The 60,948-nt window shown below is 36.3% G+C and overlaps 4 protein-coding genes and 3 long non-coding RNA genes across 8 annotated transcripts in view; 6 read left to right on the top strand and 1 right to left on the bottom strand.

Moving 5' to 3' along the window:
* Window positions 1–2,150: 2,150 nt before the first annotated feature.
* LOC127833892 (required for meiotic nuclear division protein 1 homolog) lies at window positions 2,151–18,638 on the top strand. The gene is made up of 11 exons (XM_052359431.1): window positions 2,151–2,238; window positions 3,316–3,825; window positions 4,762–4,879; window positions 7,485–7,569; window positions 8,099–8,138; window positions 10,282–10,382; window positions 15,659–15,774; window positions 15,964–16,028; window positions 17,455–17,531; window positions 17,788–17,908; window positions 18,600–18,638. Exons 2-11 carry the CDS (start codon window positions 3,316–3,318, stop codon window positions 18,636–18,638), a joined length of 1,272 nt encoding a protein of 423 aa, XP_052215391.1. The 5' UTR covers window positions 2,151–2,238.
* On the top strand, window positions 12,115–14,893 carry LOC127838318 (uncharacterized). The gene is made up of 3 exons (XR_008029768.1): window positions 12,115–12,612; window positions 12,858–13,032; window positions 14,124–14,893. It is a non-coding gene; the product is annotated as an uncharacterized LOC127838318 (long non-coding RNA).
* A 2,706-nt stretch (window positions 18,639–21,344) lies between the features above and the next one.
* On the top strand, window positions 21,345–25,861 carry LOC127838314 (uncharacterized). The gene is made up of 2 exons (XR_008029767.1): window positions 21,345–23,648; window positions 23,691–25,861. It is a non-coding gene; the product is annotated as an uncharacterized LOC127838314 (long non-coding RNA).
* Window positions 25,862–28,844: 2,983 nt separating this feature from the next.
* On the bottom strand, window positions 28,845–31,273 carry LOC127838307 (follistatin-like). Its single transcript, XM_052365967.1, has 5 exons — window positions 31,194–31,273; window positions 30,804–30,888; window positions 29,745–29,859; window positions 29,320–29,529; window positions 28,845–28,993 (listed from the first exon to the last, which is right to left on the bottom strand). The coding sequence occupies exons 2-5, from the start codon at window positions 30,844–30,846 to the stop codon at window positions 28,921–28,923; spliced, it is 441 nt and encodes a 146-aa protein (XP_052221927.1). The 5' UTR covers window positions 30,847–30,888; window positions 31,194–31,273; the 3' UTR covers window positions 28,845–28,920.
* Window positions 31,207–33,259, top strand: LOC127838300 (follistatin-like). Its single transcript, XM_052365953.1, has 4 exons — window positions 31,207–31,372; window positions 31,725–31,830; window positions 32,584–32,802; window positions 33,127–33,259. The coding sequence occupies exons 1-4, from the start codon at window positions 31,264–31,266 to the stop codon at window positions 33,200–33,202; spliced, it is 510 nt and encodes a 169-aa protein (XP_052221913.1). The 5' UTR covers window positions 31,207–31,263; the 3' UTR covers window positions 33,203–33,259.
* Window positions 33,260–43,731: 10,472 nt separating this feature from the next.
* On the top strand, window positions 43,732–54,295 carry LOC127838293 (uncharacterized). The gene is made up of 3 exons (XM_052365944.1): window positions 43,732–43,807; window positions 50,854–50,945; window positions 51,507–54,295. The coding sequence occupies exons 1-3, from the start codon at window positions 43,745–43,747 to the stop codon at window positions 54,190–54,192; spliced, it is 2,841 nt and encodes a 946-aa protein (XP_052221904.1). The 5' UTR covers window positions 43,732–43,744; the 3' UTR covers window positions 54,193–54,295.
* A 2,867-nt stretch (window positions 54,296–57,162) lies between these two features.
* Window positions 57,163–60,948, top strand: part of LOC127838284 (uncharacterized) — an 11,838-nt gene continuing 8,052 nt past the window's right edge. Inside the window, exons 1-2 of one of the 2 annotated variants that reach the window (XR_008029760.1) lie at window positions 57,163–57,405; window positions 58,563–58,733. This is a non-coding gene — a long non-coding RNA (uncharacterized LOC127838284). The remainder of the gene's footprint in view (window positions 57,406–58,562; window positions 58,734–60,948) is intronic. The other variant, XR_008029759.1, reaches the window with a different exon arrangement.

Raw genomic sequence — 60,948 nt, 5'->3', positions numbered from 1 at the left:
ATAATGGGTGTCAAAACATTCATCGTTTGTTGTTTATTATCAAAAAGGTAATTATGTAAAATTATATGAAAGGTTATTAACCATAAATTATCAATTAATTAAAATTATTTAAAGATTCTTGAAAATCACGGTCAACTGTCTATGCATGTATATTGAAATATCTTTATAAGTTATCAGAGTTATAAATATAAAGAATTCTAAATTATAACTCTGTATTATTTTTATTATTCGGAAAGATTATTTAACCCCGTTGTGGTCAAATGAGAATGCTGTTTTTAATCATGTTGTTCCGTACACTACCATACACTCTTATAGGACTACGAAATGACGGAGTTTTTACCGGTACCCGCTAAATACGTTAAATGTTAAGTATTAGATTTGATAAATGTTTAAAATGTGCATGTATAGGTATTAAGCTCTTATAATTATTATGATTAAGCTGGCTAACAGCTATACAGTATGTAGTTTATGGCAATCTGTATGGGCAGATGACTATAAATGTTTTCAATGAGCTACATATCTTATAAACGCAAAATTGAGTATTTGGCGTTACATTACTCCAAGAAATGACCACTAATACCACGAGAAGACATGGAGGTATCATAAAAAGTGTAAACTGACCAGACATTGCCACCTGTGGTTAGGGACCAATATACAAGTATAGGTCCCTGCTGTGGCGTATGACACCATAGTGTTATTTAGTATTGGTCGGCACAGTATCTGATCATAACGAGATAATTGGTTTGTGCTGAACACAGGGGCAATAAAACCACAGATCTATCAATAAACAAGATTATTGAGATATCTTTTATTGAACACCGCGATAAAAATGCTCAAACCACGGACTCTAGATTACACGGATAAGAAACATGGCAACATTCTCAGAATCATCACTGCTATATGTGTAATCACCTAACAATTCGTCTAAAAATAATGTATATATTTGAGTTGAAGACGATGTACTGTTGTATAAGTCTGAATAAACTATCTGTCTGCCTGTCTAAATCCAAGCCGCCATCGTCCCAGTGAAAAAAATCTGATTTTGAATAGTTGGACATGATGCCCTGATGTCAAAATACGAAATGACCCGCGTAACACCGACCGTGATTTTCAACAATCTTTAATAAATTGATAATTTAAGGTAAAAAATATCATATAATTATACATAATTACTTCGTTGATAATAAACAGCAAACGATGAATGTTTTTGACACCCATTTTATTTCAAGTATGCATGCAAAGCCGAATAATATCGAGAGGGTCCGCTATATACGCTGTTTCATCATAAAATTAACACCCTTTCTGTGTTATAAACAAGAGCTGAAATCGTTAATTTATTAAGATTCATTTATAATAAGCTTTATTGATATGTTTCGTGAACAAAATACTACAATATATTCCATAAAAAAATATAATAAGATGGCAAAGGAAATTCAATGGCCGGTTTCTAAACAAAATCATAATCGCCAAGACCGTAGCATCAGTTCAGTGCGTTAGGAACGCGCGCTACATTTTCCCGTCTTCATTCCTTAATTAGTTTCGTTTTTAAACAAATTTTTTTTCTATCGTAAACAAAATTCTATTCTCCTAAGCAAGATGTAATTTTTAAAACTGAACTCCAAATATAAACGCTACAAATTGGTATTAAGAATGAACATGTCAACCGTAAATCTAGATTCTATAACTCCCAAACGGTATGATATTTGCAAAAGTTAAAGTTATAACTCGCCGGACTGTCGAAATCAGAAGAAAAACAGAAAGGTGCTTATTTACTTGATATATTTGATATATTCCCCTACGAGAAGACCCCCCCCCCCCCCCCCCCCCGCACCATCCCGCCCCCCCCCCGCAGTCCAAAATTCTTGCGTACGGCCCTGCTAGATTATAAGGAAGATCTTTGGTGGTATTAATGTGTCTTGATGGTAACATCCATTTAACCGGTGTTTTAATCAATTACTATTGTACTGAATTTTCGTTATTTTGCTGAAAATATCAAATTCATTCAATATTGTTTAGAGATGTCATCAACTTGGTAAACATTATAAATAATATATTCACCTTAACTATACAAAACCCACGTACTAGCAATGAAAATGTGTATTTTTTTAACCGCCTGTCATTGCGTCAGATCTTTACTCGCTGCGTTTCGCAATCAACTGTGCACCTATGTTCGTACCCAAACGGTATCGTACATTTTAGTGTGATAGGATACGGTTTAACCATGAGGACTTATTTAACGTAAAGCATAAACTGGTATAGGAGCATACATTGAATATTATCGTGGTTTCTTTTTTCTTATCAATACTATTTGATGGGGTAACAAATTAAATTAAATGTATAATTACTTAACATTGTCTAACACCATGACTATGAACACAAGATCTATTTTTTATATGCGAAACTGTTTCGTTTATCTGCTTCCAAAAACTTGTTATCAAATTAAATAATATAAGCTTTTGCATTTAAGTAAATTGGATTAATCATTATTACAAAGCACATATTATAATTAATTTTAATGTAACATTAGGTTGTGAAAACAGTAAATCATGCCAATCGTACAAATGTATCGATATGTACCCGATAGATAAGTTCTTTGCGCAACTGGCTTTGCAACTGGCTGATAGTTATCAATATAAAATAGGCAGTGGCTAGTGGCTAGTGTGTTTAAAGCCTTTCCTTTAGGGACTGTCTAGCCGGTTAACGGCTGTTATAATAAATAAATATAATCAGTGCATTTATTTTAGCTACTAAGATAGTAAAATTCCAAAATTTCTACCCTAAACTAGCTTGTGTCTGTTAGATCCCTGGTTATAATATCACCTAGGAGTCTGTTAGATCCCTGATTATATCACCTAGGAGTCTGTTAGATCCCTGGTTATATCATGTATCATTTAGGAGTCTGTTAGATCCCTGGTTATATCATGTAGGAGTCTGTTAGAATCATGTAGGAGTCTGTTAGAACCCTGGTTATATCATGTAGGAGTCTGTTAGATCCCTGGTTATATCACCTAGGAGTCTGTTAGATCCCTGGTTATATAATGTAGGAGTCTGTTAGATCCCTGGTAATATCATGTAGGGGTCTGTTAGATCCCTGGTTATATAACCTAGGAGTCTGTTAGATCCCTGGTTATATAATGTAGGAGTCTGTAAGATCCCTGGTTATATCAACAGTTGTCTGTTAGATTCCTTGACAAATGACTTAAGGTTAGATATACAGAAAATCACATTGTTCACAATAATAATAAATTATATGACAATGTGATTGTGAGGGTCTTTATGAGCAAGCATACAATGATTTCTGAATTTCTTTTTCAGATGTCCAGGATTCTAATCATGAATATTCTGAACAAAAGGCTTTTGAGCAGTTGTATGCTTGGGTCAAAAGCACGTCCAGTTAATAGGGCGAATGCAGTTGGATCAAACTTCAACATACTAAATGGAGGCACAGGCTTCTTGACAAACTCTTTGAACATTTCTGCACTGACGTGTGTTGTGCATAGTAGGTGTTTATCTTTACATGTAAATAGGAAAGCTAATCAAAACACATGCATATTTTTAGAAAGGAAATCAGGCAACGTGCCCATAATGCAGACTCTGGGAAGAAAGTCATATATAAAATATGGACCCGTGTTATTGTGGGATCAGATAATGCAGACTCTGGGAAGAAAGTCATATATAAAATCTGGACCCGTGTTATTGTGGGATCAGATTAAAGTATGTTATTCTGTAATGTCATCAACGGCTACTAATCAAGATGTAGCCAAGAAAGTCCCAACCAAGCCTCTCATGAAAATAAAAACAAAAAAGAAAATTCGCCTAGTGGAGGTAATTTCTTGATCTTTTCACACATCAAACATTGAAATATTGCCATAAATTTTGTGTTGTTATTTACAACTGAAATTACTTTTCTCAACTTCAGAAACTTCTTCAAGTGCAACTAAGATTTATCTCTTAGAAGTACAACTTGATTTGTGTGACTGTGAAGCATTTAAATACTTTATTTTGTTTTTGTCGACAACTGGTATTTTTAACCAGGTTTTCCGAAGGCAAAAACTGGTTATTAGATTGGCGAATGTCGGTGGGCGGGCGTGCTGGCAGGCGGGATGGCGAAACAAGATTGTCTGGGCCATAACTTTGTCTGTTATCGTGAGATTTTAAAATCATTTGGCACATTTGTTCACCATCATTAGACGGTGTGTCGCGCGAAAGAATTACGTCGATATCATCAAGGTCACACTTTGAGTTCAAAGGTCAAAAATGGCCATAAATTAGCTTGTCCGGGCCACAACTATGTCATTCATTGTGAGATTTTAAAATCATTTGGCACATTTGTTCACCATCATTAGACGGTGTGTCGCGCAAAAGAATTACGTCGATATCATCAAGGTCACACTTTGAGTTCAAAGGTCAAAAATGGCCATAAATTAGCTTGTCCGGGCCACAACTATGTCATTCATTGTGAGATTTTAAAATAATTTGGCACATTTGTTCACCATCATTGGACGGTGTGTTGCACAAAATAATAACGTGAATATCTGCATGGTCACCACAACTAAAAATATAATTATTTATTTTGAAACAAAGGGGGTTAATTATTAACAATCAGTTCAGTTTGAGTAGTCTCCCTTTATCAGACTTTGTTTCAAATTGAGACAATTTTGTCCCTTGTTTAAAACTAAATTGCAGATGACATTATAACCTGAATGCTCCAAGGCTACCCTTGTTAGGGTATACAGTATATTTCGGATGTGTTTGTTGTAGGATGCGTTGCAGTACAATCGAGTGGCAACATATCCTGTGGGTCAGGAGCTCAACCTAGAGTCACTGGCCAAAGAGATTGTCAGTCAAGACACTTACAAGATTGTGGACATGCCAACAGGTCTGTGGTAACAACAAAGCTGGCAAAAAACTGTATAGTATCCTGTTACAGCTGTAAAAAAAAAATTGCTCTATATTTTACTGGCTGTTCCTTTTTATTGGGGAAAACAAGCGTGATGGACCATGAAATTAAGAAAAAATAAGTATTATCAAGATGATTAGAAATAACAGCATACCAATTGCTTATAATTGCATGTTTAATTGCATTCTTAAGTTTACATTATATAAAGTGCCAGAGAATTGAATTGCTGTTTAGTCAACCCATTTAACCAGTTATTGAGTTTGTTAGAATATTTTTTGGGAAATTATGGTCAAAATTTTTATGCCCCCAGTAGGAGGGCATATACTGATCGGACTGTCCGTCCGTCTTTCCTTCATACTTTGCGTTTAGGTTTCAAAAATTGCTCATAAACTATGTCCCTTGAGATGTAACCTTCATATTTGGTATGCATGTGTATATGGATAAGGCCTTTCCATACGCACAAAAATTTTGACCCCCGTGACCTTGACGTTGAACTTAGGGTCCGCGTTAAGGTTTTAAAATCTGTGTTTAGGTTTCGAAAAATGCTCATAACTTCTATGTCCTTTGAGATATACCTTCATATTTGGTATGCATGTGTATGTGGACAAGGCCTTTCCATACGCACACACATTTTGACCCCTGTGACCTTGACCTTGAACTTAGGGTCCGTGTTTAGGTTTTGAAATCTGCGTTGAAATCAAGCATTTATAGGGGGCATAAGTCATCCTATGGTGACAGCTCTTGTTTGCTTTTTTTTTTTACTTTTTGCCATTGGGAAACGTACTTTTTTTACTTCTTGCAATTTGAAAACAGCCTGCAAGGGGCTGTAATTTTGAGCAAAAAAACACACTGTTTAGGTCTGTGCAAAATTGCTCGTCCTTCAATTTGACAAAAAAATACATTATGACTGGCAGTTTTCTGAAAATGTTGGTCTGAGTGACCAACAAAATATCACTTACCATTTTTAAAAAAGTATATTTTTTTATCAGGCTGCAGGGAAGGGGCACTTGTCCTCCAATATGGGAAAAATAGCAAGTGAAAACTAAGTTTGGGTATAAAAAGGGGTAATTAATTTTATAATTTAATGCTTAATTCTTATTTTGGGGCAAACTGCATGCTTAAAAAAATGTGTAAGGTTATGTACTCTGTCATTGGCTACAACTACCGGTATGTTGTAAAAAATGTGCTTGTTAAAACACTGATAGTGTATGTCAGTTTACAATTAGCAAGTTCAATGCAAACACATTTGCAGACAGATTTGATTACCTGCATTAGTTTACTTTCACATTTGCCCACTTTTAAAAAGTTTGTACATGTAGCACTCTATCTTAGTTTTAATTAGCCTGTCTATTGACTATCATAAAATGTGAGAGAACACTGCCTGATGTGCGCACTTTGCGTTTCATGATTTACACATGTAAATATCCTGTCTGAGTTTGACAACACATACAATAAATCACACATTTCACAATGTGGCATCAATTGCTTCTTAATTTTTGAAGATGGGCATGTGTTTGTGTTTATTTAATTCTTAAACACATTTTTTTCTTTTAACCAAAATTTATTTGAAATATGTAAGTAGCTTGTGTTTATTGTACAAAATGCATCCATACATGCCATACGTCCCGATCTCGGCGGGACAGTCCCGCTTTTGGGCCCTTTGTCCCGCCGTCCCGCTATGAGACGATTTGTCCCGACATTCGTAAAAAAACGATGTAAGTTCTATAGTCTAAGTAATATAATGAGTATTGTTGTCGTAATGTTTTAGATTTTGTACTCTAAAAAGATGAATATTATCCTCGTTGTTTGCTATTGTCTTATTTTATAAAACCGTTATTATGTTTTGTTATGTTATGAGTATTTGTTAGTACTATACTGACTACAGTAAAGGTGGAATGATAAATCGTTTTAGGTGTCCTGCTTTTGGGTCAAATGTCCCGACAATTTGTTATGGAATGTCCCGCTTTGGACCTAAAAAAATATGGCATGTATGACAAAATGCAGTGAAGTAATATATAGCTCTTGGGTCGTTATGCCTTCTGTTCAAATGTCCCGGAAATAAATATCTTTAATTTGATTTACGCTTAGAAAAAGTAAACAATCAAATGTAACAGTTACACTGTGTTTAGGTTTTTTTGAGACAGTTTTTTCGTTCAAACTGGCATGTTTTCTGAAAATGCTGTTTCATCAGACTCAGACTGGCCTTTTATTGCCAGTTATGAAAGAATCCATTAATTTAGAGTCTCTATTGCCTTTTATTGCCAGTTATGAAAGAATCCATTAATTTAGAGTCTCTATTGCCTTTTATTGCCAGTTATGAAAGAATCCATTAGTTTAGAGTCTCTATTTTAGTATAGGGACAAAAGAGGGGGATCTAGTTAGGGTTGTTTTTATATTGGTTGATATCAAGAGTAATACAATCATGCTCATGTATAGTTATCGACATCTAAACTGTTTAAAAAGAAGCCATCGATGGAAGATACTTAATCAGATCCAAGGTTTGTCCTTAAATGATTTAGAAAACTTAGAAATTAACAGTTTATCTGACATGTTTAAATCATCATCCTTGTTTGTTCTGTTCCAGATTTGCAAGGAAATCTTCAAGATGTTATTATGACAACTGCAAAGTACAAGTTTGAAGGCCAAATAAGAGATGCTTTTTTCTTCAGGTTTAGAATCTTTATTAGAAAAATGTTGTTTTTTTGTTATATTGATGAGTTATTACAAAGTCATATTGAGCTCTATAGTATGATTTTGTAAGCTTTTAAATCGCTGTTGTAGTTACATCAATTGCAAACTCATTTTCAAGGATGACTTGAGGCATTTCATTACAACTTGAAAATTTCTTAACCATATTTTACTGCACCCATTTTCAAAAGTATATTAATCTAGTTGCAAATGTATCAATTTTGTTAGCCTTTCAAAATGGGCTTTCCATGCAGTAACTTTGATTTTTATATAAGAGTGTCAATCAAGTACTTTCAAACACAAATACAATTTGACAGAGAAAACATTTATTACATGAATCGGGAGGTACCCTATTTGTCTTGCCTTCATACCTACGTATGAACACTAAAATAAATGTCCAAACATATTTTTTAATCTTGTAAATATTGGATGACAGATATACAGGTATGGCCTTAAATTGTATTTTTGTGCACTTTAAAGTTATAATTTTATTATGAATATTTGTTTCAGAGATGGAACAGTTTCTTTATGGACAATGTCAGAATCTGAGGTTAGTTGAGTAACAATTAGTAAAATAAGCACACCAATGTAAGGACGGTTGCACCATAATCTGGTGGTATCATGTGTGAATTTCAAGCCAGGTATTCACATTACTGTTTAGTGATTTTTTCACAGATTTTGGCATGTATTGAAGTTTGTCAGTAAATGCTTTATTATGCTCCCCTTCGAAGAAGAGAGGGTATATGGTTTTGCACATGTCCGTCGGTTTGTCCACCGAATGGTTTCCGGATTATAACTCAAGAACACTTACGCCTAGGATCATGAAACTCCATAGGTACATTGATCATGACTCGCAGATGACCCCTATTGATTTTCAGGTCACTAGGTCAAAGGTCAAGGTCACGGTGACTAGAACCAGTAAACCTGTTTCTGGATGATAACTCAAGAATGCTTACGCCTAGGATCATGAAACTTCATAGGTACATTGATAATGACTTGCAGATGACCCCTATTGATTTTCAGGTCACTAGGTCAAAGGTCAAGGTCACTGTGACTCAACACAGAAAAATGGTGTCTGGATGATAACTCAAGAACGTTTACACCTAGGATCATGAAACTTCATAAGTACATTGATCATGACATGCAGGTGACCCCTATTGATTTTCAGGTCATTAGGTCAAAGGTCAAGGTCACTGTGACTCGAACCAGTAAAATGTTGTCCGGATGATAACTCAAGAATGCTTACGCCTAGGATCATGAAACTTCATAGGTACATTGATCATGACTCGCAGATGACCCCTATTGATTTTCAGGTCACTAGGTCAAAGGTCAAGGTCACGGTGACTCAAACCAGTAAAATGGTTTTCGGATAATAACTCAAGAACGCTTATGCCTAGGATCATGAAACTTCATTGGTACATTGATCATGACTCGCAGATGACCTCTATTGATTTTCAGGTCACTAGGTCAAAGGTCACGGTGACTAGAACCAGTAAAATGGTTTCTGAATAATAACTAAAGAATGCTTATACCTAGCATCATGAAACTTCTTAGGTACATTGATCATGACTCGCAGATAACCCCTATTGATTTTCAGGTCACTAGGTCAAAGAGCAAGGTCCTGGTGACTCGAACCAGTAAAATGGTTTCCGGATGATTACTCAAGAACGCTTACGCCTAGGATCATGAAACTTCATAGGTGCATAGATCATGACTGGCAGATGACCCCTATTGATTTTGAGATCACTAGGTCTAAGGTCACGATGACTCCACACAGTAAAATGGTTTCCGGAGGATAACTCAAGAAAGCTTACGCCTAGGATCATGAAACTTCATAGGTACATTGATCATGACTGACAGATGACCCCTATTGATTTTCAGGTCACTAGGTCAAAGGTCAAGGTCACAGTGACAACAAACGTATTCACACAATGGCTGCCACTACAACTGACAGCCCATATGGGGGGGGCATGTGTGCTTTACAAACAGCCCTTGTTTTGATATATGTAAACATTGGATGTAAAAAGCTCCAGTAAAAAAACAAGAATGAAATTAAAGAAGAAAAAAAAGGGACCCTCATCAGGGCTCAAACCACTGACCCCTGGAGTAAAAGTCTAACACTTAGACCACTTGGCCATCCATGCTCATACAATGATTGATGTATTTGATACTTTATACAAGCAATCCTTATATTGTCACAATATATAACAACATAACGAATCTCTCCAAACTATTTAATTGTTTCGGGTTGCAACACTTGATAATTTTCAGGTTTTTAAATCCTCAAAAGATGCATATAATAGATATTTTAGAGCATGGTAAATGTTCAGAATTACTGTTACCTCACAATAAATGCGTCACAAATACAATAACTACAGCGAAAATTTGCGAATTTGAAACATTTTTTAAAATAAATTTTGTTAATCAACTAAAATGTGAAAAGGCCTATTTAGGAATTTAGTAAGATGTTGGAAATTGTGAATAAAAAATCAAAGGTCTCTTTAGGTCTAATATTTTTTAATGATTACAAAAACCTTCCTTTTTGTCTGAAAATATCTCTTCTGATATTAAAGATCTTAAAATTAACATTATGGACTCTTCAATCATTGCTGTTTTTTATTTCCTCACTATGTGTTTATTGTACTGACATGTCTGTGCAGTGTGGTAACAAGTGTCCTGTCTCTTTATGACAGAAGGATGACGTCCTGCAGCTGGTGCGAAGACATTGCATCCATCCGTACAACCCAGTACTGACAGAACAAGAGAGTGAGATCATACCTGTACAGAATGACATGTAAAGTGTGAATCATGACAAATATGCGTGTAAACTAGTAATGTGATCAATCAAAAGTGTGTATATTTAATAAAGAGGACAATGATTATTATATAGTATGTATGACAATATAATTAACTCTTCTTGATTGTTAAGATATTTTTGAGGTTACAATCCTATGCTTTTTCGCTTGATTTTATAAAACAAAAAATCACTAAAAAATTCCAAACTGGTGTTATTTAGCGTCTTGAAGGCCAGGTGCATAATGTTGTTATTCAGTGCCTCTTAGCCAGGTACATACTGTTGTTATTTAATGTCTCTAAGCCAGGTACATACTGTTATTATTCAATGTATCTAAGCCAGGTGCATATTGATGTTTTTCAGTGCCTCTAAGCAAGGTACATACTGTTGTTATTTAGTGTCTTTAAACCAGGTGCATACTGCTGTAATTCAGTGCCTCTAAGCCAGGTACATACTGTTGTAATTTAATGTCTCTAAGCAGGTGCATAACGTTGTTATTCAGTGTCTCTAAGCCAGGTTCAAACTGTTGCTATTTAGTGTCTCTAAGCAAGGTACGTACTGTCGCTATTCAGTGTCTCTAAGCCAGGTTCATACTGTTGCTATTCAATGTCTCTAAGCCAGGTTCATATTGTTGTTCTTTAGTGTCTCTAAGCAAGGTTCATACTGTTGCTATTAAGTGTCTTTAAGCAAGGTATGTACTGTTGCTATTCAGTGTCTCTAAGCCAGGTTCATACTGTTGCTATTCAGTGTCTCTAAGCCAGGTTCATACTGTTGTTCTTTAGTGTCTCTAAGCAATGTTCACACTGTTGCTATTTCGTATCTCTAAGCAAGGTACATAATGTTGCTATTCAGTGTCTCTAAGCCAGGTTCATACTGTTGCTATTTAGTGTCTCTAAGCAAGGTACGTACTATTGCTATTTAGTGTCTTTAAGCAAGGTACGTATTGTTGCTATTCACTGTGTATAAGCCAGGTTAATACTGTTGCTATTTAGTGTCTCTAATCAAGGTGCGTACTGTTCCTATTCAGTGTCTCAAAGCCAGGTTCATACTGTTGTTCTTTAGTGTCTCTAAGCAAGGTTCATACTGTTGCTTTTAAGTGTCTCTAAGCAAGGTACGTACTGTTGCTATTCATTGTCTCTAAGCCAGGTTCATACTGTTGCTATTTAGTGTCTCTAAGCCAGGTTCATACTGCTGCTATTTAGTGTCTCTAAGCCAGGTTCATACTGTTGTTCTTAAGTGTCTCTAAGCAAGGTACGTACTGTTGCTATTCAATGTCTCTAAGCCAGGTTCATGCTGTTGTTATTTAGTGTCTCTAATCAAGGTGCGTACTGTTCCTATTCAGTGTCTCTGAGCCAGGTTCATACTGTTGCTATTTAGTGTCTTTAAGCCAGGTTCATACTGTTGCTATTCAGTGTCTCTAAGCCAGATTCATACTGTTGCTATTCAGTGTCTCTAAGCCAGGTTCATACTGTTGCTATTTAATGTCTCTTATCAATGTGCGCACTGTTCCTATTCAGTGTCTCTAAGCCATGTTCATACTGTTGCTTTTAGTGCCTCTAAGCAAGGTTCATACTGTTGCTATTTAATGTCTCTAAGCCAGGTTCATACTGTTGCTATTCAGTGTCTCTATGCCAGGTTTATGCTGTTGCTATTTAGTGTCTCTAAGCAAGGTACATACTGTTGCTATTCAGTGTCTCTAAGCCGGGTTTATACTGTTGCTATTTAGTGTCTCTAAGCCTGGTTCATACTGTTGTTCTTTAGTGTCTCTAAGCCAGGTTCATACTGTTGCTATTCAGTGTCTCTAAGCCAGGTTCATACTGTTGTTCTTTAGTGTCTCTAAGCCAGGTTCATACTGTTGCTATTCAGTGTCTCTAAGCCAGGTTCATACTGTTGCTATGTAGTGTCTCTAAGCAAGGTACATACTGTTCCTATTCAGTGTCTCTAAGCTAGGTTTATACTGTTGCTATTTAGTGTCTCTAAGCCAGGTTCATACTGATGTTCTTTAGTGTCTCTAAGCAAGGTTCATACTGTTGCTATTAAGTGTCTCTAAGCAAGGTACGTACTGTTGCTATTCATTGTCTCTAAGCCAGGTTCATACTGTTGTTCTTTAGTGTCTCTAAGCAAGGTTCATACTGTTGTTCTTTAGTGTCTCTAAGCCAGGTTCATACTGTTGTTCTTTAGTGTCTCTAAGCCAGGTTCATACTGTTGCTATTCAGTGTCTCTAAGCCAGGTTCATACTGTTGTTCTTTAGTGTCTCTAAGCAAGGTTCATACTGTTGTTCTTTAGTGTCTCTAAAGAACGTTCATACTGTTGCTATTTAGTGTCTCTAGGCCAGGTTCATACTGTTGCTATTCAGTGTCTCTAAGCCAGGTTCATACTGTTGCTATTTAGTGTCTCTAATCAAGTTGGGTACTGTTCCTATTCAGTGTCTATAAGCCAGGTTCATACTGTTGCTATTCAGTGTCTCTAAGCCAGGTTCATACTGTTGCTATTTAGTGTCTCTAAGCAAGGTACATACTGTTGCTATTCAGTGTCTCTAAGCCAGGTTTATACTGTTGCTATTTAGTGTCTCTAAGCAAGGTTCATACTGTTGTTCTTTAGTGTCTCTAAGCAAGGTTCATACTGTTGCTATTTAGTGTCTCTAAGCAAGGTACCCCGATTGTACTGTTGCTATTCAGTGTCTCTGAGCCAGGTTCATACTATTGCTATTTAGTGTCTCTAAGCCAGGTTCATACTGTTGCTATTTAGTGTTTTAAGCCAGGTACATACTGTTGTTCTTTAGTGTCTCTAAGCCTGGTTCATACTGTTGTTATTTAGTGTCTCTAAGCCAGGTTCATGCTGTTGCTATTTAGTGTCTCTAAGCCAGGTTCATGCTGTTGCTATTTAGTGTCTCTAAGCCAGGTACATACTGTTGTTCTTTAGGTTCTCTAAGCCAGGTTCATACTGTTGCTATTGAGTGTCCCTAAGCAAGGTACGTACTGTTCCTATTCAGTGTCTCTAAGCCAGGTTCATACTGTTGCTATTTAGTGTCTCTAAGCAAGGTTCATACTGTTGTTCTTTAGTGTCTCTAAGCTAGGTTCATACTGTTGCTATTTAGTGTCTCTAAGCAAGGTGCGTACTGTTGCTATTCAGTGTCTCTAAACCAGGCTCGTACTGTTGCTATTTAGTGTCTTTAAGCAAGGTACGTACTGTTGCTATTCAGTATTTCTAAGCCAGGTTCATACTGTTGCTATTTAGTGTTTGTATTCAAGGTGCTTACTGTTCCTATTCAGTTACTCTAAGCCAGGTTCATACTGTTGTTCTTTAGTGTGTCTGAGCAAGGTTCATAATGTTGCTATTTAGTGTCTCTAAGCAAGGTACTTACTGTTGCTATTCAGTGTCTCTAAGCCAGGTTCATACTGTTGCTAATTAGTGTCTCTAAGCAAGGTACATACTGTTGCTATTCAGTGTCTCTAAGCCATGTTCATACTGTTGCTTTTTAGTGTCTCTAAGCCAGGTTTATACTGTTGTTCTTTAGTGTCTCTAAGCCAGATTTATACTGTTGCTATTCAGTGTCTCTAAGCCAGGTTCATACTGTTGCTATTAAGTGTCTCTAAGCAAGGTACATACTGTTGCTATTCAGTGTCTCTAAGCGAGGTTTATACTGTTGCTATTTAGTGTCTCTAAGCAAGGTTCATACTGTTGTTCTTAAGTGTCGCTAAGCAAGGTTCATACTGTTGCTATTTAGTGTCTCTAAGCAAGGTACCCCGGTACGTACTGTTGCTATTCAGTGTCTCTGAGCCAGGTTCATACTATTGCTATTTAGTGTCTCTAAGCCAGGTTCATACTGTTGCTATTTAGTGTCTCTAAGCCAGGTACATACTGTTGTTCTTTAGTGTCTCTAAGCCAGGTTCATACTGTTGTTATTTAGTGTCTCTAAGCCAGGTTCATGCTGTTGCTATTTAGTGTCTCTAAGCCAGATTCATGCTGTTGCTATTTAGTGTCTCTAAGCCAGGTACATACTGTTGTTCTTTAGTGTCTCTAAGTCAGGTTCATACTGTTGCTATTTAGTGTCTCTAAGCAAGGTACGTACTGTTCCTATTCAGTGTCTCTAAGCCAGGTTCATACTGTTGTTATTTAGTGTCTCTAAGCAAGGTTCATACTGTTGTTCTTTAGTGTGTCTGAGCAGGGTTCATAATGTTGCTATTTAGTGTCTCTAAGCAAGGTTCATACTGTTGCTATTCAGTGTCTCTAAGCCAGGTTCATACTGTTGCTATTTAGTGTCTCTAAGCAAGGTACGTACTGTTGCTATTCAGTGTCTCTAAGCCTGGTTCATACTGTTGTTATTCAGTGTCTTTAATCAAGGTGCGTACTGTTGCTATTCAGTGTCTCTAAGCCAGGTTCATACTGTTGCTATTCAGTGTCTCTAAGCCAGGTTCATACTGTTGCTATTCAGTGTCTCTAAGCCAGGTACATACTGTTGTTCTTTAGTGTCTCTAAGCCAGGTTCATACTGTTGTTATTTAGTGTCTCTAAGCCAGGTTCATGCTGTTGCTATTTAGTGTCTCTAAGCCAGATTCATGCTGTTGCTATTTAGTGTCTCTAAGCCAGGTACATACTGTTGTTCTTTAGTGTCTCTAAGTCAGGTTCATACTGTTGCTATTTAGTGTCTCTAAGCAAGGTACATACTGTTCCTATTCAGTATCTCTAAGCCAGGTTCATACTGTTGTTATTTAGTGTCTCTAAGCAAGGTTCATACTGTTGTTCTTTAGTGTGTCTGAGCAGGGTTCATAATGTTGCTATTTAGTGTCTCTAAGCAAGGTTCATACTGTTGCTATTCAGTGTCTCTAAGCCAGGTTCATACTGTTGCTATTTAGTGTCTCTAAGCAAGGTACGTACTGTTGCTATTCAGTGTCTCTAAGCCTGGTTCATACTGTTGTTATTCAGTGTCTTTAATCAAGGTGCGTACTGTTGCTATTCAGTGTCTCTAAGCCAGGTTCATACTGTTGCTATTCAGTGTCTCTAAGCCAGGTTCATACTGTTGCTATTCAGTGTCTCTAAGCCAGGTTAATACTGTTGCTATTTAGTGTATCTTAACAAGGTACGTACTGTTGCTATTCAGTGTCTCTAAGCCAGGTTCATACTGTTGCTATTTAGTGTCTCTAATCAAGGTGCTTACTGTTGCTATTTAGTGTCTCTAAGCAAGGTACGTACTGTTGCTATTCAGTGTCTCTAAGCCAGGTTTGTACTGTTGCTAGTCAGTGCCTTCAAGTTATGTACACAATGTTGTTATTTCAGGGCCTCTAAACTTGTGCGGGGTAAAATCCACATTCGGAGCTTACCTGGAGACGAGAAGTATGAAGAGATCACCATGATGGAGAAGTTTGCCTTCTCCAATGCCATGGCCCAGTCAGGTACATTCCAGTTCTTGTGCAGCAAATTAACGGATATGTCTTTATTTTTTAATAAGTATGCTGCAGTATCAACTATAAGATAATCACTTTATAAAGAAATTTTATGAAAAGAACAGTACTTATCACTGCATCCCAAGTTATTACTTTATGTATCCAATATTAACTTACTTAAATGTTTGTCTATTGTAGTGACTTTGGCAATCAACGAGAACAAATTGGAGAAGTTTATTGATCAGTTGGAATCAGAAACGCAGGTAGGCAGGCATTACCGGTAAGCATTTTGTTCTTGATTTCTTTGACTCAATGTGTTCCTTAATGTACAGCTCTCACAGACTGGGACCATTATATAGCTGGAAGTTATATTGGTGAAAATAGGTGTAGAGAATTTTTTTATAAGCATAGGTAATAATGAGGCAAATAAAATAAAATACAGGCTTTCATAGATAGGGATATGGAAAACTTTGTGGACATTTTGTACACAGAGATTCAAGATCATAAACTTACATTTTGACCATATTTTCAAACATATGTTTTTGTTCTTGTACAGAGTTTCCTCTAAAAATAAAGGGGCATATCCACTCTTTTAGGGGCATTTGGGGCTACTTTTAATTTATATCCCAGAAAGGAAATCAACAACACAAGATAGGAAGTGGGCAAACACAGGCAGGCATACTTTAACATGAATACTCTTTGGACAAACACACATAAGCATGTATAAACATGGATAGGCATTGGGCAAACACACTGATTTCCCGAACTCAACAGCCTTCTCTCTGACATTTGGTTTGACTGGTCAGAGTTTTCTGTCAGACATTAGATTAGTCTTTCAGACCCAAGACAATTTGTTAAAGTAAAAAAGAAAGAAAATGAAATCGAAATCAATTGCACTCTGTGCATGTTCGTTGATGTCTTACTCCCAGCTGTTGTTTTTTTTGTAACCACCTGTATTTGTTGCCTTAAGAAGAAAATTCTGCATCATATGCAATCGGATTATCTCGATTTAAGCCATCATTATTTTGGACCAATCAAAAGTTGATTGACTTAGTGGCTAGTAATATTGTATATCATGTTCTGACATGTGTTGGTCCGCAGATGATCTATAATATTTTATATTTCATGGTTAAACTTTAATATATTTTATCAGACATTCTGGGCCTAAGAGTGAAGAATTTTGATTGGCCCTTGAATGTTTTAATACAGACATGTCCATAGGTCCGACCGAGATTTAGGGATGTCTGTACACAAGTCAACATGTGTAAACATGGATCAGCATTGGTAAACATTGATAGGAATGATGAAAACACAGGTAGGCATTAGTAAACAGATTGGCACTGGGCAAACAATGATAAGCATAGACAAACCTGGTATGCATTGGGCAAAAGTAGATAGGCATGGGTAACATCTCGTGCACTGGGCAAACACAGACTGGAACGAGGAAAATACATATAGGCATAGGTCAAACATAGGTAGCCATGAAGAAAGTACAAAATGGCATTGGGTTAACATAGGCATGGTATACATACAAATAGGCATTGGGCAAACACATTTATGCATGGGGTAACAATGGTAAAAAATTGGCAAACACATAATTAATATGATGTGTGCTATATGAACAACAGAAATCTAATTGTCATCATTCATTTTTTTGATAAATATTCATTTGTAATTGTATGACTTCAGCTACTTCGTGATGGACAGCCATCCCAGTTGAAGAGGCGTGATATCAACATGAAGTTAGGAGAAGTATTCTTACACAGGCAAGTGTTATATAATTTTGATATGCATGTTTTGTAATCCTGTGTTAAAAAAAAAATATTGTGTACAGCTGCAAAATGCATCATAATTAAATTATGTTTTCAAAAACATTCATTGACATATTGTTTCTTTAAGGTCATTTGTACATGTTTAGGTCAACTGCTTATGATATCTTTTGTGTGTGGTTTGTCTTATACCATCCTCCACTTTGGCCCACTTTGATATGTTACCATCTCGATAAATCTTTGTCCATGTCAGGCATGAGATCAACTTGGAGTCAGGTTTCCTGGATGTGCCAGATGTCTACTGGGAGCGGGATGACTTGGAGCAGCTGTACAGGAGTACATTTAGTGATCTGAATGTCTCCAAACGTATACAGGTGAGTAGACATGCACTATTAATGATATGAAAGTCTCCAAGTTAATACAGGTGAGTAGAGATGCACTATTAATGATCTGAATGTCTCCAAGCATATACAGGTGGGTACAGGAGTACATTTAATGATCTGAATGTCTCCAAGCATATACAGGTGGGTACAGGAGTACATTTAATGATCTGAATGTCTCCAAGCGTATACAGGTGGGTACAGGAGTACATTTAATGATCTGAATGTCTCCAAGCGTATAGAGGTGGGTACAGGAGTACATTTAATGATCTGAATGTCTCCAAGCGTATACAGGTGGGTACAGAAGTACATTTAATGATCTGAATGTCTCCAAGCATATACAGGTGGGTACAGAAGTACATTTAATGATCTGAAGGTCTCCAAGCATATACAGGTGGGTACAGAAGTACATTTAATGATCTGAATGTCTCCAAGCGTATACAGGTGGATACAGGAGTACATTTAATGATGTGAATGTCTCCAAGCATATACAGGTGGGTACAGGAGTACATTTAATGATCTGAATGTCTCCAAGCTTATACAGGTGGGTACAGAAATACATTTAATGATCTGAATGTCTCCAAGCGTATACAGGTGGGTACAGGAGTACATTTAATGATCTGAATGTCTCCAAGCTTATACAGGTGGGTAGACATGCACTATTAATGATCTGAATGTCTCCAAGGGTATACAGGTGGGTAGAGATGCACTATTTACGATCTGAATGTCTTCAAGGGTATACAGGTGGGTAGAGATGCACTATTAACGATCTGAATGTCTCTAAGCGTATACAGGTGGGTAGCGATGCACTATTAATTATCTGAATGTATCCAGAAGTATAAAGGTGGGTTGAGATGAACTATTAATGATCTGAATGTATCCAGGGGTATACAGGTGGGTATACATGCACTTTTAATGATCTGAATGTATCCAGGGGTATACAGGTGGGTGTAGGTGCACTATTAATGATCTGAATGTATCCAGGGATATACAGGTGGATAGAGATGCTTTATTAATGATCTGAATGTATCCAGGTGGAAAGAGGTGCACTATTAATGATCTGAATGTATCCAGGGGTATACAGGTGGGTAGAGATGCACTATTAATGATCTGAATGTCTGGAGACTAAACAATATAACAGATGTATTTGCAGCTTTTAAATAGATATTTTTGGGAAAGTAGCCAGCATCTTGATTGAATGTAACTGGTGTAATTACTAGATTCAAGTTTTAAAGGCTTCATTTTCCAACCCTTAGATGCAGACGAGGAGCAAACAGCATAAAACCTGAACAGACTGCGAGTTTCTCGCATGCTGTTCTGGTTTTATGCTGTTTGCACATAGCCATTTACACTTTTCATCCAAGTGGGAAAGGGTTAAACCCCCTGATAAGAAATGTGGGATAAACTGGAATCACTATGGACTTATTTCTTTCCATTCATCTGGTTGTCCATATACACTATTGTTTCTGGAGAAGATCTCCTTCACTTATGAGTATACAACATTACATCTGAAGTTATGCATGTCAGCAAGTTGATTTTAACATCCAAAATTAAAATTTTAAAAATTGTGTACCCCAATTGGATTTCTGTAACATTAATATAGTAACAGTTTTCAGATGTTTTATATTGGGTATTAACATTGTAAATTGTTCCTCTACCTGTTTTCATCAAATCATTCACACTGGCCACAAAATGACTTAAAGAATATTTTTCTTTCAAACCACAATTATTGTTGTTCTCTACAAACCTTATTTAAATAATATCCCAGAGTTAAAACTGTTAACGGGCCATGCCCCAGGGTTCATTTTGTAGCTCACCTGAGCACAACGTGCTCATGGTGAGCTTTTGTGATCGCCTTTTGTCCGTCGTGCGTCGTCAACATTTTGCCTTGTGAATACTCTAGAGGCTACATTTATTGTCTGATCTTTATGAAATTTGGTTAGAAGCTTTGTCCCATTGATACCTCAACTGAGTTCGAAACTGGGTCAAAAACTAGGTCACTAGGTCAAAAAAAAGAAAAACCTTGTGAACACTGTAGAAGTCACATTTGATGCCCAATCTTGATGTAACTTTGTTAAAATGTTTGTCTAAATGATATGTTGGTTGAGTTAAAAAATGGTTCCGGTCCTTTGAAAAACATGGCCGCCAGGGGGCAGGGCAGTATTCCTGATATGGCTACAGAGAAACCTTGTGAACACTCTAGAAATCACAATTTTTGCCCAATCATCATGAAACTTAGTCAAAACATTGGTTTCATTGATATCTCGGACGAGTTTGAAAAATGGTTTAGATCGGTGAAAAAACATGGCCGCCAGGGGGCGGGCAGTTTTCCTCATATGGCTGTAGTAAAACCTTGTTAACACTCTAGAGGCCACATGTATTGTCCGATATTCCTGAAATTTGGTCAGAAGATTGGTCTGTATGATATCTTGGATGAGTTTGAAAATGGTTATGTTTGCTTGAAAAACATGGCTGCCAAGGGGTGGGGCATTTTTTCTTATATGGCTATAGTAAAATCTTGTGAACAATCTAGAGGCCACATTTATTGTCCAATCTTCATGAAATTTGGTAAGAAGATTGGTCTCAATGATATCTTGGATGAGTTCGAAAATGGTTACGTTTGCTTGAAAAACATGGCTTCCAAGGGGCGTGGTATGTTTCCTTATATGGCTATAGTAAAATCTTGTTAACACTCTAACGGCCACATTAATTGTCCGATCTTCATGAAACTTGGTCAGAAGATTCATCCCAATAATATCTTGGACAAGTTAAAAAATGATTTCGGTTAGTTGAAAAACATGCCTGCCAGGGGACGCTTAATTTTTCCTTTTATGGCTATAGTAAAACCTTGTTAACACTCTAGAGGCCACATTTATTTTCCGATCTTCATAAAACTTGGTCAGGAGATTTGTCCTAATGATATCTTGGATGAGTTTGAAAATGGTTTCGTTGCTTAAAAAACATGGCCACCAGGGGGCGAGGCATTTTTCCAAATATGGCTTTATATCATGCTTTTGTAAAACCTTGTTAACACTCTAGAGGCCACATTTATTGTCCAATCATTATGATACTTGGTCAGATGATTTGTCCCAATGATATCTTGGATGAGTTCCAAAATGGTTCCGGTTGGTGGAAAAACATGGCCGCCAAGGGGGCATGGCATTTTTCCTTATATAGCTATAGTTAAACCTTGTTAACACTCTAGAAGCTGCAGTTATTGTATGATCATCATGAAACTTCGTCAGAAGATTTGTCCAAATGATATTTTGGACAAGTTTGAAAATGGTTCTAGCTGGTTGAAAAACATGGCCACCAGTGGGCGGGGCATTTTTCCTCATATGGACTTATGAATCTTCATGAAACTTTGTCAGTATATTTGTTTAAATGATTTCTTGGATGTGTATGAAAATGGTTCTGGTCTGTCGAAAAACATGGCTGGCAGGGTGTTCACTAGCCAAAGTGAAAGTTGGTAAGAACATTTTGTTCTAATGACATCTTGGGCTGCACAGAACAGGTCAGTTCCTTTGAATCTCAGGTGAGCGACTTTGGGCCTTTCAGGCCCTCTTGTTTAATATTAGCTTATTTTGACACTGTTAATTAAAATAATGTGAATGTTAATGTGCTTGTGACCAAGGTTGCGTTATCTGAGCCATATCAGCGGCCTTTGTAGTTTATTTAAATCTTCATTATGTCTAACAACATTATATCAGAAGTGTTGCAATTAAGTCTGAAAGTCTGTCATACATTACATTTTGGACGTGCTCTGTAAAAAAGGGGTCTAATTCATATGCGTAAAGTGTCTTCCCAGATTAGACTGTGCAGTCTGCACAGGCTAATCAGGGACAGCACTTTCTGGCTGAATTGGATTTTTGCTAAGAAGAGACTAAAGTTGAAAGTGTTGTCCCTCATTAGCCTATGCGGACTGCACAGGCTCATCTGGTACGGCACTTTACGCACATGCATTAAGCCCCCTTTTCACAGGGCCCATACATCTTTTTCCAGGTTTTGTTTGAATGCCTGCACTATGCTGAAAGGTTTGGCTGGATTCCTGTACCAAGCCAGGTCTCTGACCCCAGACCTCTGGTGCTGAGCTCTAACAGACTGGTACCAGCAGAGTCCTCATCTGACAGCCTGGTACCCAGCGTTAAGTCAGATTAATAGGTTTCAACTGTATATATTACACCCAACCAATTATTGAACAGCAATTGTATTTAGCTTGTGTATGCCTCTTTAAGAAGTGTTTGATGTAAGCTTTACTTGAATATTCATTATTGTGATGTTTTTTACATTCTATATTGTTTGTTGTGGTGCTGAATCAATATTTGGTGATGTTTTTGATGCTAGTTCAAGAGTTTTTTTTAACAAGTTGTAAAACATGAGGGAGTTATCAACTTTTTATTTGTTATTTGCGGAAATTGGGCTCTCTGAAAAAAGTTAAAACGTTGCGATAACTTATCTGTACAAATATTGGGTTTTGAGTCCAGCATGCATAATGTATATTAGCGAATACAACTTAAGAAGGGAACTATAATAATTTGTAAATATTTTAATGTTTTTTAAGCCCTGTAGTTTATTCTTTTCAGTCACCAAAGTACATGTGTCAGTTATTTTTAGCTCCACTATTCAAAGAATTGTCTGAGCATGACTACTTACTAATTTTAAACACTTTACAACATCTCAATGTCACTGTTTCTCCCACAGTTATTCAACTTGCCACACATATGACAGCACATTATGTGAGGTCACTGACAAAGTTCTACAACTGCATATAAGAAAATTATGCCCCATCTTTATGCCCCCCACCACTATAGTGGGGGACATATTGTTTTTGCCCTGTCTGTTGGTTGATTTGTTGGTTGGTTTGTGTGTTTGTTTGTGCAAACTTGAATATTTACAATAACTTTTGCAATATTGAAGATAGCAACTTCATATTTGGCATGCATGTGTATCTCATAGAGCTGCATATTTTGAGTAGTGAAAGGTCAAGGTCATCCTTCAAGGTCAAATGTCAAATATATGGGTCAAAATCGCTAATTTAATGTACACATTTGCAGTATAGAAGATAGCTGCTTGATATTTGGCATGCATGTGTATCTCATGGAGCTGCACATTGTGAGTGGTGAAAGGTCAAGGTCATCATTCAAGGTCAGAGTTCAAATATATAGGGACATAGTGCTTCACAAACAAATTGCTTGTTATCCCCCGCCATAGGCGGAGGGATATTGTTTTGACGTTGTCCGTCCATCCGTCTTTCCGTCCCTCCTTCCGTCCGTCCAGCACTTTTGTGTCCGGAGCCATATCTTGGAAGTGCTATTGCGGATTTCAATGAAACTTGGTATGAGTATATATATGGATAAGAGGATGATGCACGCCTAATGGCAATGTACACCATCTGTTAATAACAGAGTAATGGCCCTTTGTATCTTGGAAAAATGCTTTTTTGTGTCCTGAGCCATATCTTGTAAGTGCTTTGGCGGATTTCATTGAAACTTGGTATGAGTATATATATGGATAAGAGGATGATGCATACCAAATGGCATTGTACACCATTGGATAATAAAGGAGTTATGGCCCTTTTTATCTTGAAAAAATGCTTTTTTGAGTGTCAAATATAACACTTTTGTGTCCAGAAGCATATTGGCGGGGAATATCAATTCAACGAATTGGCTTGTTGTATGTATAATTTTGGTTGAGGAAAATATGAAACATCTCTATATCACTGTTTCTATGGCAGGTATTCAACTGAAACATGTCTAAATCACTGTTTCTACGGCAGGTATTCAACTGAAACTTCCCATTAATGTTCAGGGTGAGGTCACTATCTAAGTTTCATAACACTGACCTGCAATTTATCAGAATTTGCTTCTGTAATACAGGTATAGGAAAGGGAAAACATCTCCACAGCAATATTTCTACTCACAGAATTCAATTGATTTGTTACACATGTGTACATGATTATAATAGAAGTCATTACCATAAAGTGCAATTTTGAAGAATTATACTTTTTGCACTTAGATAATTTATGTTTTTGTTTGGATGCAATTTCTCCAAATGTACAAATATTGAACTGAAACATTACCAATGTGTTCAGAATCTGTATTTATATTCATCATTATTTTAGCATTGTTATGCCCCTTTTTTCTTTTTAAGGTTTGCTGTAAGTTAAATTCAAGTTAAAGATTGCATGCAACAAGGACACATCTCTGTAACTCATACAGATATTCATTTTACACTTCCATCATGTCTTTGTGATCATCATATAAGGTCTCAGACCAAGGTCCACAACATTGACTTGCAATATTGCAGAATTATGCCGCTCTTTGTACGTCAGTGGAATGTCTGCTTGCAGCAACTCTGTTTTATAATTATGACACTTTTGTGTATATGACTTATATAAACGTCAACTCTAATGAGTATTAACTAATGTTAATAGCAACACAACACGTGCTTCTGCTAAGACGTTTAATATAGAAGTGCGGCATCAGAAAACAGGGTACAGGGTTAACGTTGGCGGGAGCCGTAGTCTGTTTCACAATATAAATAGTGGTGGCTATAGTCTATTTCATAGTAGAACATTTCATAATAGAACAAACTCCATATCATTTTATCTACGAAATATATTGAAAAAGAAGTTTACATGTGGGTTTTTAACGTTCTTTATAAACAGTCGCTGAGTAGAACCTATAACTTTGAACAGCTTTTTTAAAATGATCATGCCACCTTTTGTACTTGTAAAAGTCTTTTTATGGCGTTAATAGTTTTATTTGATCGTTCGTCAAAAAGTTGTAACTCTGTTACTCTTGTATCTTCAATGCAATTGAGTAATTAAATAGTAATTAAATTGAATGCGTTTTAATTCCCTTTTATTATTGTTTAATTTGAGTTACAATGCTATGACGTTAAATTTTATTTACACTTAAATGTATTATGAATATTGCTGGGCCAAGTGTGAGGTTGAGCGCTCTATAACCAGGTTTAAACCCCCAATGCTTTGCATTGACCGTTCCAAGGCGGTGACCCCAGCTTTATTCATATTTTGTGTTTATGTTGGTTTGTATTGTGCTGTATTGTGCTGTTTTGTACTGTTTGGGCAATCGGTCACTTGCCTTAAATAAAGGACCAACTAATTGTTTTTAATGAAAATTCAATACTGCTCCAGCAGCTGGAGTTTCACTTCTTTATATTGTATGCAATTTAAAATTTAGGTTTAAATGCCCTTTAACACTCAAAATGAACAAATATTTCGTACAATATTTCGAAAATTAAAATTAAAATAGTATTACCCCAGTATTACTGGTTCATCACATGATTTACAATATGATGAGAAATGTACTTCACACAGTGTTATATATCTAATAACATGTAAAAAATAAAATATACAAGATGTCAGACAAATAAATCAGAAAGTATCTTGCAGAATTAATAAACATAGATTCGATATCAGGAACTGCTAAATAATGATAAAATCCTATTTCACATGTTGCTATGCATTTTGTCTGTACATGTACCAACAAGTATGGTTCTTTGTCTAATGGTGTTGTTGCAAAATAGTCTAGACCATTTATGCAAGGAGACATTTGGAATACGTAAATTAAAAACTATGATTCCTTCCGTCTAGAATTAACTGCTTTATGATATGCAGAACATTATCATAGTTTACATATACATCTGATGTTGTTTTTTTTTCTCTAAATATGTACATTATAGTATTACTTATAGGCTGTTGTGTCAAGTCTGATCCATCTTTGTATTATGTATTATTGTGTTTTATCTAATATTATTTTTCTGCTAAACTATTTTTGTTGCTGCATGATGTTGATGTGTTTTGTTGCTGTATGACGTTTATGCCACATACTGTGTTTATGTTTTTATTAAAAGTATTAATAAAATCTATAGCCATAACATGTTTAGTATTTAAGAAATTAAAATAAACATAAATAACATGTTTGTACGGTCTGTTTTTGTTATTTACACTTATTGCACTAACAATTGTATAACGTGCTAACTGCTCTTCCTTCTTACTACAATTATTAATTTTATTTTTCTATATTTGGGTCTTTTTATGGCCATTTTTAGGATTGCATTTTGACTGAGTATACTTTGTATAACCACTGCTTACACTTAACATTTTGCCAATCGTGACAGGCTATAAATTGTTGTTATCAAACACTGTGCGTCAAGGACAAAACTCATTAAATTGTTGCACATATCTTAATAAAGCACATTTCTATGATAGGACCTGACAAAAAGTGTCATTTCATTCCAATTTTATAAAAATATATGTATATGCATATTGATCACATTTTGCATATGCATCATGTTATGTCATAAACCAAATATAGCCGATGGAAATGCTAAAAAAATACTTTGATACACCAGTATAGTATAAGCAATAACTTATCAATATACATGTTTATTGATAAGTATTTGGTATAAGCAGTTTCTATACTTACTATTAGCACCTCAAATTGCAAACAAGAAAAGGGCCTTAAGACGAGATCAAAATAAATCTATTAATTGTTGTTTTTTTTCCTCAAAATGTGTTGACTAATCTTATTTACTTTAAACACCAGTCTCACGGCCGTTAATCACGCACGCCACCACTTTTTAGCTCACCTGAGCTTTTGTCCGTCGTGCGTCGTCAACATTTTGCCTTGTGAACACATTAGAGGCCACATTTATTGTCCGATCTTCATGAAACTTGGTCAGAACATTTGTCCCATTGATACCTCGACTGAGTTCGAAACTGGGTCATGCTGGGTTAAAAACTAGGTCACTAGGTCAAAAAAAGAAAAACCTTGTGAACACTGTAGAAGTCACATTTGATGCCAAATCTTCATGTAACTTTGTCAAAATGTTTGTCTAAATGATATGTTGGTTTAGTTAAAAAATGGTTCCAGTCCGTTGAAAAACATGGCCGCCGGGCAGTATTCCTTAAATGGCTATAGAGAAACCTTGTGAACACGCTAGAAGTCGCAATATTTGCCCAATCATCATGAAACTTGGTGGAAACATTGGTTTTATTGAGATCTCGGACGAGTTTGAAAATGGTCCAGATCGGTGATAAAACATGGCCGCCAGTGGGCGGGGCAGTTTTCTCTATATGTATATAGTGAAAACATGTGAAAACTCTAGAAGTCACATTTTTGGTCTAATCTTCATGAAATTTGGTCAGAACATGTGTTTTCTGGATATGACGGTTGAGTTCGAAAATGGTTACGTTTGCTTGAAAAACATGGCTGCCAAGGGGCAGGGCATTTTTCCTAATATGGCTATAGTAAAATCTTGCTAACACTAGAGGCCACATTTATTGTCTGATCTTTATGAAACTTGGTCAGAAGATTCATCCCAATAATATCTTGGACGAGTTCGAAAATGATGCTGGTTGGTTGAAAAACATGGCTGCCAGGGGGCGGGGCATTTTTCCTAATATGGCTATAGTAAAACCTTGTTAACACCCTAGAGTCCACATTTATTTTCCGATCTTCATGAAACTTGCTCAGAAGATTTTTTCCAATGATATCTTGGATGAGTTCAAAAATGGTAACCTTTGCTTGAAAAAAATGGCTGCCAAGGAGCGGGGCATTTTGCCTTGTATGGCTATATATGGCTGTAGTAAAATATTGTTAACACTCTAGAGGCCTAAATTTCCATTCTTCATGAAACTTGGTCAGAAGATTCATCCCAATAATATCTTGAAAGGCATTTTTCCTTAAATGGCTATAGTAAAACATTGTTAACACTCTAGAGGCCACCTTTATTTTCCGATCTTCATGAAACTTTGTCAGAAGATTTGTCCCAATAATATCTTGTTATCTCAAGTGAGCGACTTTGGGCCGTTCAGACCCTCATGTTTGAGATGCAATAATAAATGAGCCAATGCAACTTCCGAGGTGGCACTCAGGCCCGGATGTTTTGAAATGTCATTGATAATTTTACATGGGAATAAGAATGTATTTTAAAGTAATTGCCTGCGTATTCCTGTGCATTTCTAAACATTCAATATTGATAAAAGAAAGTTTACATTCAGCCTGCGCCTGTTTATATTGCTAGCAATGTAGAAAATGTGTATCAAAATTAAATATGAGCCTTGTTCTAAGAAAACTGGGCTTAATGCATGTGCGTAAAGTGTCATCCATGATTAGCCTGTGCAGTCCGCACAGTCTAATCAGGGACGACACTTTCCGTCTACACTTGATTTTCGGTAAGGAGAGACTTCCTTGAAACTAAAAATACCATAAAAGGGGAAAGTGTCGTCCCTGATTAGCCTGTGCGGACTGCACAGGCTAATCTGGGACGACACTTTACGCACATGCATTTAGCCCAGTTTTCTCATAACGCGACTCATATGCTTGCAATAAGCATGATGCAATTGTTTATGATCCATGTTTGTATAAGTTACTGTTAAATCCCGATCATATACACGTGTGTTGCAGAAACTGGCTCGATGTGAGCCTTTTAATCTTTGTGAACTTTCTCCCTTACAAGTGTTGTCAACGAAAGCCTGTTAGTTGCAGGCCTATAAGTGATTCCCTATTTAACATCATGTCGTCTCCTTGTAAAGTGGTAACTTCGGTCCGTTGATCCTTAAATTATATGGACTTTTTGCTGCTATAATTTTGTATTGGTACTTAATGTGAATTCATTGACAAACCTGTTCCAAATTTCCAAACCATATCAATGACTCATCCTGAAACGTATTTATATTTAACATTTAGCATCGTACTTTTTCTTCGCGCTTTCGTAATGCTTTGTTGTGTGCGAAATCTTGTTCAAAATCTAAGTAATCTATTATATGCAGCTTTCTAGCCATGATCAATTCATTTAAAGATCTGTAGAACTGCGGAACAAACATAACGAAACAAGTCTACTTTCATTGAAAATGCCATACAGATCTGTTATGGCGATGGGATTGAACATAACACATGCGTATTGACCGTGTCTGTTAGTATTGAGTTGAATCAAATACAAGAAATGTATAAGGTCTGTTGTGTAGTAGGGCGTCTTCACGGGGTACAGTCACCGTATGAGACCACTGAGATGTCGCGGTGTGTGCACTTCGCCTTCTCGTACTCGCAACTGAAACAACCAACGAGATAAATATAGTATCAGCAACCAACGAGATAAATATAGTATCAGCAACCAACGAGATAAATATAGTATCTCAAGCACGTCTGTAGCGGGTCTTAAGCAGTTGTCAATATATGATGCGTACGTTTTCTTTCTTAAATATCAATTTGTAAAGTTGTAATTGGCTTAATGTTTTCGACCCTTCTGTGAAGCGCGGAGTACAATACACATCAGTTCAACGTCCTGTGCGACGAACGACCGCCGTAGTATGACTTAAATACTGTTGCAAACGGTCAAACATCCAACAATATATATATATACATAAGTTGACTTACTAGTTGCGGTAGGTCCGGCCGTTGCTGGCGCACACCTTTGCCTCCTCTACGGGGCAGTTCATATGACTGAGGCTGGTGCACATGAAGTCCAACACGAGCTCGGCGCCTTTCACCGGGTCTGGTGTCGTGAGGCCGTCCGAGGCGTCACAGGCGCCATAGTGCTTGAGGTTGATGTTTGGGTTCCGGCAGTGGGCCTTACTGAACTCGCACCTGTGGCAGTGACGGGCATACATAGAAAGTTAGGCCTTAAATTGACATATAAAAATAAAGTTTATTTATACTATATATTATTAACTATTGGTGCGTAAACTGGAACAAATGAACTTAACATAAGAACCCTTATTACGCGAATAATGACAAAAATGGAATATGTTCAGCCTCCGGGAACCCAGTATACGACACTCGGGGTGAGAAGTATTTCGTACTTGTTCCTGTATGTGATCAGGTTTGTACCGCAGGCGAGCTCCTCTTTGAACGTGCTGCAGTCCACGGTGTCCACCGCGATCCACGAACAGCTGTAGAACGTCTCCGCCAGGCAACCTGAAGCCACCAGACAGGCGCAGGTGAGTAGTTTACAAAACAGAACTTAGAGGGAGTTTAGCAAATAGCTTCACTGTTGGAAAATTGAAAATATTAGGGAGGAAATTTTAAAGCAGCATGCTTTTAAAAATTACTGTAGACCCGCTGTTATTTTGAGAATCATGTTGTGCTCCAAAAGTACGTTACAACAAACGACACAGCTTCTTGATATACAGTGTAGTCATACAGTGACTACCCGGTACTTGCGGTTATACAGTGACTAGTCGGTGCTTGCTGTCATAAAGTGACTTACCTGTGCTTGCGGTCATAAAGTGACTTACCGATGCTTGCGGTCATAAAGTGACTTACCGGTGCTTGCGGTAATAACGTGACTTACCGGTGCTTGCGGTCATAACGTGACTATCAGATGCTTGCGGCCATAACGTGACTTACCGTTGCTTGCGGTCATAACGTGACTTACCGGTGCTTGCGGTCATAAAGTGACTTACCGGTGCTTGCGGTCATATAGTGACTATCGGTGCTTGCGGTCACAAAGTGTATAAAGTGGCGCTTGCGGTCTAAAACTATATGGTGCTTGTGGTCATACAGAATTTTATTCCCGAGATTTGTTGCGTTCTTACAAAGTAGTAGTTATATAAAAAAAAAGGTCTGTACAGCAACAGCATATACACAACATTTTCATCGTAAGGGATTCCAGAACCAGGATATTGTACTGTTTAAATTGAAGGGAACATATATGTTGGTTACAAGTAAATCATGTTTAAATAATAAAAGAAACCCTTGTTCGGTTTCTTAAGCGCACCGTGTCAGATATAAAAACGAATACTAAATTTATTTATTAAATCAAATTTAAATCGACACAGTTCAATTTCAAACGTTTAAAACTGCAACATTTGACCACATTTAAATTAGAAATCAATTTACGTTAAGTCGCCTTCACGAACCTTTGAGACAGATGGCGCAAAATATGGCTAGAAGACCCTTCATGGCTGTAGACGCTTCTGATGTGTCCGAGATGGCAAGTGTCGTCTGATAAATAACAGTCCTTAGATAAGGTCAAAGGCCGCCAAAAAGGCAAAGATTGCGGTAGCAATATTATATCAAGACAATGAAACTTTGAGTAAATTAGCAGCTAGAACCTACTAACTTTTTTGTATCTTAGCAGGCGTGAGTTGGTTCTCGTGCATATTCTTTTAATTTCTATTCAGCTTCTTTAAGAAGCCAGAATTTCTTCATAAATTATTACATAATAAAAACATGACACGGCTTAATTTAAACGAAGTAATATGTTATCACATAATAAAGCAAATTTAGTTACAATCTAAACGATTTACCTAATTGTATTCTGGCAGGAACACGTGACTATCGCATATGTAACAGCTCTCCAAAAGGAACATCTAGCACATGTTCTTATCTCAGAGTCATCACGTCGCCATAACGTTCAAGTCGTCTCTCTTCTTACAACTATCCGAAACAATGATCAACGTATTTCTTCTATCTCTGTTAGCGTTAGGTAAGTTTATGTTTGTTTAATCCAAATCGATATTTACAGATTTACATAGTAAATACACTTATTCGCATCTTTCCGCCAGTATGAAGTCCCTCTATCGATGCTTACAATTGTATTTCTACAGGCTTAAACATCGACACTCTTGAACATTATATACGTATAGAAATCATAATTGTAGCAAAGATTTTGCCGAGTTTGGTCAGTTATGTTAATTTGGTAATATACATGTATTCGCCGAAAGCCAATATAAACGTTGCTTATAATAATGATTGATTATCACTGTCCTTTGGTGAAAACCGTGGTGTTGCTTTATACCAAACTAATTACCACCGGGCACGTGTGTGTTGTGTTGCAGGTGCGCGTGGTCAGGTGCTCAGCTGTGACTGGGTTAGCAACCTGGACTGCACCACGTATGTGTCCGTGCAGGAGTGCGGCACCAACGGCATCACCTACGCAAACAGGTAACACTTCGTATACACAGAGACGTATAACGTACGGTCCTCGAGACACAGGGAATTCGCTATATCGGACTATTATGTTCAATCGACACATGATGCTTATGAAGAAAATATGATACTAGTCATGAAAATCATGTTTACGTTTCATAGAAATTATAATCTTCTTCATGTATTACAGTTTCATTATTTAATTTTCATGATGACGATGCAAACGACGATGGCGATTATATTTATGTATGTGGGATATTGTTTTAGCTTATATGTTAGTTCATGCAGTAAGGGATAAAAATCGTCAACAAAATATGGTACGATTAGAACATTCTAGTAACAAAAGATGTGTTTGTCAGAAATACAGTGCCCCCTATTGCGCCGCTTTGAAATAAAAGCTCAAAAAAACATTTGGCAGGTTTACAAATTATCTCCCTTTTAAAGATTATTACTTCCCTTGGATTGTATTTTTTTGACTTTTGACCTTGAAGGATGACCTTGACTTTGATCTTTTACCACTCAAAATGTGCAGCTTCATGAGATACAAATGCAAGCCAAATATCAAGTTGCTATCTTCAATATTCAAAAAGTTATGACCAATTTTTAACGAAGGTTAAAGTTTTAGTTAAAGTTTTGGGACACACAATGAATGAATAACAGGCAGACAGGCCAAACAACAATATAACCCCGATATTTCGATCCGGGGCATAATTATAAAAAAAATAATGGTAAAAACATGCCCATCGATAAGTATGCTGCGTTGCGCAGGTGTTACTTCGCAAAGGCGCAATGCAAGGATAGCTCTCTGCACATCCTTCACGACGGCCCGTGCCTGCCCTCGGAGTCGAGCACCACGCCCCGCCCCGCGAGCGGCGTCGACGGCAACCAGGCGGTGCTAGACTTCTTCTGTACGGCCCTCAGCCACCAGAACTGTCCCACCGAGACGAACCAGGTGTGCGCGTCAGACAACTGGACATACCAGAACTAGTGAGTGCACCGACCACCGGGGAACTCTTTGTTGTGCTAAGTCATCAAATATTTAATAAACCTACTTAATTTCAATAAGTATGGAGTAGGTAAGGTAAAAGGCAGTTTTACTTTCCTGTTTCAAAAATATGAATAGACAATAGTGTTTTGTTTTGAGTACTTTGTTCATGCAACCACTTTTAGTGTACGGAAGCAAAAAAGTGCTCTATATTTACCGGTACATATGAGTAGTCATTTAAGAACGATTCTGCATGCGTTTTCTACGCCATATAAGAATAATAAGCCAAACGTATTTTTAGAAGACGTGTATGTTTGTGCTTTCAGTTGCGAGTTTGACAAGGAACGGTGCACACACCGGGACCTTGAAGTGCTCTACTTCGGGCCTTGCAAGAAACCCTAGGTCTCACGTACACAGCTTGGAATGTAGCAGGCGCTAAATAAACTGTAAATAAGCGTATACGTTTGTCTTTCTTGAAACCGAGCAAGAAAACTAGTCGCATATGTAGGGCTCGATATAATTTTTATAAGGTTGTGTAATACGATAATTTCATACTTAGAAATATCGCTTGTTTGACGATTTTAACGAAAGTCATCAGCTCTTTATTATGATTACAATGTGATGACGTCTGCGTGGGACGTCATCATTGGTACCCGGTCAACGTGGCATTAAAATATTATAACTATGATATTTATAAAACACAATATACATTGCAGTAGTTTTACGGCACGTGTTTTCCATCCAAAATCACAAACGACGGTTCCTCACGAAATTATGTTAAATACGCATTGAGGTCAGAACATTTTTAAGCATGTCTTCTGTTTATCTACAAATAAATGTGTTATTGCTTTGGATATGAAAACTCAGTTACTGTTGATCATAGCATTTTCGTGTACTATTCTTTGCGAAGTCAAATGACCATGTTCGACCCTGCAAATGCTTACCGGGATATATTGATGCGTTAATAGCCGTGGCTAAACGTGGAGATAATATAGACGATTGTAACGTTAACTTAAACGTAGTCTTGTAAACATCTTTCTGTTGTCGTTGTGTCAAAGCAGCATGTCCCTTGTCCGCCATGATTTGCGTCACGGACTCTGTGTTCTGTTATTCGTTCAACTAAGTTGTTCTTGTCTGTTTTTAATTTTCATTTTGTCTCACGAGGTTGCATGAAATTGTATCCTGGCGCCACATCATGGCATCCACCTATAGAACAAATACATGTTTGAAATCAATAACGCCATGATTGTAGGCATACACTATAAATAACTACAAAGGAAGCAGAACTATTCGAGGTATGGCCGAAAATGTATCGGTATATAACCTAAACATGATTTAAAAACAAACTCGCTAGGAAGGACTATCATTTGTAGAATAATTGGCAACTCCGCAGTTTTACACAAAGATATTATCGGTTTCTTCTCTTATAATAATAATAATAATAATAATAATAATAATAATAATAATAATAATAATAATAATAATAATAATATAATAGCTTTTTTTACAGAAGGATACACAATAAGACAATGACACATTATACATATTATGCAAATGAATCAATACGTTTTTACAAAGTGGCCTTCTTAAAATAACATACACAAATAGGTATATAACAAGTAAAAACATTCAAAAAATATTTTCTTACATCCATACATAACACACATTTTGTCTTTTAGACACACATGAGATATCATTGATTAGAAAATAACATGACATATAATTGATTATTAAATAAATGTGCTTTATATTGCCTTTTAAAAGCAGAGATAGAGCATGACATTCTTATTCCAATTGGTATACTGTTCCAGATATTCATGCTATGGTATGAAAAAGCTCGTTTCTTATAACCTGTATTTGCTTTGGTATTAACCATATCGTTATGGGTGGCAGATCTTAAGTTATATTTGTGATTTCGAGAAAAAGTTATAATATCATTTAAATATTCTAGATTCTGATTGTTTATACATTTATATATTAAGATTGCCGTGTGGTATTTACATCTATTATTAAACGAGAGCCAATTAAGCTGTTCAAACAATTCTTTGGATGGTGTTCTGTTTGGCTTTTGTAGAATGACTTTCGCAGAGCGTTTTGTAAAATATTCACTTTTGTTAAATTGGTTTTTTTAGCGTTTCCCCAAATCGTACAACAGTAATCGAAAGTGGTTAGAATATATGAATTATGAAATAATTTCTTCATATCAAAAGTGAGATAATTTGATATCTTTTTTAGCAGAGAAAAATTTACTGCTTATTTTAGAGCATGTTTTATCAATGTGTACTTTCCATTGCAGATGTTTTATCGATTTAAAGTTCTAAAATATTATGGCTAGTGACATTCTCAATAGCATTATTATCTATGTTCAGATTGAGGTTGATATTTTTTATTTTTTGTTTTGAGCCAATAAGCATGCATTTTGATTTATTAGGGTTTATCATCATGTTATTGAGGATGCACCATTTTTGTATGGAATAAATATCATTTTGTAAGTTAGTATGAATTTCTGAAGGATTGGCCCCTGTAGCATATAGTGTCGAGTCATCAGCACACAAGTCTATGTGTGATTGGTTAAGTAATAACCCAATATCATTTATATAAATAAGAAGCAAGAGAGGGCCCAAAATAGAACCTTGAGGGACACCACTCTTAATAGTTAGAGGGGTAGAAAAACTAATCCCTAGTTTAACGCATTGTTGTCTTTGACTAAGATAAAAATGAAAAAGGGACAAGGTACTATCCGAAAAGTGATTAAGTTTTAGTTTGTACAACATAATTCCTTGATCAACTAAATCAAAAGCTTTGTTCATGTCAATAAAAACAGAACCAATACAATTACCATTATCTACATCTTTTAGCCACTAATCAATGAGTCGAATCAGTGCTGTTTGGCAAGAATGATTTCCCCTAAACCCTGACTGATGTTTATTTAACACATTTTTTTCACGAAAGAATTCTTTTAATTCATTTGATAGATGTCTTTCGAATATCTTGGATATAGTTGGCAAAATTGAAATCGGACGATAGTTATTACAGTCCTCTCTGCCTGAGCCTTTATATATTTGTAGAACATACGCTTCTTTTAACAAATCGGGGAAAATTCCTGTACGAATAATATTATTTATTATCGAGGTAAATACAAAAATATGCTCTCCACAATATTTTATAATACTTGCACCGATCCCGTCGATTCCCGTAGCCTTGTTAACATTTAAATTGCCAATTATTTTACTTACTTCAATAGGGGTAATGTAATTTATAGAAAATTCATGCTGTTTTAAGGATTTATCGAGATATAACTTCAAATAAGAAAAGTTTTCTTCGTGAAATTTCAGCTTATCAACAATATTTGATATGTTTGTGAAATGCTCATTTAAGGCAAGTAGGATCCTACTTTTGCCTTCAACATACACACAGTTCACTTAAATTTTACTTGGCAAATTCACTCCGCAGTTTTGATCATTGTCATTATTAGATATAATTTTCAATTTTTCCCAAATATGTGCCGTACTAGTGCCATTTTTCACAGCATTGTAATATTCTTTCTTGCTTTTGCGAATCAATGCCGTAGTTTTATTTCGTAAAAGTTCATAATTATCCCAGTCTTTAATTTTGTGGAAGTGATCCATATCGCATACTTTTAATAACTTCTTGGTTTATCCATTTTGGCATATGTGTGCTTTTTATTCTCTTTTGCTTGTAAGGGGCGTGCCTTTTTAAAACGCTATTCAAAATTTTATATAAAGATTGGAGGGACATATTTGGATCGTGAACAGTTTCAATTAAATTTAGTTGCGAAATCGATAGATCGAATTGGAAATTAGATATTACAAACTTTTTAAAACATCTATTTCTAATATTAGAGTGAGTGCCTTGTTTCGGTATTTTATAGTTAATTTTCCTTGTCATGCATACCGGATGGTGGTCGCTTATAGGTATATGTGGGACATAAGTAGTACTTATTCTGTCTGTTCGATTAGTATATATATATATATATATATATATATATATATATATATATGATCAATTATTGAAGACGATTTATCTGTGACTCTGGTTGGTGTGTTTATCAGTTGCACGAGGCCATGCTTTAATACAGTTTTTGACCACATTTGGCATTTATAGGACTTGCTGTCAACAATGTATTTAAAATTGAAATCACCTAATATGTGATACTCAATGTTTAAACCCTCGAACTTATCAAGTAATGCATCAAATTTTTCTATCCATTTTGCGTCTCATTAGGTGGACGATAGATTAAATTTAATAGAAAAGATTTTGTGTTTTTAAAGCATATCTCAATACATATAGATTCAATCTCATCAGGCTCTTAGTATGGCCAATGTTTAAATGGTACATGGTTACCTATATACAGCAAGATCCCGCCCCCCCCCCCTTTTTTGACTTCTGTCTTTACGAATGTATGTAAAATTCGCAATATTTAAATTTACATCAGACAAATTTTCGTTTAAAAATGTTTCACAAAAACCAATAACATCCACATTACATTTTTTCAGACAACAAAACGTACTTAATTTCATCAAGTTTTGGAAAAAAGTGTTGAATATTTAAACTTACAATATGAAGTCCTTTTTTTGAAAATTCTAGGGAAGACCCTGCTGAATAATCTTTATCCACGCAAAAATTTAATCCTTCATTTGCAATAAGGCTTGAGAATGAAACATCATTATTATTGCATGGCATATTATAACATTGTTTCCACTATACCAATAAAAAGGTGAAAGTTACGTTCTTCGTGAAATTTAAAGCAAAGAAAACATATATCAAATTATTTTTTCAATGACATAAGTGTTTTTTACATTAAGACAAAGTGTACAATATCTACGATCATGTTCTAAACCAAGATGTCGTCCAGTTGCAATAAGAAACTTGTGGTTCGAACATTTAAACTTTGCAAATGCTTTTAGGTAGTTGAATGTTATTTTAAGCCAATATGTTTTTCTGGTTCAAGCAACTATTTTTTACATTCTATATATTTCACATCTAGACGAGTCGAATAAACTCAATGACAATTTTGCGTGCTACAACAAGTAAGGCGATCTTCAAACACTTGTTAAAATACATCAACATTACCAACATCCTGATAAACCCAGATGTAACAAATACCATGATAAATAATATATTTTTAACAGAAGTAGACCAATTAGTCTTTCCGATGTCATCCTGTCGTTTTAAAGGGGCCTTTTCACAGATTTTGGCATTTTTTTAACTTATTCATTAAATGCTTTATATTGATAAATGTAAACATTGGATCATAAAAGCTCCAGTAAAAAATCAAGAAAAAAATTAAAAAAAGGAAAAGAACATTGCCCGGAGCAGGTTTCGAACTAGTGACCCCTGGAGTCCTGCCCGAGTCCTGAAGTAAAAACGCTTTAGCCTACTGAGCTATTCCGCCGAGTACACGTGCATGACGTATTTTATACCTTATATAAGCAATCTTCGTAGTTTCACAAAATTTAACGACAAAAACAGAACTCTCCAAATTATTCAATCGTTTCGCGTTGCAACGCTTTATATTTTTTAGGTTTTAAAATCGTCAAAAGATGCATATAATGGCTATATTAGAGCATGGTTAATGTTCAGTATTACTGTTTCCTCACAAATATCATAACTAAAACGAAAACTTACGAATCTGAAACAACTTTTTTCAATTTTGTCAATTTACCAAAGCGTGAAAAGATCCCTTTAACAGAACAGAACAGAACAGAACAGAACAGATAGTTTATTTGCGACTTAAGCATATACAGCTCATCGTCAAAAACAGTAAATCAATCATAAATACATATACATACACATGCGTCAAACTAACAACAAATGTTTATGCATTTTTACACATAGATGATTTTTGTGAGAATGCAATATGAAAGAGAAAGAGAAGGCTCTTAATTGTTAAACAAAGTTAAGTAAATGATTATGATCCGTTAGTGATTGAGAAAAATAAAATATAGACATTATGCAGTTATAAATTATTTACAAAATCACAATTTTGGGGAAAAAACTATTCTCTCATAAGACTATAAATTTTCGACTCTAAGTTTAAATGCTTTTATACAAAAATTAGCTAGACGTATCAATACAGATTTTCTAGTCTCATTCAACAATTGTACAAATTTAAACATACTTGGTCTTCTTTTGTAAAAAACAGGTATACATGTATTTCTAATATTATCATATAAAGGACATATAAGAACAAAATGGTACTCATCTTCAATTTCATTCATTGAACAAAATGTACATGTTCTTTCATTTCTTTGAATATTTTGGTGCCTACCAGTTTCTATAAATAGAACATGGGAAGATAATCTCAATTTTGCGATTATGTTTCTAAATTTGGAATTTTCAATTTTGTCTAAATAAATGGATCTTTCAAATATGGGTTTCAATTCTTTGTACAAATATAGTGATGGAGAGTCATTTACATCAATTCGCCATTTTGAAATAAACAAATCTTTTAATCTATTGCGAAACATTATAATAAAGCTGTTAACATTAACCGATTCTGGATATAACCATACGTCATTAAAACCTGACTCTTGCAAGAGTTTCCGAACGTTTGATGTCCATGACTTGGAGTGAGGATTATCACATGATTCTTTAAATTGTTTACGAATAGTATTACTTAAAATACAGTTAGAAGATTTTTCGTTGCACAATTTTAAGAAATATTTCACTACTCGCAAATATCGACATATATACATCGGGTATCTCCCTACTTCGGCATACAAAGCATTTGAATAAGTAGAAGCTTTTACACTTAAAAGCCATTTACAGAATTTGCGTTGGACACGCTCAATATTTTCGGCTTTAGTAAACCCCCATACCTCGCTTCCATAATTTAGGATCGAGGCAACATATGCATACAAAATGTTCAAGGATGATTGTAAACCCTCAGCTGATTCTGAGATTAGTACTGCGTCGTCGGCGAATAATAGAAGATAAATGGATAATTGATCAATTGTAATGCCCGCATTTATATCAGCTTGTAAGTACAACTCAATGTCATTTAAGAATAATGAAAACATTATTGGCGAACATATTTCTCCCTGTAATAACCCGATGTCGGATTCAAATAAATCGGAAATACTATTCATATGTTTGACACCTAATTTAATCTGGTTATACAAAGAGCGAAAAACGGACAGGAGTTTGCCATCGATACCGGACCTAATGAGCTTAAACCAGAGATGCATGCGATCCGTTAAGTCATATGCCTTTAAATAATCGACAAAGCAGCAAAACAGTTTTTGTTTATTATTGATATGACTTTCAATCAATGATTGAAGGACAAATAATGCGTCGACCGTACTATTACCCGGTTTGAATCCGAACTGTGCGTCAGTTAAAATGTCATAAGCTGTTGCCCAATTTTGTAAGCGTTCATTGAGTATACTCGTGAATAACTTAGCAAAACAACTCACAAGGGCTATACCTCTATAATTGTTGGGTATTGAAGGATCGCCTTTTTTATAAAGGGGGATAATCAGACCCGTTGACCAGCTGTGAGGAAATTTCCCGGACTTGAGAATATGGTTAAATAACAATTCCAATGCATCACCTATTACATGAACACTTTCTTTAAAGTATTCGTATATTATATTGTCCGAAGAACATGCCTTATTATTTCCTAATCGTTTTGTTGCCATGATAATTTCCTCGATTGTTATGTATCTGTCGAGCTCCGGGTAGGTACTTTCAAAGTTATGGTTACTGTCGAAATTGCGAACAAAGTTTATACTGTTTTCATTATTTATATTACCTTCGTTTTTAGCCAGGTTTTTAAAGTGTTCAACGAACTCATTTAATTCAATTGTTTCTCCGTTAGGATTTGGTGATCTTTTTTTGAACATTTTCCAAAAGTCTTTAGGTGACTTAGATTTCATGCTATCCATTTTGCGTCCTAAAGTTCTATTAAAATCTGTCTTACATTTACGGCAATAATATTTATACGATTTCTTTTTCTCTAATACTGACTGTCGATTGCTCTCGTTATTAATTTGGTTATAATTGTACAAAGCATCCTTATATTCTTTACGTTTACTTTCGCACTCCGCATTATACCATTTTTGTTTATTTTTGTCATGTGAATCGAATTGATTTCTATCGCAGTTAATAGTGTGCGCAAAATAAGGATTACCTTTAGACGTTAAGTATTGAGTAAACATTGATGCTAGTTCCTCTGTATCATCGTTATTATCTATCCCTCGTTTTAAACTTAACTCGAGATTCGCAATGTCGCCCGATAATTCTGCAAGGAATACTTCCTTGTGAATAGGATTCCATTTCACAAAAGTTTTACGTCCTCGCTTATATGTTTTGCTAGTTGTCCCAATTTTTAAACTATATTCAAGGGGAGCGTGATTAGAAAATTCATTAAAATCTTGTATTGTAAAGTGCTCGATATTTACAAAATTTTCCGAGCGTGTTAACAGATAGTCAACTAAACTCTGCCCATTGTGTGTAAAACATGTTATTTTACCAATATTATTATCGTTATGTAATCTACCGTTAACAACTCGAAAATTTGTAGCCAAACATAAATCTAGTAATGCGTCCCCGAAGCGGTTTGAATTCAAATCACACGTTGCCCTAGGCATAGGCTGGTCAATGTCTATAAAATCAAGATTACTTAAACTACGATCATATGCAATATAATCTAGTTTTCGACCAATTCTTGCATTTAAATCGCCCGTTACGTAAACCGCACCTAGCTCGCTGAAAGTATTAATATCAGAGTCAATAGTTTTAAAAATATCTCCATCAAATCGTGGGTGAACAGGTGAATTTTCAGGTGCAATATATGTCACAGCAATATACATGTCATTTTCAGTATTAAAAAAATGTTGATCAAGTTTAATCCATAATAGACAATCTATTTCATTTTTAACAACTGAAACCCCTTTTCGTATATTATCGCGAATATATACAATAATTCCACCACTTGCACGCTTCGCACGCTTATTTTGATAACGTCTATATGAATGTATTGGATCACTAAATCCAGACAATTTAATATTCGATTTTGAGTTTGTCCATGTTTCAGTTAAACAAATAATATCATATTGTGAAAGTAATTTTACAAATTCCGGTGATGAAGACTTGTCCGTTGTGAGCCCCTCAACGTTCCAGGTTACACATTTCACAACACTCCCACATTTCTCCTAAGCATTGGACTTGTATTCACGGCCGTCGATGAATAATTTATCCACCCTCAGGTAGGCCTCCTTATTCTCTTCTCTCGCCTTCTTCATGATTGGAATGAGCTTTTGTCGGGTTTCCATTACCTCCCTGGGGTATTGTTCCGATATGCCATACGGGGTCCCTTTTAGCTCTTTGGATGCCTTCCGCACTTGTTCTCGATCCGGATAATAAGCAAATTTGGCTACAATAGGCCTAATTTTTGCGCTGTTATACCGGCCTATTCTATGGACACGGTGCAATTTAATGTCCCTGGATGCGTTCTCGATTCGTAATTTTGATTCCATGAAGTCCAGTATTTTTTTCTCACACTGTTCATCTTTTTCCTCGGGAATTTTGAAGAAAAGAAGATTATCCCGCATGCTTCGACATTTAAGATCAGTGACTTCGTGCTGCATGAGGTGTTCGTGGTCTTTCAACCGTCCAGTTAGCAATTCAATTTCCTTTTGTTTTTTGTTTAAATTCTCCAGCATAGTACCGTCATATTCGCGGCTTTGTTCGATTTCTCTGATTTTGATCTCAATTTGTGACACTTTTTTGTCCATACATTCACATTTCACCGTAAGCGTATTCATTGCTGATTGAATGGTTTCTAATTGACACAGTTTTTTATCTATATTGTCCATCCTGCTCAAAAGCATGTTAAGCACTGTGGTAAAATCTGTATTTTGCTGTGAATACATGACATTTGGAGTTGTTGGCATATTGAATTGTCCATACCCCGGTGAAGCCATGTTCATAAATTGACTACTTGGAAAATTACTGTTATTGTTAAAGCTACATGGCTGTGGCGACATTGTATTGAAAGATTGACTTGCCTGCAAAAATGAACCGTTTATTTGTGGCGATTGGATAGCGTTAGCCGGTGTGGATGTCGCCGCTCCTACGATATTTGCACAAGTCGTATTATCCGCCATATTGCTTTTTGAACTATTACTCTTTCTCTTTTGTGTTTGTACTTGAACTGTCCCAGGTGAACTGTTTTTCCGCTTTTTAGGCATTTATAATCCAGAACAGGTTAACACTCATTTGTCACATACTTTCCACATTTCACTTCTCGTTTATAACTTTTATAGCTAATAAAATATACAATTTTATCTCCACTGATTTTTTTCAAACTAATTTTTTTAACATACTAGTAGTATAACAGTTTGTAGGGTATCTCCCAACCTCCCCTAGAGCCATGCAATTGATGATTGACTTATTCAAAATAATTGTGTAAAATTTAGCCTGGATTTTATCTATATTTCCAGTAAAGGTATGACCCCAAATTTCCACCCCGTATGTAAGGATTGGCTTTACCAGTGGATCAAAAAGTTTATAATACTCTTGAATGTCATATTTTCCAAAATAGCCTTGGTAACTTTTTATCGCATTAATAGATTTGTTTAGCTTACATTACCAACTTAGCTTCAGCCTTTAACCAACTTAATTTAGGAGTACCGGTAAACAGTAAACACATGTACTTGTACACTGATGTAACATACACGATTTCCATTATAGAACCAACTTTCATATCCCCAATAGACCACACTTTCTGAACAATATAATTTCCGGCGTTTTATTAGTTTTTAATTAAACGAATTTTTTCCCTTAGTATGTATTTGCCGCTAATGCCTCTGTAGAAGCACGAGCATATTCGTGCATGGTTAAACAATGGTCGTTGTTTTTTCATTCAGCCTTGGGAACTCGCCTGGTGTACATGTTATTTTATCGGCTACGGTTTGCATGAGGGACGACACGGACCAAACCACTTGTGACAATTCTGAAGATATTAATAACAATTTGAAGGTAATTGTATTTGAATTAAAGTTGTAATATTACCAAACACGAAGCTTGAGTTATGTGAATTGTTAAACTATATGTTTTTGTGGTAAATTTACCGTTTTGGGTATGTATGTGTTTGTACTTTATGTGAACTCTTTTAGTTACGTGAATTGGTGAGGTATAATATGTTTTTACAGAGGCATGCAGATGATATAAACGCGCCGGTCTGATATCTTGGTGGGAGGGGTTTCCTTGCTGCCGGAGTTACTTACTTAAAGAATCAAGAGCTATTAAATCATACAGTTTTATTAACCTATGGAGGTAACTTCGGTTATTATAATAACCATAAAGTTAAGGCGCTTGCCTAAATGACTAATGCTGTCTTTTAGCCCTCGATGTAAGTAGGGAGATTACTGTACTCGTGAATTTGTTTGTTTTTTAAATGTTAGCAAATGGTAGCGTTAGCTGTTATGTTTTCTTCGTGGTCAATCCGGGATTGTGTTCCACATCCCCACCGAGTAGTGTTAATAACGAGAGGACGATTGCAAGTCGCAAAACAACACTACCGCTCTGTCTTAAAATTAACAGAGCACGAAAACGCGTGCGGTCATTATCAAGGGACGCAACTCTGCTGTTATTGTATGTTGCCAAAGCTTTAAGTTAACCTGAGCTGGAAACACTCAGTAATCCATTGTTACAGGGAACCTCTTGTTACAGGGAACCTCTTTTGTGTCGTTCTTCTTCTGTTCTTTTCGATGTCAGGATTGGGACTTATATCTTTTCCATCTTAATTTAACAAAAGTCTTTTAATAAAACCTCATTTGTGATTGGCATTAGGCCTGACCACACAATCACGATTGGTATTTTTGCAACGTAAGTTTTCCATCAAATCTATGCCAAACGTTTGCAGGTTCCGTATTACAATCAAATCTCAGCGGAAATCGGCACAATTGTGAAAAATGGTCTCTTTTTGTTTGTTAATGCAAATAGCACAGGTGCTTTTTTTTAATTCATGATGTATATTTATTGTTAAAAAATTAGATTGCAAAGTTTTACTGAAGAAGATATTTTTTTGGAATGATTTGTCGATAATACTGGCGTTTTGTTGCTATCCATTATTCTTTATCAATCGACTGCAGTTTGTTAGTTACCATTCAAATATTCAACCATTCAAACAAGCTTGGATCATAAACAACATTGTTATTGGTTGTATTTTGTAATAGATTCGTAATAAAGTATATAAACTTTTTTAATGATTTGCGTTTAGTTCAAGGGAGTTTACTCCTGCTAAAGTGTTCTGAATTTATGTAAAAGTTATCCGTTCTTATGGTCTTGTGACTGGTGAGTTTAGTGCCAAATTATAAATAAAACAGCTTTTGAGAAATATAACAGTACTTCATTATGAAAAACAAATACTGACAAAATGATGGTAGTTCCAAACTACATTGAGAAATATTACAGTACTTCATTATGAAAAACAAATACAGTAGACTCTGAAAATACCGGACTCTCTGAATACCGGAACTCTCCCGATTCCGGACGGTCGGGCCAGTCCCGTATTTTCTCCTTCTATTTCTTTGTTAAAAAATGTTGAATAAACCGAACTCTCTGAAAACCGGAAACCGGACGGGTATCTCCGTAAATTTTGTCATTTTGAACGTAAAATACATTGAGTACACCGGACGGTCTAAATTCTCAAGATGCCCGAAGCGTGAAAATATCAATACCTAGTCAGCACAGCGAGTGCAGTGTCACATATTTTGCTTGCGCAATTATCGATAATCGGATTAAACATACCATAAAGGTGTCAAGTCGTTGCCGCGCTATGGGAGTCCGATTAAGTAATGTAAAACATACTGTGAATGTCTAAAATAGACGTGCGGTAACACCAAAAAGTGATTGACTCGATCGTTTTATTAATTATTTATTATCGCCTATGATAAACAATTTAATTAAAAATTAATGCATGCCGTTGCGACGATCACTTTCTTGTGATGTTCTCGGGTATTTTAATAGATCTTATAGCCATGTTTTTAACGCTGAAATGGTTGTTTGTTTGTTTGTCAGATAAACTGTTAGAAATATAAATATGACTGTTAAATATCCATCCATCTGTATGCAAATTCATTCTTTGCCGTTTACTAATTTCGAACTCATCTAAAATGTCGCAGCCTCAAGCTAAACGCAGACGCGTATAGCTTACGTTAGAGGATAAGATAAAGCTCATCACGGAATCAACTGCTCAACTAAAACCATCTCAGAGTTATCTTGGACTTTTTCGTGAAATCGTAAACTTCAAGAATTAGAAGGTTTTGAGATTATAAATATCTTAAAAAATAATTATGACGCTGTTTTTTGCTTGTGTGTATGTTTTATGAAAGGTGGTACATGTATGTATTGAATAATAAATCGTGTATCTACAACAATCTTATTTGTGTCGTCCCTCGCCTATATGACAAATGCCATGTACGTACATGTATAAAGCACCACGCTCACTTTGGGATTAATCAAAACAAGTCGGTATGGAATTTTTTTTTTGCTTTTAATCGATTAAAAACACATTTTTTAAGAATGAAATTAACATCTTAAGTACCTGCGTACAGGTATCACATGGTACATGTATATGGTTTGTTTTATTATTATGTGATTCTGTACACAATGCATACCATGTATATTTCGGCAATATGAAAACTCTTGGTAAACCGGAACTCTCTGAAAACCGGACGATCAGGCCGGTCCCGAGACCGTCCGGTTTACAGAGAGTCTACTGTACTGAACAAATGATGGTATTTCCAAACTACACTAAACTTCCAGTATGTCATCAACTATGAGAGTATTATTTAAAATATATTTGGACGATCAGACTAGAAATCGCTTTAATTTTAAGCAAGTATTTCGCAAGTTAGAGCAGTTGAGTGAAATTCGATCAAATCAAACATTATTATGATAGAACACAACGAATGAAAAATGTACGATAAGTAACACTTTCTTAAACACCATCTATAGGCCCTATGTCATATGTGTAAATGTGCTGGTTTTGACACAAGATCGTAAATAATTGTCACACGAGATCTGTATGTATCAGTTTTACTTTGACTTAACCATGTGTTGTTATTTTAAGTCCAATACGCCAATGTTCATTATTTAAAATTGTTTAACTTGCGAGCTTATAGATCTACATTGTATGTTTGAATCAATTGTGCGAAAATAGCAGACGTATATAATGTCCTTGGCCTTTCGAGCCCATGTACAGTCAGGTAGTCAGTTCCGAAAAATCGCCAGTTCCGCGACAAATAACTTTCATTCAACATTGAGAAAAAATTATAATCACATATGCTTTAACAAATTGTACAACCTTACACCTTAATATCTGATGATTTTTTCCGCAACAAACCGGAAGAAAATAGACAAATGTAAACAATCTGAATTGTCGAAACGCTCGCAGACATATTTTCGAATGGCGGCAAAATCAAGTCTGCGAGAACGGTCATCGGAAATTAGAACATGTTTGCTTCTATAAGGGATTGTCCACGGTAAGTGATCTTGGTATTGATTAGAGTGTTATTTATCAGGAAATAAGAAAACAATAAGGTTTATACATTCTCAGTCAGTCAGTCAAACTGTGAATTTAGAGTCTCGAAAATGACTCACTGCCACAGGTGTCAGTTCCGAAACAGACATGAAATAAACCAGGGGTAATATCAAAGGAATTTCTTTCTGTCAAACATCATTAAGTGATATTGTAAATTTAATTATTGTCCTTTACACATGGCCTGGGATGAAATTCTATTATTTTTAATGCTAACTGCTTGAAAATAATGTAAATATATTTGGTCCCAACCAGCATTTTTTATATTGCATTATTAAATAGGAAACATGCTGTTGCTACTATGAAAACATGTGCGTAGAACTTACTAGAAGCAACAGGAGATTCAAAAATTTATTTAACCATTTATATATGAGTATCTTACCATTTATTACTTTATACTATTTGAAATATATTCAAGTTTATCTTATATTGTTTTATAATGCTTGAAGTTACATGACAATATTATTTCTAAACGTACATAAATACATGTATCACACCCCAAACAGGGTGATAACAACATAATGTTTACCCGAGGATGGTTATGTTAACCTAACCCAGTTTTATCAACCTGTATAGGTGTGATATTTATTTTATTATACTGAACAAAGAAAATAATTGCTTGTTTATTCATTTACTAAGCACTCTGGCTCATACATTTCTGAATGCACGGACGGACGTTTAAAAGGCAGGTTGCTGGTATGAACTCATAAAGGGAAAAAAGTATGCCAATTTAATAAAACCTGATTATACAAATTATAATTGTTTGATATTATTTTTGTTTTAATTAACAAAATATGCAAATGCCAGAAAGTAAATGAAGTAAATGCAGTATATGTATATATTCTCTTGATGCGGAAAAACAGTGGTGCTATTTTCAGCTCCAAAAAATGGTAATAAAATAATGTCGCATGTGATTGTAATATGGATAAATGGGTATTGGACATGTATTTGTCACGTGAGATATAATTAATGTGACTGTAGCATGGGTAAATGGGCATTTGACTTGTGCTTGTCACGTTAGGTATAATTAATGTGACTGTAGCATGGGTAAATGGGAATTGGACATGTGCTTGTCACGCGAGGTTTAATTAAAATAGTTAGGCTTATATCATTATTTTTTCATTATTGTGAAGGACGCAGACGCGCCCAGACAGGAAATGGGGGAAATGCAGCAGCCCAGACCTTTCACCCATACATCTGAGATGTGTTTAGCTCTACTCATGTGAATTTATGAGTGTTGTACACTTGTCAAAGCTCTATGACAGTTGCTAAGTTACCTACCTTTTCCTTATTTTATTTTAATTGGTTTCTAGTTTGTTGTTTTTTCTAGTTTTTACCTATAGCTTGAATTCCTATTTATATAGAAATTGATTTAGTTATTGTTCATATGTTGAATGGATATGATTTGTGAGACTGGGTTCATCCCCTCTGAAACAAGAACAGCTAAGAATGGTTGATGATATTTTAATTATTTTTTTAAAATCCAGTCAGTATCAGGGGCACCCGTCTATATATGTCGTCTTTAAGGAAAGTTAGCCCATGTTCCACTTAGATTTTGTGGAATAAGTTTGCACAAAACATCACTTTAAATGTTATTATTATATTTTGCTTATTCTTTAAAATAGATTTTCTTAGTAAAGTTATATTAATACACCTTTATAAGCATATTTACTGGATAAAGTTTACATTAATATTTACAAAAATAGAACATTGACATGCATTGTGTGCTGGTGCTTCCTCGTACATTCTCATAGTTTTGTTTGACAATACTGTATGGTCTGCTATCCAGATTTGATGCGTACAGCGATAGGTTGTTTTCATTTATTTTTAGTGCCATTTCTGTATAAGAAAATGCTGTCCTATACAAGCATTATCCTGCCTTTTGCATTTAAATGTGCCATCTCTATCAGAACAGAGCGCAGGACTGTTCAATTTATTGGATACTCCTTGAGAAAACTGGCGCTTGTTATTTGAATTAACTGTAATCTTGAATCATCATGTGCAACCTACACAGGTTGAAATCGATCATTATTTTCTGGTTTCCTGTTATAGTTTGTTTAGAATCTCTAATTTGGGCTCTGAGAAATGAAACTTTCCTCTCAGAAAGATGCTGTCTCCAGTGGGCAGAGGCTAATCTAAGATAACATGGGGCAACATTAGATTGTATATTACAGTATATTTTATGCAAGTACCAATGTGTGATCTCAGGTATGGTCCATTTTAGTTCGTTTTATTTATTCCTACTTTTTGTTTTCTATGTTGTTGCTTGGAAACAGTATACTGTATATTGTAGTACATATGTATATTATATGCAGGTGCCCTTCATTGTGTGATCTCAGGTAAAGGTCCATTAATTTGTTTGTTATTTTTAACCAGGTTTTCCGAAGGAAAAAACTGGTTATTAGATTGGCGAATGCGGGCGGGCTGGCTGGCTGGCGGGCTGGCGGGCGGGCGGAACAAGCTTGTCCGGGCCATAACTATGTCGTTCATTGTCAGATTTAAAAACATTTGGCACATTTGTTCACCATCATTGGACGGTGTGTCGCGTGAAATAATTACGTCGATATCTCCAAGGTCAAGGTCACACTTTGAGTTCAAAGGTCAAAAATGGCCATAAATGAGCTTGTCCTGGCCATAACTATGTCATTCATTGTGAGATTTTAAAATCATTTGGCACATTTGTTCACCATCATGGGACGGTGTGTCGCACAAAAGAATCACGTCAATATCTCCAATGTCAAGGTCGCCACATTTAAAAATATATTTTTTTTTAAACAAACTTACAAAGGGGGTTAATTTTGTTTGTTCATTTCAAAAGTTCAGTTTGAGTTTTCTCCCTTTATCAGATTTTTTTTCACAATGAAAACCTGGTTTTGTGACAATTTTGTCCCTTGTTTACTTTTTGCTTTGTTTGTTGTTATGGTTTTTACAAAAATCAGTCATCAAAAGCTAGTCTGTTTGATATAAAAATGATTTAACCCGCCTATGCGGATCAATAATATATAAGCACATGAAGAAAGGCGAAATGGCTTTAGGTCGATTCAAATTATTCAAGTTTGTCGATTTAAATCGAGCTTAAGCTAGGTACTATTAACATGTGCTTTTAAGTGATATCGATGTTCGTTCACTAGTTGATCGATGCATAGGCTATTGATTCATTCTATACATAGATGGTGACGTCACTACGTTATTGTCAGTAAGACCGGTGTGTACACAATGCTATTGATTATCAGCGCCATGGTAATGTCTATTGACCTGTCAATATTAACACAATCAAGTTGTTCACACTTTCGTTACTATGATCTCGGTTACTCGGATAAATACCATGGTAATAAAAACTTAAAATAGCAATAATACTATGTGTTGATGTGTCAAGTTCTATGACACGCTCTGTTTATTTGAAAAAAAAAGAGGAGACCGGTGCTTTGAACACACGGGGAATACATGCACGTAATTGTAATTTATATCTCGCCGGCAGTAGAAAGCGGATATGGTCCAGAAGTTCGGAAAGCACGACATCCAGACCGGACACACCATCCGGGCATTTAACAGCCGACATAACAGGCGCTACAGGTACGATAACAATGACGGTGTATAATTCTATTCATAATTTAATGATACTTATTACTGGTGCTTTTTTGACAATTATTATTCCAATTACAAAATTCAGTGCATGAGGCGATAAGCATGTTCATAGGGAATACGTATGTGCAACTTAATTATGAATCTCGTCAAAAAACTGAGAATCGCCCTGTAAAAGGGGTTAAATGCATGTGCGTAAAAAGGGGTTAAATGCATGTGCGTTAAGTGTTTTTCCAAGATAAGCCTTTGCATTTAGCACAGGCTAATCAGGGACGACACTTTCTGTCTAAACTTATTTTTTGCTAAGAAGAGACTTTCTTTAAACCAAAAGCATCATAAAAGCGGAAAGTGCCGTCAATGATAAGCCTGTGCGGACTGCATAGGCTATTCAAGGACGACACTTTACGCACATGCATTAAAACCCCTTTTCACAGAGCACGTCCCAATTTAAATAAGTTGACTGAAAATACAAGTTATTCTTTAGTGTTATTTGGACAACAACATGATTGCATTATATTCACGAGTGATGTACGCCCGGTTACTTCATTTCAGACGGTACTGTCTGTTAAAGATGTCCGCACCGAGAGTGAAAGTCAATGGGCGGACACTGAACATTGACCACACAGTCCCCTACTCCCTTAACAAGCAGGCGCGCTGGGAACTTCCGGAACTCATTGTAGACACCGCGCGTGCACCATCAAGATTCACTGCCCCAGAAGTTCAACAGCAGTTTGTCCGCCATATCAGGCACCATGCGGACAGAGTGGAGGCGATGCGAAAGTCATACACACAAAGGAATGCCGATATTGCAATTGTATTGAGTAATACTTGTTTACGGTTTATGAATGTTGAACAGATTGATATGCGAAATAACAATCTCGTCACTTCGTGCACGATGATATTTCAAACATTTTCAGAAATTGACCAAGAAATCAGTGTATTAGAAGGCATTCAACGGAGTTTTTCAGAAACACGCTGCCGTGATATTAATTATACTCGTATCGATGTGTTAACACCATCTTCTCTGAAAACGCAAGCACAGGTCAAACCATCTCATTTAGAACATCATGTTTCTAAGAATTTCAAGAAGCATACAGCTATTGTTGGTAAGCGAAAACAAAATCGACAAACATGTGATGTGGATCTAATAGAATATTATTTGAGCACAGTGACTGCTGAGGACGAAGCGATAAACATATGTCTGGAAAACGAACGCCAACATCAACGAACAACCATTACTTTATGTGACTATTTTCCACAAAATTTCTTCGACGATTTAAAACGTACCGTTGTCAGAGCAGATCAACAGTCGCCGCTCAGTCCTCAAAGCGTACTTCCGCTTTCAGCGGTAGGAGAGGCCGCCACGATGGCGTCTATCCAGGCCTCAACTGCAAACGAGTCTCAAGCGAATTCGCGCCCATCCACCGCAGACGAGACCCTAGCGAGCTCGTGCGCCCCCACGACTGTGCACAGCACGCGACGAATACATTTCAAGATGCAGGGTGCACGCATCTTGCTTCGCAAAGACGAGGTTCTCGGACACGATTTGAGGCAGATGTACGGGAAGAGATACATTGAGTGCGGATGCTTTCCTCGAAGGTTTCTGCTCGATATATCCAACAATTTCTATAATATGTATTCGTCTGACAAATTTGTGCAAAACAGCAAAGTCACGCGTGTGACGCATGCGTTCCTAGCTTTTGTAAGAGATTCTGCGCATGCGCTAGATAACAAGATGGAGCATGCGTATAAAGTTTTCCTTAATATAAACGCGCCATCCATCAACAATAATGTTCTTGTTGAAAACCTGAGGTTAAATGATATTATGAATATTACGGATGTCATAGCAAAATCCAAACAAACTGTACAACTGAAGTATAGTTCATTGTTACGTTACGAAGAAGGCACTGAACCTGTGAACATGACATCAAAAAGAAGTTTTTTAGATGACGTTTTGGGCTGGCAAACAACATCGTATCTTACGAACAACACTGTGCTGATGGATCAGTGGACTTCCGAATGCAACTACATTGACACGTGGTCACATGGAAGCGAGTGCAGTGCGCCGTATAAATGTGAAGACGATGGGCAAACAGATGTACACTCAGAGGTATGTGCGTTATGCATGAAACCTGTCAGAAAATACTCTGTAAAGACCATTACATTGAAAACTTGCAAACACTGCAGTTGTGTTACATGTTTTACCAGGAACATCAGGAGTCAAATGCGTATGGTAGTAAATCCTTTAAAGTGTCCGGTAATGGAATGTAGTGTCACTGTGGAGGCTAGTACAGTTATCTCCGTGATAGACATTCCGGAATGCCTACAATATTTAGTTCAGTGCCAAAGAAAAGAGACTGAAACCAACCCGCTTAAAACATTTTGTCCAAACACCTCATGTCAGCGTATACTTGTTCGGAATTCCTTAAGCACACATGAGGTACAGTGTCCTTGTGGAGAGCGATTGTGCTTTGCTTGCTGTGGACTGCCACACTGGCCATTGTCATGTGACCAATACACCGCGTACCTCACGATGATCTTCCGAAGAGATGTTGCTACGCAACCGCCCGCCGAGTTCGTAGTAAATTTACGGTCTCTCATCTGCCGCGTGTGTTTAACAGAAGTTCAGAAGTTTGATGTACTCGAGGCCTCCGCTACCATGTGCACGTGTCACAGAGAGATATGTTCCCGATGCCTGCAGCAGACGCGTCGTCCTCTGATCGAACACGCCGACACTTGCAGTCTGGTACAAACGCGACCAGGATACGTGTCCGGCACGAGACTGTCCAAGTGGAAGAGCCTTGCCTTTCAGCACAGGTCACAGCGACATCCGTACCGCATCCAGAAATTGAAAGCAAACTCCAAGCTTCTCGTCCGCAAACTGAAGCCTTACATCCTGACCAGCGGCATGCAGTTGGGATTCCACGTGGATGAGAAGGTTTTCTCGCACGAGTCACACAAAGTCCGCGACTACATTGACAGTTTTATTGACATGTATGCCACCGCATGTCGAGTCGGGGAGCTCACGTCGGCCCTCATTGACATCGAAGGTCAGGAACAGTGTAAGCAATTACAAAAATGCCTCCTGCAATTGTCTGTGCTCTCTAAAACTGTCATTGAGTTGTTCAAGTCAGGCGGGTATCAGAGACCAGACCGACTGCATGTGGAGCTTAAGGAAGCGAGGACTTTGGGTAAACAACTGCTGAACGCGTTTTACGCTGGCACATTCGGGCGATAAGCAATAATAGTAATGTCATTGGCGATTGATAATATGAATGATTAATTAACGTTTGTTTGTTTTTAAAGACGATTTAGGCAGGTTTATAATAGTTGTTATTGCAATAGACATTTAATAAATACAAACATGTCACAACACTATTCACACGGCAAAAAAAGGGTTATGAGGCTCAAGGGGTTTTGAGAAAACGTTTTCGATTTGCATTCGCCAAGTTAAGATATTTTGATTTACCAATGTACCAATCTGCAAAGAGGATGGGGACTAGATACAGTTAAGTTTAATGTAAACCTATTTATTTAAGCTCTGTTGCATCAAAAGACTGAGGCTTATTGAAACGTTATCGAATCCATTTCATCGGAAGAATAAGTAGTTTGTGACTTTGAAAGATATTGTATAAAGAGCGCTCACACAGTGGGCTTCGAACCCATGACCACCAGGTCGCTAGACGAACACCATATCCACTACGTCACGGCGACCTACCGGTATATGATACTGTTAGATACAGTTTGGGTTGTAATTTGGTATTTCAACATCTCGAACTTCTTACTCGTACTCTCGAGACAGTCTGCACGTATCATGTATTATATCATGTACCAGATATTGAAACCCTAATCCAACGATCAAATAGTGACCGCGTTACGAATCGATTCGAATACTACATATAAGATGTAGATGTTTGCAAAGCTATCAATATTCGTATCGTGAATGGGTGGTTACATAACGACCATAACGTATATAATATAACGTACTATAAACACAATGGCGAAAGCCTAGTGGATTATGTATTACCTGCACGTTCCTTTTCAATGATATTGTAAATTTTAACGATAACGATTTTACGGAATTCTCTAATCATGCGCCTCTAACATAATGATCTCCGCATGAATGCGACTTTGTACGAGGTGCTACGTACATCACGAGATGTTAAGTGCGAACACACGCGCTATTATCGCAAATCGATTCAAACTCTGATCCTGATTGTCTATTTGGCGAATTTTCGAACTATTTAAATTCAAAAGGAGAAAAATATTTTAAGCACATTGTTAAACCTGAAAATAAAGGATTTATAGACTCTGATAAAAATACGCTAAAATGGTTTAACGAAGAGTGTACAAACAAACAATGCAAATGTACAAGAGCTTTATACGAGTACACTCTAAATAAAAATGGACATACCCGCGAAAAAATGATTACATCGAAAAAGGATTACAAGTATATGTGTAGAACAACAAAATTAAAATACAACACTTATTTTAGCAAACAAATTAATAGTATGAAACGGAAATCATCCCGCTTATTATGGATGGTACGATGCCGACAATGCGATAATACGATGACGACAGTACGATAACGCGATAGTACGATGGCGACAATGCGATAATACGATGACGACGGTGCGACAATATGATGGCGATAGTACGATGGCGACAATGCGATAATACGATGACGACAGTGCGACAATACGATGGCGACAGTGCGATAATACGATGGCGACAATTCGATAGTGCGATGGCGACAATGCAATAATACGATGACGACAGAGCGACAAAACGATGGCGACAGTGCGATAGTGCGATGGCGACAATGCGATAATACGATGACGACAGAACGATAACGCGATAGTACGATGACGACAATGCGATTATACGATGACGACAGTGCGACAATACGATGGCGACAGTGCGATAATACGATGGCGACAATTCGATAGTGCGATGGCGACAATGCAATAATACGATGACGACAAAGCGACAATACGATGGCGACAGTGCGATAGTACGATGGCGACAATGCGATAATACGACGACAACAGTACGATAACGCGATAGTACGATGGCGACAATGCGATGATACGATGGCGACAGTACGATATGACTATCGTATTGTCGCAATCGTACTATCGCACTGCCGCCATCGTATTGTCGAACTGTCGCATTGTCATCATCGTACTATCGCGTTATCGCCATCGTACTATCGCATTGTCGCCATCGTATTGTCGCAATGTCGTCATCGTACTATCGCATTGTCTTCATCGTACTATCGTACAATCTCGTATATGTCCGTCCTAACAGTAGAACATCATCAGCATTTACTTTTTTGTTCCCATAAAGTCGCTATATGAACTACACTGGGTCGGTGTTACTTAAAACCCAGCAAATAAATTAATTGAATATATATGCATGAGTAATAATTAATTAATAAAATACTAAGTCAGAATAAAAAGCTTTCACCAGTCCAAATGATAATAATCAAAATTGTATTCACAAACGTTTCGCAGTTATGAATTGGCACGTGCGACAATGACTTGTTTTAAAAAGTAGCATTTACTTCTAACCCCAATAGCTAAATCATATATAATATTGACAGCCTGTCATCCTTCCTTGATTCCATCTGTGTTATTTAACAAAAGTGATTGGTTGGCATCACGGTGTAGTGTTTTTACGACCACAAAATTTGAGCGAAATCGAGCCCACCAGTACTTTGATTACATCATGTGGTCACTAAGTATTAACCTCTTCCATGGTACATTCTCACAAAAACATGTTGTATTTCATTCCTTTTTAAATCGATCCTTCTTCGAAATGATGTATGTTTTGAATTTAATTGAAACGCATGCTGTTAATGCATTATGTAGATCTATGTTTATGACGATGAGCTGTGTATATGCTGAGGTCAAATTATGCATTCTGTTCTGTTCATCTTACAATTACAGTTTTGGTCGTTTTAACTCAAATATCCAGAATATTTTCAGTATACAAATATAATTGTCGAAAGTCGTTATTTTTCAATAAGGTATAAAAATTATATAATTATTGTGTCCAATCAATTTTGAGAACGTTATTCGATAATTACTTTCAGAGCATTCTTTTCGGATCTGACATGTCAGCCATTTTCTGTGTGTTCTGTGCCTGTAGGTGGATGGTCCACGGCCGTCCACAAGCTCAAATGACCATATATGGAGAAAAAGGCGGGACCAAACCAAATAGGCTTGCAATGCGCATGCCCAAGCAAAACCGATTGTAAGCCATCTTGAATTGTTAGCGTGAAAAGAAATATACTACATTTATTGGATATTTTAATATGATGAATATTCTAGGTAGAGAATATGGATAGTATTATCATTATTAGTATTACGTCAACATTAACTCAACAATTGTATTGTTGACATGAAGAAAAAGCTATTTCGAGGTTGTTTTGACCATTGATTGCTAAGTAGGTCAAACTCAAAGTTTTAACTTTTATTGATATTTTATTTAGTTAAGGAATCTTCGAGTAATAGGTAAAAAAAATCTTTCGCTATCTAATTCTATAGCTAAATCATGTGTTGTTGCTATATTATAAACTTTCGTGCATGAGCCATTTAAATCCGTTTGCATTACTTTTTTAGTTGTTTCCCTTGGAAAATTCTCTTCTTCAAGTTCTTGCTAGCCTTCGCCGAGTTATTCAACAACATCGCTATATTGCTGATTTTTGCTGTTGTTTTTTGGTTAAAGCTGCATGCTTTTGTTGGATAATGTTTAATTTATCATTCACGTTTTACATATGATTCTGTTTAAACCATATTTAATCGATGTTTTGGTGAATTTCGCGCATGCTTAACTTGCCTGATTTCGGACGTAATTTACTTTCGGATACATGCTCCTCTTGTGTTTTTTTCGATGTTTTCTTATGTATGCAGATTAAAAAAAAACAGCTCATGCTTAAATGTGTTATTGAGCAAGTGACTTCTTTATACTATGGCAGGAATAAAAAAACTGTTATAAAATTATAAAGGAAGTTTAGTTACATGTATAAACTCACAGTCACAAGTGTGTAAGTATTAGTTTACTGTTACATTTATTTATATTTACTAAAAGTAAATATATGCTCACATATCAGTAAGTATTGTACAGCCCTAAATTATATTTAATACACCCATCTAGGCAGTTAATTCATATATGTGCTGGCTTTAATTTACATTCATGTTATTATCACCCTGCAATAGGCGGAGGGATATTGTTTTGGCCTTGTCCGCCCGTCTTTCCGTCCATCCGGCACTTTTGTGTTGGGAGCCATATCTTGGAAGTGCTTCGTGGATTTCATTGAAACTTGGTATGAGTATATGTATAGATAAGAGGATGATGCATGCCAAATGGCATTGTACACTATCTGTTAATAACGGAGTTATGGCCCTTCGAACCTAAAAAAATGCTTTTTTACCTGAGTGTCAAATATAACACTTTTGTGTCCAGAAGCTAATTAGCGGGGGATATCAATTCAATGAATTTGCTTGTTATTAATTGAAGGGAAATAAACCTGTTATTTTGTCTGTCATTATGGTGTTTAAAGTCACATTTAATGGCATCCAAACTACTTTATTTCAAATACAGTAACACCTGGCGCCGTGACCTGGATGCAGATTCTAAGCAGATGGGCAAAAATGGGGGCAGCTAGAGAGACTCGCCTGGAACTGACAAGCCTGGAGGGAGCTGGTTGACTGTTGGCGAGATGGGACAACAGACGAAGAATAAACGAACCTACTTGATTTGATAAACATTTTTGTAAGTCATTTAAGAATCGAGCAAACTTTTTGTTTCCAATAAGCAGTCCTGTATATATCCGAAATAAAATAAAATGTTTTACTCAGGTTCCTTGATACTCATCTTGGTATTTAAGGGACCTTATAACAGATTATGGCATGTATTGAAGTTTGTCATTAAATGCGTTATATTTATAAATGTAAACATTAAATCTAAAAAGCTCAATTAAAAAACAAGAACAAATTAAAAGAAAAAGTAATCCTCATATGGGCTCGAACCACTGACCTCTGGAGTAAAAGTCTAACGCTAAGACGGCCATCCATGCTCATACAATATTTTATACTTTTAGTTTCTATAAGCAAAGCTCGTAGTGTCACAAAAAACGACAACAGAACTCCAAATTATTCAATTGTTTTGCTTTGCAACGATTTATCATTTTCAGGTTGTTAATGTTAAGTATAACTGTTTTCTCACAAATATCATAACTGCAACAAAAATGTGCAAGTCTGAAACAATTTTTATGCCCCCTTTCAAAGAAAAGGTGGCATATAGTTATCAGACTGTCCGTCTGTCGGTCCGTATTTCGGTCACACTTTGCGTTTAGGTTTCGAAAAATGCTCATAACTTCTATTTCCCTTGAGATATAACCTTCATATTTGGTATGCATGTGCATATGGACAAAGCCTTTCCATACGAACACAAATTTTTACCCCTGTGACCTTGACCTTGAACTTAAGGTCCGTGTTAGGGTTTCAATATCTGCGTTTAGGTTTTGAAAAATGCTCATAACTTCTATGTCCCTTGAGATATAACCTTCATATTTGGTATGCATGTGTATATGGACAAGGCCTTTCCATACGCACAAAAATTGTTACCCCTGTGACCTTGAACTTAGGGTCCGCGTTTAGGTTTCGAAATCTGCGTTTAGGTTTTGAAAAATGCTCATAACTTCTATGTCCCTTGAGATATAACCTTCATATTTGGTATGCATGTGTATATGAACAAGGCCTTTCCATACGCACAAAAAATTTTACCCCTGTGACCTTGACCTTGAAGTTAGGGTCCACGTTTAGGTTTCGAAATCTGCGTTTAGATATTGAAAAATGCTCATAACTTCTATGTCCCTTGAGATATAACATTCATATTTGGTATGCATGTGTATATGGACAAGGCCTTTCCATACGCACACAAATTTTGACCCCTGTGACCTTGAACTTAGGGTCCGCGTTTAGGTTTCGAAATCTGTGTTTAGGTTTCGGAAAAGCTCATAACTTCTATCAAGCATTTATAGGGGGCATAAGTCATCCTATGGTGACAGCTCTTGTTTTATTTTGTCAATTTACCAAAAAATGCAAAGGCCCCTTAAAATACATGAAGTAATGTTTACAGTTGTCCATAACCACATATTGAAAAAGAATGTGCAAGCTCTATCTATTGGCATACAAACAAAGCCAATCTGTTGGATTATTACTCATGGCAAGCAATATGATCTTAGGTATACCTTCTATAATCAGGTGTTTGCACTTTAATCACATTAAAATTTGAAAAACTATAGAAGTACAAAAAGGTCAGAATGATAACAAACAGGTTTGTAATGGACATCATCTTGCAATTGCTATTTATGTGAGTGGGATGGTACACAAATTCTGAATTTGTTATACATGTATGTAGGACATTTAGTAACTTAGCAACCCATGCATGTTGCAAGGGTGTTAATTGTCCGGATTATTTGGAAATCCCGATTTGAGCCATTCAGGATTGAATTTTAGATCAGTGTAAATCCGATGATTTGTTTTAAGGGGGTGTGAACAAATATTGTAATTGCTTCATTGGCATGCCGGGCATGTGCGCTTAGTATGGATTTTTCCTGGTCTTTTTAACAAGGTTTTCCAAAGAAAAAAACGGGTTATTAGATTGGCAAATGCCGGCTGGCGGGCGGACGGAAGAAGCTTGTCCGGGCCATAACGTTGTGGTTCTTGGTGAGAATTTAAAATCATTTGGCACATTTGTTCACCATCATTAGACGGTGTGTCGCTCAAAAGAATACCGTCAATATATCCAAGGTCAAGGTCATACTTTGAGTTCAAAGGTCAAAAATGGCCATAAAAGAGCTTGTCCGGGCCAAAACTATGTCATTCATTGTGAGACTTAAAAATGATTTGGCATATTTGTTCACCATCGTGGGACGTTGTATCGCACTTTAGAATTACGTCAATATCTCCAAGGTCAAGGTCGC

Source organism: Dreissena polymorpha, chromosome 1 (genome assembly GCF_020536995.1).
Source record: "Dreissena polymorpha isolate Duluth1 chromosome 1, UMN_Dpol_1.0, whole genome shotgun sequence".
NCBI lineage: Eukaryota > Metazoa > Mollusca > Bivalvia > Myida > Dreissenidae > Dreissena > Dreissena polymorpha.
Note: the sequence above shows the minus strand (reverse complement) of the source record. Positions and strands in the feature narration are given on the sequence as shown.

Bases quoted from the DNA above. Each gene is read 5' to 3' on its own strand.
- LOC127833892 (XM_052359431.1), top strand. From the start codon at position 3,316: ATGTCCAGGATTCTAATCATGAATATTCTGAACAAAAGGCTTTTGAGC. The intron at 10,383-15,658 runs GTAAAGTGTGAA...TTGTTATTTCAG, and splicing joins ATACCTGTACAGAATGACAT to GGCCTCTAAACTTGTGCGGG. The intron at 17,909-18,599 runs GTGAGTAGACAT...AATGTCTCCAAG, and splicing joins ATGTCTCCAAACGTATACAG to GGTATACAGGTGGGTAGAGA.
- LOC127838307 (XM_052365967.1), bottom strand. From the start codon at position 30,846: ATGAAGGGTCTTCTAGCCATATTTTGCGCCATCTGTCTCAAAG. The intron at 29,530-29,744 runs GTACGAAATACT...TCACTGCCACAG, and splicing joins CTGATCACATACAGGAACAA to GTGCGAGTTCAGTAAGGCCC. The intron at 28,994-29,319 runs GTAAGTCAACTT...TGGTTGTTTCAG, and splicing joins GGCCGGACCTACCGCAACTA to TTGCGAGTACGAGAAGGCGA.
- LOC127838300 (XM_052365953.1), top strand. From the start codon at position 31,264: ATGTTCTTATCTCAGAGTCATCACGTCGCCATAACGTTCAAGTCGTCT. The intron at 31,373-31,724 runs GTAAGTTTATGT...GTTGTGTTGCAG, and splicing joins TCTATCTCTGTTAGCGTTAG to GTGCGCGTGGTCAGGTGCTC. The intron at 32,803-33,126 runs GTGAGTGCACCG...TTGTGCTTTCAG, and splicing joins AACTGGACATACCAGAACTA to TTGCGAGTTTGACAAGGAAC.
- LOC127838293 (XM_052365944.1), top strand. From the start codon at position 43,745: ATGAGGGACGACACGGACCAAACCACTTGTGACAATTCTGAAGATATT. The intron at 43,808-50,853 runs GTAATTGTATTT...CGCCGGCAGTAG, and splicing joins ATATTAATAACAATTTGAAG to AAAGCGGATATGGTCCAGAA. The intron at 50,946-51,506 runs GTACGATAACAA...ACTTCATTTCAG, and splicing joins CGACATAACAGGCGCTACAG to ACGGTACTGTCTGTTAAAGA.